The sequence below is a fragment of the Papio anubis genome, chromosome 2 (assembly GCF_008728515.1).
Source record: "Papio anubis isolate 15944 chromosome 2, Panubis1.0, whole genome shotgun sequence".
Lineage (NCBI taxonomy): Eukaryota > Metazoa > Chordata > Mammalia > Primates > Cercopithecidae > Papio > Papio anubis.
This window is the reverse complement of record NC_044977.1, coordinates 32,181,039-32,253,127: the sequence shown is the minus strand read 5'-3', so window position 1 is coordinate 32,253,127 and position 72,089 is coordinate 32,181,039. Positions and strand designations below refer to the sequence as shown.

The 72,089-nt window shown below is 37.9% G+C and overlaps 1 protein-coding gene across 4 annotated transcripts; it reads left to right on the top strand.

Moving 5' to 3' along the window:
* Positions 1-18,773: 18,773 nt before the first annotated feature.
* On the top strand, positions 18,774-52,781 carry BTLA (B and T lymphocyte associated). 4 transcript variants are annotated; one of them, XM_021934046.2, is made up of 6 exons: positions 18,774-18,903; positions 18,998-19,197; positions 39,013-39,327; positions 47,390-47,551; positions 48,943-48,989; positions 52,327-52,781. In XM_021934046.2, exons 2-6 carry the CDS (start codon positions 19,110-19,112, stop codon positions 52,600-52,602), a joined length of 888 nt encoding a protein of 295 aa, XP_021789738.2. In that variant the 5' UTR covers positions 18,774-18,903; positions 18,998-19,109; the 3' UTR covers positions 52,603-52,781. The 4 variants fall into 4 exon arrangements, with proteins under 4 accessions (XP_021789738.2, XP_021789741.2, XP_003893970.2 ...); XM_021934049.2 differs by adding an exon at positions 20,432-20,580 and having other exon boundaries at positions 18,791-19,197; XM_021934048.2 differs by having other exon boundaries at positions 18,812-19,197; positions 47,408-47,551.
* The last annotated feature ends 19,308 nt before the right edge of the window (positions 52,782-72,089 follow it).

Sequence of the window (72,089 nt, the reverse complement as noted above, 5' to 3'; positions counted from 1 at the left end):
ATATGTTATCTAGCATTTTTTAACATTTGGCCATTTCATCAGTTGCAAAATCAGTTATTGTATCTTTCTTAATATGAAATGATGGAATATAATAAAACAAGTAAAAATATCAACATACATTAGCAAGAAAAAATTTTGTTCTTTGTTCCAGCTATGTCTATCTGTACATGCTGGGTAGGGTGATAAAATTAATTTCATATTGTGGATTGTGACCAAAAATTTGTAAGCCACTGCTATATATATTGATACAGTTTTTGCTTTTATCACTGTATTAATCTGCTAAGACTGCAATAAGTACCACAGATTGAATAGAATGGCTTAAACAACAGAAATTTGTTTTCTCACAGTTCTTGGGGCTAGAGTATAAGAAGATGTTAGCAGGGTTGATTTCCTCTGAGGCATCTCTTTTTGGCTTGTAGGTGGTTGTTTTCATGTTCACATGGTGTTCTTCCTCTATGCATATTGTTAAAGAAAAAAAATTATTTTATAATGCTTGTTGATGGGCATTTGGGTTGATTCCATGTCTTTGCTCTTTGTAAATAGTGCTGCAGTGAACACATATGTGCATGTATCTTTATAATTGAATGATTTACATTCCTTTGGGTATATACCCAGTAATGGAATTGCTGGGTCAAATGGTATTTCTGGTTCTATGTCTTTGAGAAATCACCACACTGTCTTCCATAATGGTTGTTCTAATTTACATTCCTACCAACAGTGTAAAACAGTTCCTATTTCTCCACAGCCTCACCAGCATCTGTTGTTTTCTGACTTTTTAATAATGGCCATTCTGACTGGTATGAGATGGTATCTTATTGTGATTTTGATTTGGTTTTCTCTAATGATCAGGGATGTTGAGCTTTTTTTTCATATTTTTTTCATATGTTTGTTGGCTGTACTTTTTTTGAGAAGTATCTGTTCATGTCCTTTGCCCACTTTTTAATGGGATTGTTTGTTTATTTTTCCTGTAAATTTGTTTAAGTTCCTTGTACACTCTGGATATTAGACCTTTGTCAGATGGATAGATTGAAAATATGGTACATATACACCATGGGATACTATGCAGCCATAAAAAGGAAAAAGATCATGTTCTTTGCAGGACCATGGATGGAGCTAGAAGCCATTATCCTCAGCAAACTAACATAGGAACAGAAAACCAAAGACCGCACGTTCTCACGTATAAGTGGGAGGTGAACAATGAGAACACATGGACACAGGGACGGGAACAACACACACTGGGGCCTGTCGGTGAGGGATTGAGGGAGGGAGAGCATCAAGAAAAGTAACTAATGCCTACTGGGCTTAATACCTAGGTGATGGGTTAATAGGTGCAGCAAACCACCATGGCACATGTTTACCTATGTTTACCTGTGTAACAAACCTGCACATCCCGAAGGTTATGTATCCCAGAACATAAAATAAAATAAAAAACTAAAGTTCAGATCTTGAAATTGTAAAACACAGAACATAAAGCAAATATACTTAATACGTTACAAAAATGACAAATGCAAAAATAATAATAATGTTAAAGCACAGTGAAGAAGACTTTACTCAGGACCATTGCAATAGGTATAGGTAACACCACAATGAGATTTTGCAGTGTAGGAGAATGATTGGACTTGACTCCAAACACAGCATGGGCAAGTGGGAATTTATAGCCAAGCAGCAGGGTGGGGGTGAATGGATGGAAAATTACTAAAAGGAAACATCAGGAGTGAGGAGGATTTCAGCTAAACCAACTTCACAGGATTCTTGCTAAAGACAGAACAAGGTGATTTATTACCTGTGGGATAGTGGAGGATAAGGAACTTGATCAGATATCAAGGTTGATCAACTACTGAGGAAGAGGGGTTCTTGCTAAATGAGTTTTTGGATAAAGCTGGATTTTACAAGGAGGTGCACAGATGGGCCTAGGAGAAGGTTCAGGAGCCTGACTGAAGTTTGGTCAAGCTAGACTCTGTGTCAATATCTGTACAAAATTCCTCTTCTTACAAGGACATAAATCATATTCAATTAGGGCCTAACCTACTGACTTCATTTTAACTTAGTTACCTCTTTAAAGACCCTATTTATAAACACAGTCACATTCTTAGGTATTGGGTATTAGAACTTCAGCATGAAATTTGGTGTGACACGCTTCAGTCTATAATGATCACATAAAAAATCTTGGAGATCAATCCATACAAACACATAAAGCCTGCTTCATTTTATTTCATTATTGGACTGTATTTCCTTCTCTTTCTGTCTTACTCCCCCTTACACAACCTCAAATAATAACTAGTGCTTTTGTAAAGGATTATGAATTCATTGTAAAAATTGCAAACAAGTACAAAGAAGAAAATAAAAAATCAGGTTCATTATTATCTCTTGGAGCTAATATTTTTGATATTTTGGTGAATATTCTTTCAATGATCCCTTTGTGTCTAAATACATATATAGATGTATATGTTCATGAATATATGTAAATGAGTATATGGATGTTTATGCATTTACCAAAACTGGGATTGTACCATTTATGTTTTTCTGTAATCCTTGTTCACGAAACAATACGGGGACTGTCTTCTTCAAGAAATATATTAATAGATCTATATTATGATTAACAATGGTTACCATTGTTGTATGGATGTTCAATTAATCATCTAACTGGTCATTTACTTTGCTTATATTTTTTCTGTTTTAATCAAGACTTATGTGAATATGTAGGTGTATACATCTTTGCACACTTGTATGATAATTCCCATGGAGTAAATCCTTGAAAGTAAGAATACCAAGTTGGCAGCCACTTTACATTTTGATATATACAATAATTCTAAGCTATCTTCCAAATAGTTTATACTAATTTTTACACTCACAACAAAAATTTAAAAAACACATGAGTTCTTATGTATCTACACTGTCACTAATAATATTAGACTATATTATTTAGCATTTTTAAAATAAAATTACTTTAGTTTTTATTTGCACTTACAAGTGAAAGCATCTTTTCTCCCAACATTTTATTTACAACATATAACAAAGTTTGAATTCATTTTACAGTGAACACTCATGCACACCATCTTGATTCTGCCATTAACATTTTACTATAGTAACAATATATCCTTTTATCTTATCCATCCATTTAATTCATCTTTTAAAATGCATTTTAAAGGAATTTACAGGAATCCATACACTTTACCCAAAAAGCAGTTGACCATTGAACAACACAGGTTTGAAATGTTTGAAATGTCCAGGTCGACTTATATGTGGATTTTTTTTCAGTAAATATATTGGAATTTTTTTGGAGATTTGTGACTATTTGAAAACACTCAGATGAACCACTTAGCCTAGAGATAACAAAAAAATTAAGAAAAAGTTATGTCGTGAATGCATAACATATAAACAAAATATAAAAAGTTATTTATCAAAACTGACACACACAAACACGCACCATACATGGTGACATTTACAGTTGAGAAAAATATAAACAAATGCAAAGGCAGTATTAAACTACACAAAATTAACTGTAGTATACACTTGACTCAGCTGAGTGACCAGAGGCCTTGTGGGTGTGTCTGGGTGAGGGTGGGGACAGGGGTTCAACCCCTGTACAGCAGCCCTACAGGGAAATGCCTGACAAAAATTAATTTTTAAAAAGGCTCATCCAGGAAACGCATATAAGGGCTGCTCACCTGGCGTTTTGAGCCCTCTCACAGGTCACAGACCTCTGGAGAGAGAAACTGAAACACTTAAGAGGGTGAAAATGACTCAGTGATAACACACTATGGAGTCTTGCCCACAAGCAGCACACATCAATTCACCACACAAAAACCCTAGGCCACAGCTCAGTTCTCCTTTTAAGAAAAACAAATAAGAAACTAATAATCTCAGAATGAGAAAACAAGGAGAATGATCTCCTTTCAAGCACTCCATAGGTTTTATGGCACCTCCACTTGCCAGAGTTTATGTGAAATGGAAGTAATATGGTATTTGTGCACATATACATTAATGAAAAAGAGCACTAAGGTCAACCTGCAAAATATAGAGTTCCTAAGTTCTCTTTTTTCTCTATTTTCCTTTCTGCCAGCTTTAAATCTGCTGTTATTTTTCTATTAAGATACAAAACACTGTTTGGACTCAGCAAGTTTTTTGTTTGCAAGTGGGTGAATTTGTGTTTGTCCCATGGCTTAAGTTCTGAAGTAAAAGCTATAAGATTGTGTGTGTGTGTGTGTGTGTGTATGTCTGTGTGTACATATTTAAAAGGCCTTTATAATTTATGTACTTTTACGTTGAATTGGCAATTAAATCCATTTTAATTTCCCTCTTTCAGTACCTTATAATGTAAATTTTGCTGTTTGATTTTCACCTGAGTTGTTTCCTGTAATATGCAAATTTAAGGTTAGTTAGTTGACAACTGCCTACAGTAGTAAAACAGGTTATCAATAAATTGAGGCTGGGTACAGTGGCTTACTCCCATAATCCCAGCACTTTGGGAGGCTGAGACAAGTGGATCACTTGAGGTCAGGAGTTCAAGACCAGCCTGGCCAACATAGTGAAACCTCATCTCTACTAAAAATACAAAAAAATTAGCCAAGTGTGGTGGCACATGCTTGTAATCCCAGCTAGTCAGGAGGCTGAGGTACAAGAATTGTTTGAACTTGGGAAGCAGAGGGTGCAGTGTTGCAGTGAGTTGAGAGCATGCCACTATACTCCAGCCTGGACAACAGAGTGAAACTCTGTGTCAAAAAAACAAAAAAATAATTTGAAAGTCTTAAGATAGGGAAAAAAGATCTTTAAGAATCTATAAGGTGTACTTCTGTCGGCTTACCTAATACGTCTATGTATTGATGTGTTGTGTACACAATGTTTCACTACTGAAAATATATAAAAGAGCTCTAATTAATTGGTTTATGAAAATAAAAGTGCTTGAATCAAATATGTTATCAGGAAAAAAGACTAGTCAAATGCTTTTTCAAGTTTACATAACTTAAGTAAAATATTTAATAAATAAGCTAGCTTTAAAATTACTCATAATTAATATTAGAAATGTCTTACGAACTGCCAGCATACATTTTTGTTTGCATTTATTAATCAAGCAATTTCCTACTTATCCCTGCCAAATTCTATAAGGTGTCAAAATTTGGCACAGGGGTTATAAAACTATAAATCCAACCTAATACAGAATTATCTTTGCTTATGTAATTTTTAATAAATAAGACATTGATATTGGTTTAATGAAAATAGCTACATCTTGAATTTAGTATGATTACCATAACTTCTTATCTTGTGGCTTTAGAAGGTCTAGTCCACAGGCAGTAAGGTTTATTTTGGGAAAGGACTGTTACCATCTTTGTTTCAAAGCTAAACTGTAAACTAAGTTCCTCCCAAAGTTAGTTTGGCCTATGCACAGGAATAAACAAGGACAGGTTGGAGGTTAGAAGCAAGATGAAGTCAGTTAGGTCAGATATTTTTCACTGTCTCAGTTATAATTTTGCAATGGCAGTTCTATAACTTTAAATAATGACTATTGCAATTTTCATAAACAATCTAGGTAAATGATTAAAATAAAATAATTGGGAAAATGGGATAAATACTTGTAGACAAACTTCTAATTTAGAATCTAAAGTTATATTAAATAATAGATATTTCATTATTTGGGTATTGTCCAATAATATATTGTAGGAAAGCATTATTTCTAAAAACAAAAGTATTTCATTTTTTAAAAGGTGAACAATTTTTGTTTAATTCAAAGCTTATTTAAAGGTTATGTATAAAACAAGGCAAAAGGAACCAGGAAATAAAAGAGATGTAAAGAAAGTTTTAAAAATAAAGAGATTTTTTTTTGTTTTTTCTGTAAGAAAGCTTAAAGAGACATAATTTTATATGAGAAAGAATCATTTATCATAAGTTTAGTCCTAGAATAAAATGATAGATTGTTTAAAGAAAAGGGATGTTCAGCACAAACCAGAAAGTCCATGCATGTAATGAACAGTCTGTGTAAGTCAATAAGAGAATTTATATATTTAAAAAAACAAAAAACTTTTATATAAGAAACTCTATAATTAAAGGGAAATTATAATGGTCTTTCTAGAGATTGGGCTTGATGTAAGAAAAAAACATTTATACACTAAATATTTGGTTAGAACAATGAAATTTTCTTAAGGGATTGTTTTACCTTTTTTTTTTTTTTTTGCCAGACAGAATCTCACTCTGTTGCCCAGGCTGGAGTGCAGTGGCATGATCTCAGCTCACTGAAACTCTGCCTCCCAGGTTCACACCATTCTCCCGCCTCAGCCTCCCAAGTAGCTGGGACTACAGGCGCCTGCCACCATGCCCGGCTAATTTTTTGTATTTTTTGTAGAGATTAGGTTTCACCATGTCAGCCAGGATGGTCTCGATCTCCTGACCTCATGATCTGCCTGCCTCGGCCTCCCAAAGTGCTGGGATTACAGGCATGAGCCACCATGCCCGGCCAAGGGATTGTTTTACTCTTAATAAATTATAACATATTTTAATCTTTTAAACTCAAAGTTCAACTTTTATTGCATCTCACCATTTTCAGTTTCCTCTTCCCTTTTAAAGAGTGCAAAATAGTGATATTCTCCTTCAACTCATTTTCAGTTCACATAAATTTGTTACCTTGAGTTCTGTTTGTTGTGGCCTGATGCTAACAATGTTTTCTTAAAGGTCTAAAGGCAATGTTTTCTTCCAACATAATGTTCTGTGCAGGGCAGAAGGTCTTTTCTTTTCCTTTTGGTAACTGGCCTACCAGATTTTATGGTTTATCAAAACTATTCCTGTGCCATTATTATTAAGTTTTGGTGTGCTTAGGAAAAAGACTGAGATAAAAACAAATTTTTAATTACGGTTATCACATTCGTGTATCTTTCTGTATGTGCTTTAAAGTCCTTCTGACATTAAGTTACAGGGCTTTGACTCCTGGGTCTAAAAAGGACACCAAGTCCTGCTAAATCTTAAACACTGACTGAAATTAAAGTCTCATTTTCACACCCAGTAGACAATGCCAATCAAAATAAACTGCATTCCAGAAACATAGGGCTAGAAATTAAAGCTATTAAACTCCTCGAGGCCCCAGGATTCTCACAGAAGAGGTGGGCATGTGAGATTGTAACGGTCAATTTTGAGAGATAAAATAAGTTCAATTTCTCTATAAGTTGATCATTAATGTCAAAGGCACACTGATGCAAGACCAGCATATGGGCTCTTGAGTCAGATTAACAAGGTTTTCTTGAAGCATTAATTGACTCCTTAATAAAGGTTATAAAGGTTATAAAAGGGTTATGGAAGTCATATCTTATGGTCAATATTAAACTTTTATAGACTGTTTATAAAATTTTGAAAAATAAGTTTAATAGGCTTCATGCTGTTTCATTAGGGTTTGTTGTTTTGAAAAGTAGGTCTCCTCTCCCAAAAATAAAGGTTCTTATCTTTTTTTGAAATCTTGAGTTATCACTTTGGTCAAATGAATGACTTATTTTACAATGACACATGATATCAAGTGTTTTAAACCTTTGATATTTGACAAACTTTCCAAAATCAAATTACAAATCATGTATTTTTCTGATCTAATTAATCCTTTAAGATATTAGGTTCCCTAAAGTCCAAAAATGACATAACTTGGCTTATTTTGCATAAAAATTATACAGGAAGCATTGTCAAATATGAAATGGTGTTTGGTTTTCTTTGGGCTGTAGTTGTATAACTATGTTATTTATATGTGTTCCAAAATCATGGGAAACTCCTATAATTCTGATGTGACTTGGTATACATTATCAGTAACAGTTATAATTGTTATGCTAAATTATCATGTGCCACAGAGGTAACAAATTTCCTAGCCAATTGTGTCTTTGACTATGGCTACCCTAAAACCTTTTGTCATCCTTGGACTACTGTTTTCTTGTTTTGGTCGTCTTTAGAAGGTGGTTCTACTACTACTACTGAAAACCTTGGTTTTTGAACTACCTCTTTTCTTTCCCTCAAGTCAGAAGAATCAGGGCAGATATAGAAGGAACACATAGACATTTTTCATTACCCAGGATGGTTCAGCTGGATATAGATATTAGGAAACTAGTCAGTGTTAAATGGCTGTGTTTTTATTTCAAAGTTTTTGGGGACCAGGTGGTGCTTGGTTACATGAATAAGTTCTTTAGTGGTGATTTGTGAGATTTGGGTGCACCTATCACCCAAGCAGTGTACATTGTACCCAAAGTGTAGCCTTTTATTCCTCACGCCCTCCCCACACTTTCCCCACAGTCCCCAAAGCCCATTGTATCATTCCTTTGTTTTTGCATCCCCATAGCTTATCTCCCAATTATAAGTGAGAATATATGATGTTTGGTTTTCCATTCCTGAGTTACTTCACTTAGAATAATGGTCTCCAATTCTATCCAACTCCAGAGTCTTTGACGTAACTTATATTTTATCTGTATTTCCTTTCTTTATATGGAGAATTGGAGAATTATAATTCTCAAAGACATAGCAATTGGTAGAAGTAGATGATTCCACAATTACTTTATTCCACATTACACACATAGTGGTCTTAGGAGAATATTATTTTTTTATTTGAGGCTTTTTAAAAAATTATACTTCTTAGTATTCTCCTGTTTTGATTTTCTTCAAAAGGAATTTCTGTTAACCATATATTAAATCTTCTTGGCCTACTTTCAATATTCATTATTTTCAATCCTTTTTATCTATTCATTTATTGTGCATTTTTAAAAGTCTCATTTTCACCTTCTCTTTTTATTAAGGCATTATCTGTTGAGTTGAGTCATTCTTGTGTTCCTTATTGTTTAGCCTTTGTTTCTAAAATGAGTTTCTTTATTTCTAATTCTTTTCTGAATTGTTGCCTCATTTTGAGTTTTTTGGATTCCAAATTATGTTGTTCTTTCATATCTTATGTTACTTAATTTAAAAATCTCTTCTGTAGGCGTGTTTTTGTCATGCTTTCATTGTTTGTAGGAAAATTAATCTGTTCTTTATTCTCTTTTCTTTTAATAACTTTGTATGGGATTTGACCTCACTACCTCCCTGTTTCTTAGTTTTTTCCAAACTTTTAGAAGGAGGAATGACACAAGGTAGTTTTTCTACTTTGAGAGGGCTCTATTTTCTGTTTTGCTTTTTCTCTTTAGAGAGTAAAAAAAATACAGTAGCTGCTTTTTGAACTGTGTTCCTTTCTACCATTTAATAACTTTTTCTTTTCTTCATCTTTATTGTTACTATTCTTTCTTATTTTGATGCCACTCCCAGCAATTTCTATACAGTGTTGGCTCCCTGGGAGGAAGCCATAGTGGGTTCGTTTTGAAAATTTATGGAGGCTGGAGGTCTCCAGCCTCTCCGGTTCTTACAGCAGGCTCTTGTGATTATCCGCTAATAGAGCAGGCACACCCCTCCCAGGTTCAGCTGCTGAACTCATTTGGCCCACTGTGTGATGCAGTGAGTTCCTCTTAGCTATTTTGAGGGTTCTGTTGTTCTCAGCTCTGTCAGATGTCCCATTGCATCCCTCTACTTCCTCTTGCACAGAAGTTGTTGTATGCAGATTTATGCCTGTTGGTAATTTGTCCTCATCTACTTGTACATTGTGCTCTGTGACACACTTTATTACCTGTTTTTTTTTAATTTTTTTGTAAAAATTATTCATGAGTTTTTGGGTTTGTTATTTGGTTACCTTATTTATTTGGATGTATTTGGAAAGATTTAAAAACTATGCTGCTGCCGCCACCGTCTTCTCAAAATGAACAGGGAACTATTGAATCATATTAAGAACATGAAAGTTTTCTAAAATATTTTGTTTCTTTTAATACATCGCTTTCCAAGGGAAAAAGATTTTTGATTCTTCAGAGTTGTGTTTCTCTTACTATAGAGTTAAAAAATACAGTGGCTTGCTTGTTGAACTCTGCATCTCCCTTCCACACTTATATAAGCCTTTTCTGGTATATAAATATTAACTTTGCATAGACCCTGTGATTTTGTCCTGTCTCCCTTCCTTCCTTCCTCTCTTAAAACAAAACAAAAACTAAAAAAAAAAAAAAGTGTTTGTGCCTTTAGCAACAAATGGTGGCTGATCCCCACCTCTATCCCTCACCTTCTCACTTTGCTGCACACTTCCTAATTTCCAGTTGCTGGCACTTGCATTTCTTTGCCTGTGAATTTTCCCTGACTACCAGCGCCTGCTTGATTTACGTGAGTAGCAGGCTGAAGTGCTAATGCTGTCCTTGGAATCGGTCTTCAACTAATGACTGATGAGAGGAGGTGTATGCAGTAGACAGAGTAAAGGCCCACCGAAAGATGTCCACAACCTAATCCCAAAAATCTAAATAAGTTGCCTCACAGGGCAAAGATACTTTCCAGATGTGATTAAGTGATGATCTGGAGATGGAAGCTTTATAATAAATATAAAATTATTCTTCTTCAATCCAAACTTGAGAATTTCAGCATGTACCTCCATCAGTCTCTCACCAAACTCATATCAAGTTTCATTTTAGACTGGGTTCCCCCAGAAGCAACCCCTAATTCAAGGACTTGAGTGCAAGTAGTTTATTTGGAGGTGTTCATAACATAATAGGGGGTGAAAAGGTTAGACAGGAAAGAGAAGGAAGCTACTAATTGGTTTGTTTTCTAGCTGTGGATTGCCATTGTTGGATAAGGCACTTAATCCCCACCTCCAGGACTCTGAGAGCCAACATTAAACATACGCTTCAGTTATCCCACTCAAGGGCTGAGGAATTTTCCAGATGGGCTCCATCTTATCCTATGGGTTCTTCCTTAAAAGTGGAAGAAGGAGGTCATTGTCAGAGAGGAATTTGAAGATACTCTGATGCTGGCTTTGAAGATAAAGGGGACACCCCTTCTATTTGCAAAGGGTTACAAATGGCCTCTAAAAGCTGAAGAGGAAGAGACAAGGAAACAGATTCTCCCATGGAGCCTTCAGATGCAGCTCTGCTGTCACCTTGAATTTATCCCAGTATGACCCATTTCGGACTGACTACTTCCAGAGCCGTTGTATAATAAATTTGTGTTAAGCCATCACATTCATGGTAGTTTGTTACAGGAACTCTAAGAAACTAATAAAATGCATAAATGTGCCAACTCTCTCAGCCCTTGAGTGGGATAACTGAAGCCTATGTTCAATGTTGGCTGTCAGAGTCCTAGAGGTGGGGATTAAATGCCTTATGCACCAATGGTAATCTGCAGCTAGAGAACAACCAACTAATAGCTTCCTTCTCTTTCCTGTCTAACTCTTTCACCCCCCTACTATGTTAGGAACACCTCCAAATAAACTACTTGCACTCAAATCCTTGAACTGGGGGTTGCTTCTGAGGGAACCCAGTCTAAAACGGAACTAGAGATGAGTTTGATGAGAGACTGATGTAGGTATGTGCTCAATTTCTTCAAGTTTGGATTGAAGAAGAGTTTTATATTTATCATAAGCTTTTATAGATTCAAGATGCAATAACACAGGGGCAGGTGGGAAGTGGGATGGAAGACTGAAACTCAGGTGGTCATAAAACAGTCTCTATCTTTATTTCAATGCTTTTTAAAATAAGTGATTGTGTGTGTGTGTGTGTGTGTGTGTGTGTGTGTGACCGAGGGAGAGGTGGCAGGGGGAGAACATAAGACTGTGGAGTTCAGATTTCTGCTTTGTGAGTCTCCAGAAACGAATCTTAGGGCTTTCACTGCCACCAAGGACTATCAATCAATCAGAGGAGGGACTTTGAGGTAGATACAGTAGGTCTGCTCACTTTATACCAGGATTTCTTACCTTGCACGGTTGACAATTTGGGCTGGATAATTCTTTGATGTGAGGTCTCTCCTGTGCATTGTAGGATGTTTAGCAGCATTCCTGGCCTCTACCTACTAGATGCTGATAGCACCCCCACACCAGCTGATAAGCAAAAATGTCTCCAAACATTGTCAAATTTCCCTGAGGGATAAAACCACCCTTGTTTGAGGGCCACTCCAACTCCAACTCCAACTCCTTTTCATCTTCAAATCTGAGACTCTGGAAGCAGGCAAGTTAAAGATCACATTCCCCAGCGTCCCTTGCAATTGGGATTCTGCATGTGCCAGCTTTTGAGAACACAGCTGGGTAAGACTTAGAACATGGTGTGGACATCATGAGGCATGTGACTTTTCTGTTACCACTGTCGTGGAGGTAATTTTTTCCAGAACAGTATGGGTGAAGCTTTAGTCTCTGACTTCACAGGAACTGAGCACACAGGCAGCAGCATGATTTTTGCTAATGCAACGCTGTTGGATAGTTGGACATTTCTCTTTGCTGTGCTACTTCTCACTATATAGCATCTAGGTTCATTTTTTGGCACTTCAAGAAATTTAAAATGACTCCTTTCTCATTAAACTAGTCAGAGACTATTGTATGAACTAGTCATTTTTACCAGGACTGTGTACAGAGTACATCATAATCTAAATTGTGGCTTTTGTTTCATGGAGGAAGTAGGGAGAAAGATACTAAGAGTTTGAATTTTCAGCCTGGAAAGCTAGTGAACCTAGTTATACGGTGTTAAACATTTCTTACATGGCAGAACCCATGCTGACTAAGCCTGTAACATTAGCCAAAATGTTAGGACGAAGATGCAGATCAACTCAAACTAGAGATAGCAGGAATAGGACTTGGCTAAGAGAGGCTATGGGCCTGTGGTCCGCAATCTAAGTAGGCTGAGCCTTCAGTAATTTGGTATCTTGCAGTTAAAAAATTCAACTATGCTATTTACTCAATGAATTGAAAACATATGTCTCCCCTAAACATGCACACAGATGCTTACAGAAGCTTATTCATTATTGCCAAAATCTGGAAGCAACCAAGATGTCCTTCAGTAGATAAGTGAATAAACTATGGTACGTCCAGACAATGGAATGTTATTAAGCACTAAAAAGAAATGAGCTACCAAGCCATGAAAAGATATGAAGGAAACTTACCTGCATATTACTAAGTGAAAGAAGCCAACTTGAAAAGGCTACATTGATTCCAACTACATGACGTTCTGGGAAAAGCAATACTATGGAAACAGTGGTTGCCAGGTGTTAGGGTGGAGGGAGGATGATTAGAGAACAAATGTTTTACAGGGCTGTGAAACTATTCTTTATGTTACTATAACAGTGAATAAATGTCATTATGCATCTGTCAACATCCATAGAATATACAGTATCAAGATGGATTTGGGGTGATGCTGATGTGTCAACACAGGATTCATTGATTGTAATAAATGTGTTACACTAATGCCAACGTTGACGGTGAAGGAGGCTGTGCATGTGTGGGGGCAGGGACTATATGAGAACTCAGTACTTTCCACTCAATTTTGCTGTGAAAGCCACTATAAAAATAAAATTTTTTATTTTACCAGCTTCTTCTTTACCCCAGTTTTAAAACTGTACCCTCAGAAGGAGATAAGTTTCTGACTCCAAGTTCTCTTCCACAAAGTCCTATAAGAGTGCCTGACAGTGGGAACTCGCTCATAAAGAGAAGATTAAGAATCACTTTTCTACCAAGTCCTATTTTAAATAGTCTCAGGATAGCTATCATTATAATGTGAACTGGAGGCTGGGCAGAGCATAATGGCTAGTAAGTCTCTTTGGCTTGAAAAATCCACAACTGCACAAGTTCTTTAACTGCGGTTATTTGTGCACAAAACTTACTGAAAGAGAATAAACAGAAATCCTACCAGGTGTTTGAGAGAACTCTAAGACTATTTTATAATAGACTATATTAAACACCAAAACTCTACCTGGACCCTAACTTGCAGAACCAGGAAATGGAATGATGAAGCTGTGTATCCCCCAAAGCCATCTTCTCTAATGCCCACCTCAGCTGTGATCTGTGATCATCAAGGCAAGAGAGCTAGTGTAGTGGAAGCTATGATGCACCATTCATAGCCTCTTCAGGACTAAAGAATTTATTTCCCCAAGCTGTGGGGAGTGTTCCTGGCTAAGAGGCCTCAGCTGTCAGTCTTGTATGGAAATTTTCCACTGCAAAGAGAAATTCTTTACCCAAATGCAAACCCCCTTTCCTGGAGACAGCCTGCATCTAATGACTGGTCATTGCAGGTATAAAAAATCCCAACCTCCTTGGCCAAACTAAAAACTATAAAGGATCAACCCAGCTTCAGACCTTCTTCTGTTTTGCTGAGGCCTTTGCTGAGACTGTATCACATCCTGATGTGTCCCTTTACCCTCTGCTGAATTCGGTTCTCTTTTCTGCCTCCACGCTTAATGATCCCCAGTGCACACCCTAAAAAACTTCCTGCATACTAGTCTCTGCCTCAGAGTCTACTTCCCATTGAGCTTTATTTTCAAAAACTAGAAAGATCTTCCAAGGAACAGAGGCTGGAGCTATTGCATGGGCTAATTAAGAAACTTCACCCACTGCTGCAGCAGGGCACCCTGGCTATTGACCAGTGGCTACCTATGTTTCTTGTATTCCCTTTTCTGAATAGGAACGTATGTGTGTCCCTAAAAACTGAAAATTAGTCATATTGACATTTTCCCCCTTAGCTTAAAGCAGCTTTCTAACAGGGACCATTGATGCACCATGGCCTAGAAAACATCTTTGCAGAAACTTACGTGACTGTCTTCTTCCGTTTGTGCTGGTATGACAATATACCTTAAACAGTAATTCTTGTTTCCTCCTTTGTTTTAAAAGACAGGGTCTCGCTCTGTCACCCAGACTAGAGAGCAGTGGCACAATCATAGCTCACTATAAAAGCTGGGTAGTTTAGAAAGAACAGAAATATATTTCTCACAGTTCTGGAGAGTGGGAGGTCCAAGATCAAGGCTCCAGCAGACACAGTGTCTGGCGAGGGTTGCTCTCTGCTTCCAGAATGGTGCCTTCTTACTGCCTCCTGACAGCAAGGTGGAAGGGAGCAAAAAGGGATGAATGCTGTGTCCTCCCATGGTAGAAGAGATGGAAGTGCAGGCAGTTCTCTGAAGCTTTTTTTAGAGACAGGGTCTTACTCCCTTGCCCAGGCTGGAGTGCAGTGGTATGATCATAACTCATTGTAGCCTTGAACTCCTGGGCTCAAATGATCCTCCTGCCTTAGCGTCCCAAGTAGCTGGGCCTACAGGCATATACCACCATATCCAGCTAAGTTTTGAAGTTTCTTGTAGGTACAGGGGTTTTACTATGTTGCCCAGGCTAGTTTTGAACTTCTGGCCTCAAGCAATCTTCCTGACTTGGTCTTACAAAGTTTGGGATTACAGATGTGAGCCACAGCACCCAGCCTGAAGCCTCTTTCATAAGGACATTAATTCCATTCATGAGGGCAGAGCCCTCATGACCTAATCACATTCCAAAAGTCCCTATCTCTTAATGCCATCACTTTAGGGGTTAAGTTCTAACATAGGAATTTCAAGGAGACACCCACACTCAAACCATAAAAGTTTTTATCAAAATGAGCTAAATATTATTCAGTTGGAATTGATTACTGTTATATAAGAATTCGAACTATGAATACTATATTATTTCTTCATTTGGGGAGACCAATTGTCCTAAAAGTGAGGCTTCCTCACTTTATTATGTTTTATTATTGCAAATAATACTTCACTCAACAATCAAACATTGCTTATGAAATTTTTTTAAACACTATCATGGAAACGTTGGGCCCATATAAATTGATTTTTAGTTCATAAGACATGGAACCATGAGACACTACATATAGACCTAAGGCTCCTTTGCAAATGTTTTTGCAATTTGGACCAGCTTTAAGCTACACCATTCCTCTGCTAATCAAAGCTTTATTATGGCATTTACTTTAGAGTCTTGATCTCTATGCAACAATGACTCCCATTAGCAAGCAGATATTTTCAACTTGTTCCACCATCATTACATTTTGGCTCATTAATACAGGGTTTCTTGGTTCCAGAATGATTATAGTTGCAATTTACTGATTACTTTGCATGTGTCACCTCAGTTAATCAACAAAACAGATAGGTATTGTTACTATGTTTTACAGAACTGGAAACTGAAATGTGGAGCAGATTTGGTTCTCTGAAAGCAGACACAGATAGATTAGGGATCAACAACTGTGAAAGGAAGGGATCAGAGGAAGAAACTGTGATGTAGGCCTAATATGCCCTTGGCAACTCAATTGGGAGTTCTGGATCAAGTATTGCCCATCAGCTTCCCGTGTCAGTTCAAAATGGCCAGCAATCTGTACACTTTCCCTGCTCCATCATTGGATGCAAGCTGTCATGGGAAAGCATGACCTTGGTCAAGGTGTGTCTCAACTGAGGAGACCTGGGAGAAGTTTACAGCTGAAGGTACTCTGCCTATTGCATTCCCCCATCTAAGAGCAAAGATATCCTTGAAGGGGGATCTGAGAAGTGCATTTCTGTGTCTACTACAGACTCTAAGAACATAGAAAATCTATTAAAGTTTCTATAGCTAGTAAGTGACAAAGCTTTGATACCACATATGTGATTCAAAAGCTTATGTCCCCTGCCAACTCATAATTGATTTCTAACTATTCCTTCAAATCAGTATATCAAAATCATCTTTGGAGCTTTCTAAAAATAGGGATATCTGTCCTTCACCTTGTGAGATTCTGATTCAATGGAAATGGATAGGATTTAAAAATTCCACCCATTTTATAAAAAGTGCCCAGGCTGATTATAAAGTATAGTAATGTACAGAAACTATTGCTCACAATAACATTAGTGAAAAAATGGCACCAAATTGAAAAATGTCAAAGGTTTTAAATTGCCGGACTACATTTACAGTAAAGCTATGGAATGTTTTGGGGGGATGTTAAAAAGATCAGAACCAAGATTCATCTCTTTGGGGTTGTCTAACATCAGGGGTAAGACTTTTCCGGGATCCTGTGTCATGTTTTATGATTGCTGGTTCTCTGATTACCTGAGGGAAAAATATTGCAGAAAGTATAGCTGCTTCATCATTCATGAAATCAACCGAGTCTGTAAGTGAACTGAAAAATTTGCCCTCCAAGTAGTTCTTGAGATGTTTGTAAGGAGAGTTTGAAGATACCAAATTCTATTTCCTTTTTGTCTTTCAACATAAAACTCATTAGAGGTTCATGTCTTTAAAATTGTTTCAATTTGTAATGCAATCGCTTTCAAGAATGTAATAAACTCTTTAAATTTGCAAATATACATGAAAATTATAATTTTGGAATCAAACAATACACAATTATGATGGGATTACAAAAGTTATAAGCTTAAGGCAAGATTGACTTATTACAGAGATAATAAATTACTGAGTCTGGCTTCTTTCCATTTTTTTTTTCTTTTTGTCTTTACTAGAACAAAGACAGGAGTGAGATTCTGAGGCAGCGTTTTATCTACAGTGGAACACTCAGGACTCTACCTGCGGAAGGATAAAGAGCTAGGCGTGCTAATAAAAGCAAGAAAATATATACATCTTTTAAAAATACATTAGATGCTACATAAGATTTTTTCTAAATTTTGTCTAACTAGCATGGACTTTTTTGTATGAAAAATACTTAAAAGAGTGACATAACAGTTTCAAGCTGAGATAAAGTTAATATGTTCTCTCTCTGATTTGGGCTTACGTAACCCATAAGCCATAAGGTTGTGGCTTTTGACCTCTGGGCCATTTTAAAGGGACAATGAGCCTTGCTTCAGCTGCCTCAAGAAGCTTTTACTCTACTCTGAACACGGGAAAAGGAAGGAGATGTGTAAATACTGCATCAATATTTCCCAGGATGTTTATTTAATAACAGAAATTCTAAAAGGCTGTGTGTAGCCTCTCTGTATTATACTATATTATAGGACCAACACTAAAGGTGGATGTAAGGAAGTTGTAGTACTGGTTGAATGAGTTCTTTAAAATCAGCAATAACAACTCATTCATCATTCATCTCCAAACATAGCACATTGTCTATTTGAATCAATAAATATTGATAACTTTTTTTTAAATTTTAATTTATCCTTGGCAACTCAATCGGGAGCTTTGAATCAAGTATTGCCCATCAGCTTCCCGTGTCTCGCCAAAATGGCCAGCAATCTATATATACTTTCCTTGCTTTTAAAACTTTCCTTGTACTTAAAAACATTGAAGTTTGGCCTTGGAAGAAAATCATCAGACTCTGAGAAAAAACTTATATAATCGATTTCTGTCAATGATCACAAATGCCACAAATCTAGATCTCTTATTTGGAGTCTCAAATGGCAGATGAATTTGATTAGCTCCTATGACTATAAGCTAAGCTAATTATTACAAGTGGTTGTGGAGAAAACAGTCCTACGGTGGCCTGTGCTATCTGATCTTGAACTTTTCCATTTCTTTCTTTACTGTTTCTATTCTACTTCATCAAGACAACTGCATGAAGAATGTTTAAAATGGAAATTTCCTTTAATTGATATTCAAGATCTCCTTTAGATTAGAACTTTATTATCTAGAGAGAACATGTAGCCAATATTAATGATGATCTTGTTCCATTGATATGTATCCACAAATTAAAGACGGCTGCTCTTCCTTCTTCTGTTGAGGAAGTGCTTCCTGTCACTCATTTTCTCCATAACCTCAGATAAATCTTCACTGGTTTAATGACAATAAGCAGTCTCATCTTACTGTGGCATGTACAGGAAAAAAAAGAAACCTAAAATCTTTTACATAAAAGAAGTTTCATAATCACAAGCTATCACAAAGGGGAAAATGTATGCTTACCATTGATAGTTTTACCATAAATTTCCTGACCTTAATTTGATTAAAATCTCAACTTAAAGACTGTGACAATATAGATTTCTTTAAAGTTTAATCGCTCATTTCACTGAACGTTGAGTGCAGGAAAAACCTCAAGCTGGGGCAAAAATGTGGTAGAGCGGAAGGAGAAGTTAAGGACTGAGCTGCTTTGCAGAGCAGAGTGTTTGAAAGTGAACAGCCAACCTGACAAGAAGCAAAAACCACAGGACAGAGTACCACATCATCTTTCTGTTCACTTTGTTTCACAAAATCATCCAGGTTCTTCCTACTCTCCTCTCTTACCACCTCTCTCTTCTTTTTTTTTAGTTATTTCACAGATGCCACTGGGGTAGCTATACTGACCCAACTCTGCAGCACTCAGAAGACAAAGCAAAGCCTTCTACTTGAGCAGTTTTTCCATCCCTGATATGTGCAGGAAATGAAGACATTGCCTGCCATGCTTGGAAGTGGGCGATTATTTTGGGTCGTCTTCCTAATCCCTTATCTGGACATCTGGAACATCCATGGTAAGGCACCTGCTTAGGTTATTTCTGGTTTTATTTCTCAGGGGGTCTTGGAGGCAACATTTTCCCTTGCTGAACTTAGTACAGTGTAATGTTTATACTAAGTGGGTAATCGTAGATGAAACCAAGCAGTTACATTTGCTTACCGAAGACATCGTAGAGCGTAAACCAAATTAGAACATAGTTTTCATCTATCTAAATCATAGGCATTTCATCCATAGCTTGACTGACTCTCTTAAAACACAGGTTGATGGCAAGAAAAGAGAACTGAGTAGATGTTATAAATAGTTAAGTATGAATCTATCACTACTTTTTGCAAAAATGCTCTGGCTGCCATACTGGTGATGAATAGATAGCTGTTTTTTTCCAAACTGAGTGCAGTAGAGTGTTGCAGTGCTCAGTTGGGTAGGAGAGTTGTTGGATAATCGGGGTTATACATATCTTCATGGTTACTCTCAAATAATACTGTCTCTAAATAAAATCTCTATACTTGCTTCATTGGGGTGTATGCCATGAGAGTACCAGTTGAGAAAATGCTACAAAATATAGGAGCAGAACCTTTCGTTATTGCTTCTATTTTGTTGAAAGGAAATGGTTCCTACTTGGTTGTCAACTGAACACAGAAAATAAGTTGGATTCTGCAAAGATGACATTTAGCCACCCCTGCAAAGACTTTATACAGGCAAAAAAAAAAAAAAAAAAAAAAAAAGGTAATGTCTTCTTTGTTGTAAAGTCGCTTGCTACCTTATATTGACACAGGAACCCACATATTATCAAGAGGAAAAGCCTATGAGTGGCTCATCAGAACCTTCTGATTTTTCAGGTTTTATTTTTTTATCTTTTTTGAGACAGAGTTTTGCTCTCATTACCCAGGCTGGAGTGCAATGGCGTGATCTCGGCTCACTGTAGCTTCTGCCTCCTGGGTTCAATCAATTCTTCTGCCTCCCGAGTTCAATTGATTCTCCTGCCTCAGTCTCCCAAGTAGCTGGGATTACAGGCGTCTGTCACCACGCCCAGCTAATTTTTGTATTTTTAGTAGAGATGTTGGATAATTGGGATTATCCAACATCTGTCCTACCCAACTGAGCACTGCAAAACTCTACTGCACTCAGTTTGGAAAGAACGAGCTAGCTATTCATCACCAGTGTGGCAGCCAGAGCATTTTCACAAGAAGTAGTGATAGATTTGTACTTAACTACTTATAACATCTACTCTGTTCTCTTTTCTTGCCATCAAGCTGTTTTTTAAGAAAGTCAGCCAAGCTATGGATACAATGCATGTTGGGCAGGCTGGCCTGGAACTCCTGACCTCAAGTGATCCACCTGCCTCAGACTCAGAAAGTGCTGGAATTACAGGCATGAGCCACCATGCCCTGCGATTTTTCAGGTTTTAAATATTCTGTCTTATTATTCCCTACAAACACATATTTATCAGTTTGGCTACTGCAATTTTAAATTAGAAAATCTGACCACTGAGGTTCTATGGAAAGTCCATCTATAATTTTAAACTGTGTAGTTTGGAATTTGTCTCTACGATGCCAGGATGCCATACAACCAAGTACGAAGTGAAAAAGTCCTGAGTTACTTAAGCATCTTTATGTTTGTAAGTATCTAGTATTAAGTCGACTAGGTGCTTAGATGGTTGACAATTTCCCACCTTCCATCAGATGCCTACAGTCACATAGCCACAACTGGAGTCAAATATTATTCAATAGAATTCTTCCCCATTTGAAGGACACATAAACTACTCTATGAAATTAAGAACACTGAGTTTCAGTGCTAAACCACATTGATGGTGGGATATGACATTTATTTCTCCTAATGTGCAACCTAGCGTTTGCAAAAGTGAACTTGGGTGTTAGAACTGGGTTAATTTACTGGCTCTGCCATATGGCATTGATTAAGTCTCTTATCTTTAGTTTCCTCACTTGAACAATGGAGATAATAATCATACCTAAATTATGGGGCTGCTGTGAAGACTGTAAATGCAATAATATGGGTAAAGTGCCTAGCATAGTAAGTGCACATATTTAAAACTCAATAAATGTTAGTGGTATTTTTCCTAAATTATTTTCACCAAGCAACTTCCATGTAATTAAATGAGAATTATGTTTTAACATTATTATTTAAAATAGTTGAGTTTTTAAAGTTAAAAATAAAATAAATAAGTACAATATGTTTTGCAATATATTTAGCCCAAAATATAGTGCATCAAATTATTCAGAAAATGTAATACTGCTGGGAGCCATGGCTCTAGCCTGTAGTCTCAGCACTTTGGGAAGCCAAGATGGGCAGATCACCTGAGGTCATGAGTTTAAGACCAGACTGGTCAACATGGTGAAACCCTGTCTCTACTGAAAATACAAACATTAGCTGGGCATGGTGGGAGATGCCTGTAGTCCCAGCTGCTCAGGAGGCCGAGACAGGAAAATAGCTTGAACCCAGGAGGTGGAGGTTGCAGTGAGCTGAGATCACACTGCTGCACTCAAACAAAAAAGGGAAAGACTTGAGTGAAGTGCTGGTCAGATATATACCAGTTGATATAATTGCAGCATCAGTTGCATTAAATTAAAGCTATAGGTTAAGAGAAGGAACATTTGGTGCAATTTGTTCTCCCAGGCAGAACTGGCGGCTCCATTTCTTAAAACCACATTAACTACCTTATATCTTGGGGATTTCCCGTGATTTACTTAATTGCTGAGTTCTTTACAGTAACACATTTTCGAAGTGTTTCAAGATAGCCTTTGAAGATTTTTCCCCCTACTTCAAAGCCATGTGAGATCCGTGTCCTTGTTCCTAGGAGTGAGGCTGCATCTATAATAAGGCTGGAAAAAATGTAATGTTCTCTACAAGCTTCCTGTTTAAGATCCTTATTTATTACAAAAGTATGCTTGCTTAGTTTTTGTGTTTCTCCAAAAAATTAGAGAAACTTGCCCCTCAGTGTGTGGCATACAATTTCTGTTCTGATAGAAGTAATAAAAATGTCAACACCTTCCCTTCATGGGCAGATCATGCTGGTAAGAACTAGACTTCAAACGCAAGTGTCTCTGTCCATTGTCTGCCCTATCGTCCTGGACCATTTGTCTGAGGCGGCCCTAGACCCTAGTTCAGTTGAGGATCAACCAAGGATTCCACCTTTAGTCAGGCAGGAACACTGCAGTTAATGTCTGGGTATTGCCTAGCACCGTATAGGATCCAGAATAAAGGCAATTGGAGCTCTTTGATTGATTACTGGTTATTGTGATTTTTTGAAAAAGCAATCCTAGTCTGGTTCAGTAAGGGAAGAACACCTGTATTCTGGCTCTTTCAAGAATACAGTGGTTAGGTCTATGTCTCCATTTTGATCTGGTTTGTGTCATATTTACCCTTTATTATGACGGTCCAGTATGGTTTATGGACCAGCTTTTAAACGCCATATTCCACATCCCACACAGATTGTTTTGCTCTACCACAAACTGGCCATATCTTTGGGTAAAAAAAAATCATTCCTTGAAGTTCAGGTTTTGTAGCACAGTATCTTTATAAGGCATATTTCTATGACTTCAGCTATTTGTTCCTGCTGAAATGTACATATGGAGGAATGCTAGAGATAGAGCTCTGTCTTCTGCCAAGTGCCTATGTATTATTACAATAATACCTGCCACATATTAAATAAATGTTTAGGAATGCGTTCTGTGGTTATAGGACTTCTTGAATTAAGGCATGAAAAGATTAACCTTGTGCTGATTGCAACCTTGAATATACTTTCCTATCACAGAGAAGTTTTTAAATTTCTTGCTTCCTCTGTCCTACTACCAAAGTTTCCTCTATTGTAAAGTTGAGGTCAAAAGCTATTTATCTTGCCTCATTGGGACTTTCCTACTTAATTTCCATTATTTGTGAGTTTCATCTTTATGTAGAGTCCAGAATTGTTGAAAGAAAAATATTTATAGGCATTTGTAATCAGGTCCAAAAAATAATCCTTTTCTTTGTTCCTTGGAGAAGCTGTGTGGTATAGTGGCTAAGATCAGGGACTCTAGAGCCAGACTGCCTGGATTAGTATCCTATGTCTGCCATTTAATGGTTTTGTGACTATCAAATCTCTGGTTTTCAGTTTTCTCATCTAAAAAAATGAGAGAATAATCTTATAATGTCGTTGTGACTATTAAGTAAATTAATTCTGTAAAACACTTAGAATAGTGCATGGTATGCCATTAAGTGCTGTGCATTATTTAGCTAATTTTTTTTTATTTTAGTCCAACATTTCATTAATTTAATAGTCCTGTTAAAGTAACATTGAGTGGCAATTGGGAATCAACCACAAATAAAATTTTGGAGTTGACAAAAGTCTTCTATAAATTACTCTTGATATTATTATCTACTCTTTTTTTTTTCTTTATTTCTTCTAAAAAAGGAAAACAGTATACATGTGCAGATCATGCAGGTTTGTTACATAGGTATATGTGTGCCATGGGGGTTTGCTTAACCTATTGACCCATCCTCTAAGTTCCCTCTCCTCTCCCCACACCCCCCATTAGGCTCTGGTTTGTGTTATTCCCCTCTTTGTGTCCATATATTCTCATTGTTCAACTCCCACTTATAAGTGAGAACATACAGTGTTTGGTTTTCTGTTTCTGTGTTAGTTTGCTGAGGATGATGGCTTCCAGCTCCATCCATGTCCCTGCAAAGGACACGATCTCATTCTTTTTTATGGCTGCATAGTATTCCATAGTGTATATGTACCACATTTTCTTTTTCCAGTCTATCATTGACGGGCATTTGGGTTGGTTCCATGTCTTTGCTATTGTAAATAGTGCTGCAATAAACATACGTGTGCATGTGTCTTTATAGTAGCATGATTCATATTCCTCTGGGTATATACCCAGTAATGGGATTGCTGGATCAAATGGTATTTCTGGTTCTAGATTGAGGAATCACCATACTGTCTTCCACAATGGTTGAACTAATTTACACTCCCACCAACAGTGTAAAAGCATTCCTATTTCTCCACAGCCTTGCCAGCATCTATTGTTTCCTGACTTTTTAATAATCGCCATTCAGACTGGTGTGAGATGTTATCTCTTTGTGGTTTTGGTTTGCATTTCTCTGATGATTAGTGATGTTGAAATTTATTCTTATGTTTGTTGGCTGCATAAATGTCTTCTTTTGAGAAGTGTCTGTTTAGGCCTGGAGTGGTGGCTCATGCCTGTAATCCCAGCACTTTGGGAGGCTGAGGAGGGCGGGTCATTTGAGGTCAGGAGTTCAAGACCAGTCTGGCCAACATGGTGAAACCCTGTCTCTACTAAAAATACAAAAATTAGCTGGCCATGGTGGAATATGCTTGTAAGACCAGCTACTTGGAAGACTGAGGCAGAATTGCTTGAACCCAGGAGACAGAAGTTGCAGTGAGTCAGGTTGCACCACTGCACTCCAGCTGGGTGACAGAGTGAGACTCTGTCTCCAAAAAAAAGAGAGAGAAGTGTCTGTTCATATCCTTTGCCCACTTTTTGGTGGGGTTGTTTGTTTTTTTCTTGTACATTTATTTAAGTTCCTTGTAAATTCTGGATATTAGGCCTTTTTCAGACGGGTAGATTGCAAAAATTTTCTCCCATCCTGTAGGTTGCCTTTTTGCTCTGATGATAGTTTCTTTTGCTGTGCAGAAGTTCTTCAGTTTGTTGCAACTGCTTTTGGCATTTTTGTCATGAAGACTTTGTGACAAACATGCCAAAAGCATTATCTACTCTTGTCCTTGTCACCAAGAAATGCTAATAGTGTTTGAGAATCATGCAGCTTGAGTTGTATTGTGTCAGTGAATTGTATCATATGTGATTTGTTTCACTTTTCTAATATTTTCCATTCTCTTACCTCAAAATAAGCTCAATATTTTGTACCTTTCTGGTATACTCTCGTGGTTATGGACCTGATTTACGTGTTTATCTTGATGGAAGAAGTGCCTTGTGTGCATGTGTCTGTGTGTATGCAGGCAGAGGTGTCATTTTTAGTATGCTCAGAATCTAAACATATACAATTTGAGATTCACTTAGAACAGAGTCCAGAGGAGTGTTAGATCAGTCCCAGGAAAATATCAAGTTTAGCTGGCAGAGCTCTTCAGTTTCTCTTTTCTGCCTTCTTGATAACCATGTTCATCTTATAAGTACAACCTAGAACTCACACACATCACAAATGGCCTATTATCCAATAAGTTGGCTACAAGGGAGGCTGGGGCATTGAGATTTTTATCTGCGGGGTTATGGCCCCACTTCATTTTCATCTATAATATTAGAAGATGAGAATTAATACTGGAAGACATTTAGCAGATTCTGTCCACATAAGTATTGTTTACTATTTTCAAGGGCTTTGAAAATGCCAATGAATCTCAGTGTGATGTCTGTGGCAGAATGTATTAGAGATATGAGGAAGTATCTGGGAAGAAAGTAGAGATTGACTTTCCCTTTCCAATCACAATACATAAGCCACACTTAATCTGAACATCACAGGTAACCATCCTTCCACTGAAGTCAATATTTAGAAATACTCATGTTGGTTTCTGATCAAATGCCAGAGGTGCTCACTGATGCTACTGTCAACAGCTTCTCAGGTATGCTCTCTGCATTTGCTGCCCTGTGTTTCTTCCTCAAGTCCCTGTGATCAAGGTGGAAAACTTAGCCTCTCTGAAGGACAGGGCCTGTGTGTAACAGGCAATCAAAGGCTCTCTGGACCAGAGCTATTCTCTACATAGTCAACATAAATCATTGTTCTTTAGGACTCATTAAGTGGACTAAAAGCTTTTACTATTCAAGAGCAATAATTACATGTTGACCAACTAAAACCACCAGAAACTCATCCTTGTTACTTAGAGTAGACAGGGCTCTAAGGGGTGCAATGTATGTGAATCTTCTGGCCTAGAGAAGCAAAGTCAGTGACCAATAGGGTAGAACTGCAAGGGGACATTTGTGACTCGGCAGAGATGTAATGAAGAAATCCTGAAAGCAAGCTTAGAAAATTATCAAAGGACAAAGTTTTTTTCAATTTTCTAGTTTTGACCAAGGCAAGCCTTGCTGGTTAATATATGTCTGTAGAATTTCTTCTCCCACATAAAAGAAGATCATGCTTATATTGGATGTGCTGCCTTTCTTCTCTCTATTATCTATATTTTTTTGCCTGGTGTATATACCAGTTATTATGCACCACTGCTGATCCCTAGAATGGTTGTTGGGAGTAATTTTTCACAGCAGAGCCTTCTGTGTTTCCATCTTGTCTTTACCACTCAGGCTTTACACCTCTGGACAATGACTCAACTTCTGTGTGACTTCCCTAAATTCATCCTATCAGAAAACAATAATATCTGGTACTTACTCTTGTTGTTAGGTGCCAAGCATAGTGCTAAGAATATTTCCTATGTGTTCTCATTTACTTTTACAACAGTCCTGCTGGATAAGAGCTTGTGCTTTGGAGTTAGCCAGGCCTGGGTTAAAGTCCTAGTCTTGACTCTTCCTCCCACCAGCTGGTGACCTTGGGCAAGTGGCTTATATTCTCTAATACCCAGTTTCCTCAACTTAAAAATAAAGGCCATAGTAGTAATTCCCTCATAAAATCATTGTGAGGGTCAAATGAAACAATACATGTTTGGTATCTAAAAGTGCCTACCTCATAATAAGAACTTTGAAAATATTAGTCATATGCTTTTTTTCCTCCTGTTAAGATAGATCTAGGTTGGTTCTACAGCACACAGATAATGTGAGGTAGCGTGTGCTTGTGGGCAAGTGGCAAAGAACATGTAGCAGTGATTCTAGAGGTGACCTCCTAAATGTAACTTAAACTTTCCATTGGACATCTGACCTCATGACCTCTAAAGATCTCTTCTTGTTCTACTCTTAAATATCTCAAAGAGAGGAAATGACACGGGGACTTTGTAAGCTTTGCTAGATGCCGGAAAAAGCAATGACAAATACTAAAATGACTGAGTTTAGACAAAACAAGTTCAGAATTATTTCAAACATGAGAAAATCAAGAGATATGTGACTTAAAGTCTTCAGTTGCTCAATACAACTGCATTGAAGAGATCAATCTTCAAATTTGCTTTCCAAATAGTCATACTACACTAACAATGAGGTATTCTAACTGTAGAAGAAATTACTTTAAAGTGTGCTAATACCATATGAAAGTACACTTAAAGAAAAGTTTCATATATGAATATAAGAAGATGTATTTTTGTAAGAAGGGGATTTTAAAGAGGAAATAAAAGATGATTGTGAAAATGCTCTCAATTTTCTTGTTTCATGGTTCTTTGTTTGTTTGTTTGTTTTTTAATAATGGGCATAAATGTAGACTTAGGCCCTGTGTATTCTTGGCATTAATACTTTCCAGTTCCATTTTTGTGAAGGAAATTTTACATTGTGTGTGTGTGTGTTTACACAGGGAGAGAATGGCTCTTCTTGTCTAAAGACCAATATCAGGTAATATCCACAGAGAATAAGTTAAATCTACTATTGCATACTACATCCTTGTCTGTGATCTGTATTGTCTGTGATCTGTATCTTTAGTGTTGTTTTTCAGGTGAGACGTATGTAAATACACTTTCATTTTACACAAGGGACTAAGGGTCAGTCAGTTTTCACCGTACTCATGAGAACAATCACAGGGTTTTCCTTAAAGTAACAATAGTCACCTTTACAATAGAAGCTCTGATTTTAACATATGTGTGTGTGCATCATACTTATTTAATTTTCTCCAAGTATTCCTAGTACTTCTGAGAATATCTGACTTATGGAGTGGGTTTATTTACCATAGAGTTAAAGTAATACCTTTAATAGACATTACATAATACATTAAATGAATACTTTCTATATGAGGTGGAACTCCCCCACCCTAGCCTCATGTCACCACATTTCTGATTTTGTGAGTGTATGTCAGCTAGTTTATGATGGGAAAGTATGTTATCTGGGTTTTCTGATGTCGTGCATGTGATTTCCCAAGGTGTACAAGTCAACGTCCTCCCAAGATCTTTGAAGTATGGTTCCATGGCTGCTATTGCTGTGTGTGGATTTGCCCCGACTGTGTGCAAACCACTGCCTTATGGGATCCCTAAACTCTAATTTCAAGGGAAGATTTGCGAGACAGATTATTTCCCTTCCCTGGTGGCCATCATCTCTTCCCTCCTCTCTGCCATTCCAGCCTTCTGAAGGAAGGCGGAACATACCATCTGGAGGCCTTTTTGCTCCTGAGTGTAAAGACTTCTTTCCTTCTGTAGCTCCCCCAGCATGTATCTGAAGTTTGGTTTGTTGTTTGTCTATGATAGTATCTCCTGACAGATGCTAAAATACTGGTTGATGTCACAGAAAATGGTTGGTTTATTATACTTAGTAATCATTTTAGTTTCTCAAAAAATCATTTGTTTAATTTCTGTGTTAAACTCTGACACTTTCTTAGCTCAAGTTAGGGCAATCTGCATTCATTACAGTAATTCATTTCTTTCAATGGTTGTAACCACTTTGAAGTTTCCATAAATTTGTAAGAATTTTTCAATGGAGACATAGTGAAACTCAGGGGAGATTTTCCTCATGATAATGGTTATAATCAAAACATATGGTCTTTAAAAACAAGAAACAATGGTATTTTACAAAATGTTCATAATCACAACCCTCTTCTTTTTAAGGGCTAATTGGTTTCAAAAATTACTTACACTCTTCAGCTCAGCAACTACACTTGCTTGGTTGGGAGTTACGAGACTATACAGTTGTTTGTGGCTGGCACTCCTTTCTGATCGGCTGGTCTGTGTAGCTGGATGGCCATGGAGTGTCACTTGTTAAATATTTTTAATATCCACCCGCGAGTGGACATAAATCAGGCCTTTTCAAACTGAGTACTTGTAAAGTCTAGCTTTTCTTTAGTGGTTACAACTTAACCACTGTAAGGTATGTTGAGTTGTATATGTTCTTCACCTCTCTGCCTTTTAGCCCACCTCTCTAAGGGCTTAGCTGACTCTGCTGTGCAGCCAGTACTAGGTAGAAACAATTAGAGCTGTGAACAGGGGATTATTTGCTCCATTAACGTCTTTCTGTTCAGTCTCAGGGCACATCGTGCTTTCTCACCTTTATACCTTTCTAAGACCAACTCCTCATGCAGAGACAGGTAACACACCATCAAGGAAGTAGCAGACTAGATAGAAGACAGAAACATGAACACATGTGATTATAAAGAGTGATGCATGTCACACAAAATAGCATCAGACATTCGCTAGGGGGTGGGGATATGAGAGTATGGTGAGTTTGCATAAAGAAGCAGGGGCTAGGCCCGGTGTGGTGTCTCACGCCTGTAATCCCAGCATTTTGGGAGGCCAAGGCAGGCGGATCATGAGGTCAGGAGATCGAGACCATCCTGGCTAACCCAGTAAAACTCCGTCTCTACTAAAAATACAAAAAATCAGCCGGGCGCGATGGCGGGCACCTGTAGTCCCAGCTACTCGGGAGACTGAGGCAGGAGAATGACGTGAACCCGGGAGGCAGAGCTTGCAGTGAGCCAAGATCGCGCCACTGCACTCCAGCCTGGGCGACAGAGCGAGACTCTGTCTCAAAAAAAAAAAAAAAAACCAAACACTGACAGTGATGTGGAGAATGGATTGAGGTGGAGGGAGGGAAACAAGGCCAAGTTTGGAATGTAGACGACCATTTGGTAGGCTGTGACAATAATCCACATGAAACAGAATGAGATCCAAATTAAGGCAGTGTCATGGAAACAAATATGGAAGACATTTTCCATCCTGAATCAATTGAACTTCGCAGCCGATAGAATGGGACAGTGACAAGGAAGCAGACTAAGATGGCTCCCCAGGTTCTGGCCCATGTAATTAGGTAAATGATGGTATTATACTGTGATAATGAGAGGAGGACCAAGTTTGCCCGGGGGTTGGCTTGGAAGAAGAAAGAGATTTATCTTCCCCCATGAAGCCTCTCCTGATTGACCCAGCGAGAAAGACTATCGTCCTCGTGAGGGATCTGAAAGCTCTGAGAGATTATATCATATCCTAGATAATCAAACAAAAATCTAATGGCAAAATTGAAAAGTGATGTAAGACTTTCAGCTTCTTCTTTGTGCTAGAAACTGTCTTGTTACTAATGTGTCAAGGACAGTGGGATATCCACACTCCTAGGTGGGACCAAGTGGGTCCACTGTCTGTACTGAATTTAAAAACAACTAAAAGTTGGTTTCCTTTTTTTTTTTTTTGACACGGAGTTTCGCTCTTGTTGCCTAGGCTAGAGTGCAATGGCATGATCTCGGCTCACTACAACCTCCGCCTCCTGGGTTCAATCAATTCTCCTGCCTCAGCCTCTTGAGTAGCTGGGATTACAGGAGTGCGCCACCATGCCCAGCTAATTTTGTATTTTTTTATAGAGACAGGATTTCTCCTTATTGGTTAGGCTGGCCTTGAACTCCTGACCTCAGGTGATCCACCCGTCCTGGCCTCCCAAAGTGCTGGGATTAAGGCATGAGCCACTGCGCCCAGCCGGTTTCCTTTTAAATATCACTATATACTAGCAAATATGAACCATGTCAGAGGTGAAATATTTACCCTTCAAATATTTTTGGTCTAAGTTCTAAATACTGTGGTTATTGTTGAGTTTTATAATATATATGTAAACTTCAAATTAGCACATTTGTAGTATATATCTTTTGACAAACTTTGCATTCTACTTGCAAGTTAACTCAGAGAACTTCGCAGTTATAGAGCTGGTCTTGGATGTATACAATTCAGCTACTTGTGTTCATTTTGATAGTAAATTTATAATGTCCAGGATCTCTCCAGTTTCCTCCAGGGACACTTTGTGCCCTCAGTCTCAGTGGTACTACATACTCCAGTCTTTCAACATTCAGTTTTAAATAAACAACAATACCACAGAGAATGCTGAGACAAAGAAGCAGAACAGGAGCTGTTTCATTTTTGTCATTTGGTGCAAACGTCTTGAATTTTTATTTGTGTTTAAAATTTAAAACAGTGAAAAGGGTACAAATTGTGATGTATACCATTTTCGGCTTGGCAACTTTATTTCATGCATGAAATGTTAGATTGATTAATATTTTTACAATTGAAATGTATTTTTAAAATATTGTTTTAAAACTAAAGAAGAAATCAAGAAAATAAAACTTTCGTGTTACAATTTAGTAGTTACCTAAATTGTATCTTTGTAGAATTTCATTTTTAATACAACTCATTGATTAGTTATTGGACAATTATTTATATAAACTTATATCAGACTGTAACTAAAGAATCAAAGTTCATACTGTTTAGGTGGATATAAAAATGATTGAATAATTACCTGTACATTTTTCCTTTTTTTATTTTAATATTTTTTAAACATTTTTTAATTTGCATGGTTTTATACATGAAGTTCAACACAAGACAATGTTCATTATCTATATTTCTTTTCTGGCCATTTTATTACTTGTTTCATCTCATGATTATTTCTGAAAATATTTTTATGTATAGAGAAAGGGGTTGCTCAAAATGATGTACTCTGGACCTAAAATAAAATATAATCGGTACCACCTGAACGTGGAACATACATACCACTAGTGGTTTTGATAGAAATTTAAAAAATGAAAGAATTCCTAAACCTATAGTGACTTAACAAGGGACATTTCATTATACAAGAGCCTGGAGGGAAGTAGAAGTTTTTATTTTTTGTTTGTTTGTTTGTTTGTTTGTTTGTTGAGACAGAGTCTCACTCTGTCACCTAGGCTGGAGTGCAGTGGCACGATCTTGGCTCACTACAAGCTCCGCCTCCTGGGTTCACGCCATTCTCCTGCCTCAGCCTCCCAGTAGCTGGGACTACAGGCGCCCACTACCACGCCCGGCTGATTTTTTTGTATTTTTAGTAGAGACGGGTTTCACCGTGTTGGCCAGGATGGTCTCGATCTCCTGACTTTGGGATCTGCGCGCCTTGGCCTCCCAAAGTGCTGGGACCACAGGCTTGAGCCACCGCGCTGAGCCAGAAGTTTTTATTCTTTTACTGCATGTATTTATTTTAATTATGTTTAGCATTGAAAATTTCCTATCATCAGACATGAATGCTTGAGAAAAACAGCAGAGATAATAAGAGCAAGAATAAAAATAACTGATAGCTCCCACTATTTGGGAGGCTGAGGCAGGAGAACTGCTTGAATCCGGGAGGTGGAGGTTGCAGTGAGAGGAGATCGCGCCATTGCACTCCAGCCTGGGCAACAAGAGCAAAACTCCATCTCAAAAAAATAAATAAATAAAAAATGAGATAAAATAACTGATCGTTGGAAGTTGAGTAACAGCCAAAAGCAACTGTCATAGTTATTCCTCTTTAGGAAATATTTATTTGATAAGGCAAACTTTTGGGGGATAGCTTTGTGTGTCCTGAGTATCATATGATGGATATTCATAATTCAGAACAGGCGAAAAGGAGTGTTAACAAGCTTGTCAGGTGGACAATTAGAATTGTGTCGACAGGGCCCGGCGGCTCACGCCTATAATCTCAGCACTTTGGGAGCAGAGGTGGGTGGATCACCTGAGGTCAGGAGTTCGAGACCAGCCTGGCTAACATGGCGAAACCCCGTTTCTACTAAAAATACAAAAATTAGCTGGACATGGTTGTGGGCGCCTGTAATCCCAGCCACCTGGGAGGCTGAGGCAGGAGAATCGCTTGAACCAGGGAGGCGCAGGCTGCAGAGAGCCGAAACTGCATCACTATACTCCAGCCTGGGCAAGAGTGAGACTCCATCTCAAAAAATATATAAATTAAAAAAAAAAAAAAGAATTGTGCTATTTGTCTCAGTGGGTCATTTTTACACTATAAACATCAGTGTTAGCCTCTGAGAGATAGGAAGTATTATAATACCTTGTTTGTGCACAGAGGGAGTCCTCTTGATTTTAATGCCTATTTGCAAGCCTGCATTCATCATCGGTTCATTCCTCCATTCAAGAAAAATTCCCGTGCCAGTCAGTATGATTGTGAATGGTCATTATCCTGCTGATAAGAATATTTAGGAACTGCAATGTTTCCATAATCCTGTTGTGAATCAGTGATGTCACCAACTCAGAAAGCTGGCTCTTTTCTCCAGCCCTAACCCACTTTGTGCACTGCTCCGGAGCATACAGTCACGAAAGACAGAACTTGAAGTGATGTCTAATTGCGCCACTAACATGAAGTGATAGCCCTGTGGCTAAATAGAAAGGTAATATATTGTGATAGAAATAGAAATTGCAGGCTAAAAGTGATTTCATAGTTTCAGTCACACATTGAGGAAGGTGAAGTTGTGTGTGTTAGTGTGGTCAGGGGGTGGTGAGTGAGAACTTTCTTACTTTTACAGCTCAACGCTTTCATCTTATTTTGAAGAAACTGAGGACCAGCAAAACTGGGGGACTATCTTCAAATTCGCTCAATGTGTTAGCATTTGAAACAGACATGTTCAAAGGAATAGTCTCATTTTTAGCTATTTCCATGTCCTTTATAAATATCCCCCAAAATTAGGCATTGTATTTTTTCATGGTGGATAAGCAAAGTTTAAACTCCTGCCTAATGCTTATTCCATTTGTTCTGAAACAACCGGTGGTCTCCATGTCATCATGTCAGAAAACCATGATCTAGTTGTGTATCAATGATCTAAATCTATCATGAGATTCCTGGTCTCTAAGACTTTTCCGTTCCATTTCCTCACTCTTAAAATACCTCCCCTGTCCCATGCACTGCTCTGATTGCCAAAGGGCTACTCATTTACCGAGGTTCAGCTCAAGTATTGCCTTTCCATGAAGCTTTGTTCCAGCTGAAGTTAACCTTCTGCAGACCCATGCAAAGTTGTCTGTACCTCTGGTTTGTTTTTTTGGTTTTTTTAGAGTCTCACTCCATTGCCCAGGCTGGATGGCATGATCTTGGCTCACTGCAACATCCAACTCCCTGGTTCAAGCAATTCTCCTGCGTCAGCCTCCTGAGTAGCTGGGATTACAGGCATGCACCACCACACCTGGCTAATTTTTGTATTTTTAGTAAAGATGGTGTTTCACCATGTTGGTCAGGCTGGTCTTAAACTCCTGACCTCAGGTGATCCACCTGCCACAGCCTCCCAAAGTGCTAGGATTACAGGCATGAGCCACCATGCCCAGCCTTGTTTGTACCTCTTACAGTGTTATATTAACACTCTCCCAATTGTCATTCATTTTTATTTCCCATTAGAAGGCAAGCTCCACAAATGCAGACATCCTGTCCGATTCATTCCTAGGCTTCCTAACAACCAGCATGCAAGGTCCCTCAAGCCTTGCTTCCAGCTCAGTAAACTGAAAGAACAAAGAGTGGTATATAGTAAATTTATTCTAGAAAGGTGTCCTCTGGCCGATGTGGTGGCTCACGCCTGTAATCCCAGCACTTTGGGAGGCCAAGATGAGCTGATCACCTGATGTTGGGAGTTCAAGACTAGCCTGACCAACATGAAGAAACCCTATCTTTATTAAAAATACAAAATTAGCTGGGCCTGATGGCTCATGCCTGTAATCCTAGTTACTCAGGAGGCTAAGGCAGGATAATCACTTGAACCCGGGAGGCAGAGATTGCGGTGAGCCGAGATCGTGCCATTGCATTCCAGCCTGTGCAACAAGAGTGAAACTCTGTCTCAAAAAAAAAAAAAAGAAAAGAAAAGAAAAGAAAGGAAAAGAAGGGAAAAGAAAGGAAAAGAAAAGAAAGGTGCCCTCATTGTTAGATACTCCCGCCTTACCAATTAAATGGTAAACTCTTTGAGGGTAAAAGATCTTTGTCTATAACCATCTCATTGTTTTTCATAATTCTAGCACAGACTTATAGGCTCCATAAACTGTTATTGACTTATCCAAGAAAATTAAAAGGGAAGTTAGGAGGCTGAGGGAGTCTGTTAATTTCAGGGAGAGGAACGGGCTTCTGGAAACAAGAGTTTCACTTGACCTTTCTGCCTCTGGCCTTCTTACTTTTGTGTTGTAAGTCTAACCACATTCAGGTACACTTCCTTTTGGTAAAATATTTTACCCTTTCTCTTCATTTTTTTGAAAACCTCATCCTTATAACTTACCTTTCAGTTTGGTTTCATTTTAGTTCTGAACTTTTGGAAGCAACTCAATTAAGAAGTCTTAAAGTGAACTTGTTTGAGGTCTCAAAGCAGTTATAAGTAAGTAAATATTAAGAGGTTCTAAAAGTTTTCTGCAGGTCCTTTTTCTCACTCTGATTCCTGGAAACTCAATCAAGTTTCTATTAATCTGAGCAGAGATTAATCAGATGTGAGCAGGAAGGGTTTTTAAGTAGGATGTTAGTGAAAGGTATATTAGGTGTAAGAAAATAGATACAATGAGAATATTTATGCTGGCAAGGAGGGTGTAGAAATGAGGTGAAACCTTGTTCTGGATAGACATGTATGTGAAACTCAGGGTCAAAAGTTGCTCCTTGGTTCAACATCTGACAAGCTGTGTGATCACAGGCAAGGCCTTTAGCTGTCTTTGTATTTAAAAGAGAGTTTTGGCTATAATCTCTGTTACGCTTATGTCATTATAATGTATGATACTGTAAATCTATTCAGAAGAATACATGAAAATGAGTGAAATATAAAAATGAAGGAGATGGATTAGACATATTGCTAAGAGGGGGGTAGTTCAAAACGTAGAAATAAAGGCTAAGAAAGAACTGTAAGAGTGGAGAAAAAATAATTTAAAAGAAAATACTTTTAGGATCATGTGCTTAGCCTTAACTTTACTGGAAAATAAAAAAAATACAAATCAACACAAAGTGCATAACTAAAGGGAAATGAGGAACAAGCCATTGGAAACTGGAGTAAAGGCCATCCTTGTCATACAGTTCCTAAGAACTTGGTGGAAGTGTATCTATGTCTTAGGACTTTACGGAAAGCAGAAATTAAGAGCAATCATTTAGGATATCTGGTGGAAGAAATATCTAAGCCTCAAAGCATTTAGGCTGCTGTGTGGCTACTTTTAACTGCTTACAGTAAGAGGCAGGAGGGGAAAAAATGACTTAAACATGGAATTTATAATTAAAAGAGAAGTGGAATAGAAAGATTTGGAAAATTCACTGCCTAGCCATATAAAAAGTGAAAAGGTATGTTTGGGAGAAAATACTAAGGGTGTGGCCTAGTGAACATTGTTAAAGCGATTAATACGGATAGAAGGGAGTGTAGTACTATTCAAGAAGTTGCGAAAAAGGCGCTGAAGGCATTTCAAAGCCTTTGAGGCTGCCCCTCCCATCATAGGCTCAGAGCTCAGAGGGCAAATTGGTTTCAGAGGAAACTGGAGTGCCTTTTACAGGATTGCTGCCCAGATCTGCCGCAGGTTTCTGCTCTCTGAATCAATGTACTTTGTAATCTCCCCCACCCTTAAGAAGGTTCTTTATAATCTCCCCCAACCTTAAGAAGGTTCTTTGTAATCTCCCCAACCTTGAGAATGTTCTTTGTGAGATCACCCCTTGCCCCCAAAACGTTGCTCTTAACTCCACCGCCTATCCCAAAACCTATAAGAACTAATGATAATCCCACCACACTGTGCCGACTCTCTTTTTTTTTTTTTTTTTTTTTTTGAGACGGAGTCTTGCTCTGCCGCCCAGGCTGGAGTACAGTGGCCGGATCTCAGCTCACTGCAAGCTCCGCCTCCCGGGTTCACGCCATTCTCCTGCCTCAGCCTCCCGAGTAGCTGGGACTACAGGCGCCTGCCACCTCGCCCGGCTAGTTTTTTGTATTTTTAGTAGAGACGGGGTTTCACCGTGTTAGCCAGGATGGTCTCGATCTCCTGACCTCGTGATCCGCCCATCTCGGCCTCCCAAAGTGCTGGGATTACAGGCTTGAGCCACCGCGCCCGGCCTGCCGACTCTCTTTTGGGACTCGGCCCGCCTGCACCCAGGTGAAATAAACAGCCTTGTGGCTCCCACAAAGCCGTTTGGTGATCTCTTCACACGGACACATGAGACACTGTCTTAGTCTGTTTTCTGCTACTATAACCGAATACCTGAGATTGGATAATTTATGAATCATGGAAGTTTTACTTGGCTCATGGCTCTGTAGGCTGAGAAGTCCAGAGAAGGGTGGGGGAGATTACAAAGTACCAGCACAGTGCTCCTTGGCTGCTCCAGCTATGGCTCAAGTGAACCCAGGTGCAGTTCAACCCACTACTCCGTAAGGTGCAATTGGTAAACCTTGGTGGCACGCACTTGTTAAGTGTGCAGGCTAGCAGAATGCAAGAAGCGTGGGCCACAACTTCCTCCATGTAGATTTCAAAGAATGTTGTGGACAGCCTGAGGGCCCAGGAAAAGTCCACTCACATGGCAGTGCCAAGTGGAGGCATGAGAGTGGACCTCCACTGAGACCTGAGAACTGTGGAGCTATTAGCCTGAAGCATTAGCCTGGGAGAGCGCAAGCAGGAGTCTCTAACTTGTGAGTGCTGAAGCATCAACCAAGGCCAGCAATGCCATTTTATTTCTCTATTGGGTTTTGGACTTACTTGGGACGTGTTACTTTCTCATTTTTGCCTATTTCTCCCTTTTGGAATGGGAATATCTATCTTATATCTGTCCTACTACTGTATTTTGGAAGTAGATAACTTGTTTTGATTTCACAGGATCATAGTTGGAGGGAATATGCTTCACAGTGAATCGTGCCTTGAATCTTACCTATATCTGATTTAGATAAGACTCTGAATTTGGCATTTTGAGTTGATTCTGGAATAAATTAAAACTTTTGGGGCTATTGAGATGGAATGAATGTATTTTGTATGTGAAAAGAACATGAGTTTTGGGGGACCAGGGACAGAATGCTATAGTTTGAATGCCCCCTCCAAAATTCATATTGAAATTTTATTGCCATTGTAACAGTATTATGAGGTGGAACCTTTAAGACATCAGTAGATTATGAATGTATTTAATGCCCTTATTGTAGGAATAGATTAGTTATCATGGGAGTGGGTGCCTGATAAAAGGATAAATTTTGGCCCCCATTTTTCTCTGTCTTGTGTGCTCCCTTCCACCTTCTGCTTTCTGTCATGAGATAATGCAGCACAAAGGCCTCTGCTAGATGCTGGCACCATGCTCTTGGACTTCTCAGCCTACAGAGCCATGAGCCAAGTAAAACTTCCATGATTCATAAATTATCCAATCTCAGGTATTCGATTATAGTAGCAGAAAACAGACTAAGACAGTGTCTCACGTGTCCGTGTGAAGAGATCACCAAACGGCTTTGTGTGAGCCACAAGGCTGTTTATTTCACCTGGGTGCAGGCGGGCCGAGTCCCAAAAGAGAGTCAGCACAGTGTGGTGGGATTATCATTAGTTCTTATAGGTTTTGGGATAGGCGGTGGAGTTAAGAGCAATGTTTTGGGGGCAAGGGGTGATCTCACAAAGAACATTCTCAAGGTTGGGGAGATTACAAAGAACCTTCTTAAGGTTGGGGGAGATTATAAAGAACCTTCTTAAGGGTGGGGAGATTACAAAGTACATTGATCAGTTAGGGTGGGGCAGAAACAAATCACAATGGTGGAACGTAATCAGTTAAGACTATTTTCACTTCTTTTGTGGATCTTCAGTTGCTTCAGGCCATCTGGATGTATACATGTAAGTCACTGGGGATATGATGGCTTAGCTTGGGCTCGGAGGCCTGACAGAGGATTAAATGATTTATTTCACCTTTTAAACATATTTATTAGGTGCCTAATACGTATGAGACATTCTGCTAGTGAGGCTTAATTACTAGAAATTGGGGAATTGTTTTTGAAAATTACCAAATAATGCTTGAGAACTAATGAAGTCACATATATATGGTACTTCCAGAAGAACATATTTGATTTTAGTTTTGTTTTTATCTTTTAGGCGAAGAATCATGCGATGTACAGCTTTATATAAAGAGACAATCCTATCACTCCATCTTCGCAGGAGATCCCTTTAAACTAGAATGCCCTGTGAAATACTGTGCTCACAGGCCTCATGTGACTTGGTGCAAGCTCAATGGAACAACATGTGTCAAACTTGAAGGTAGACACACAAGTTGGAAACAAGAGAAGAACCTTTCATTTTTTATTCTACATTTTGAACCAGTGCTTCCTAGTGACAATGGGTCATACCGCTGTTCTGCAAATTTTCTGTCTGCTATCATTGAAAGCCACTCAACAACTCTTTATGTGACAGGTGAGTTCTCAATATCTAGACCATCTGATATTTTTCTCATAATGTTTCCAGGAAGAGGGGGATTCAGTTTCTCAAGTGATTATGTTAGAAAGTCAATTCCCATAGCACATCTGAAATCTGCTACACCTCACAGATTGTTATGTGCCAGTGTGTACATATGTGTGTGTATGTGTGTGTTTGAGATGAGTGAGATAGAGGAGAGTAGAGAAATAGATAATAAAAGTTATTGTTTTTGACTTTAGGGATTATAAAATTTATTTCATAAGTCCAAAAGTAGACCACTGAAATATCGAAAAAATTATAAAGTGAATACCTATAGGTGCTAATAGCTCTGTGATTCTTTGTCTTTGGTTTCTTTTCTTTTCTTTTCTTTTCTTCCCATTTTTCTCTTCTTTACTTTTGTTCATTACAATTTCTTGAATTTATGTTTGTGGTGCTTCAGCAGTTACACACTTCTTAATAGTTCACAGTTTGTTTAGAGGAAAAACAGCAAACAACTAACCTGGCTTCCTAATGATTTTCTGGGAATATTCAGAGCTTCATCTCTCTCCCCTGTTCCCCAACAGAGGCCTTTAATGTGCTTTGACAACTGAGGAAGGACAGATAGAAGTTAAGCTGGGGGAAACCAAGCTGAATAAAACATGAAAAAATACATAGAGAGGGGAGTAAGTGAGAGTAAAAAACATTTGGTTTATAAAAATTTTATAGCCAACATCATATTCAGTGGTGAAAGGCTTAGAGCTTTCCCCCCTAAGAGCAGGAACAAGACGTGGATTCTCGCTTTTGCCATTTCAATTTAACATTAAACTGCAAGTTCTAGCCAGAGCAAATAGGCAAGAACAGGAAATAAAAGGTATCTAACTTAGAAAAAAAGAAGTAAAACTTTATTCACAGATGGCATGAACTTACGTGTAGAAAAATTCTTAAAAATTTATTTAAAACTATTAAAGCTAATACATGAATTTAGCAATTCCACATGATACAGGATCAACACACAAAAATCAGTGATATTTCTGTACACTAGCAATAAACAATCCACAAAGAAAATCAAGGAAACAGTTCCATTTACCATAGCATCAAAAATAATAAAATATTTAAGAATAAATTTAACCAAAGAGGTACAAGAGTTGTACACTGAACAAAGAAAACATGGCTGAAAGAAATTCAAGAATATGTAAATAAATACAAAGACATTCTGTATTCATGGACTGAAAGATGTAATATTGCAAAGATAGCAATATTCCCCAAGGTGATCTGCAGATTCAATGCGGTTCCACTAAAATCCTAACAGCTTTTTCTTGCTATTGCAGAAATAAAAAAGCTGATCCTAAAATTCACAGTGAGTTGCAACAGACCCAGAATTGCCAAAACACTCTTGAAAAAGAACAAAATTGAAGCTAAGACTTCCCTATTTCAAAACTTACTACAAAATGACAGTAAAAAAAAAAACACAGTAGAACTGTCATATGGATAGACAAAGAGATCAATGCAAATAGAATTCAGAGTCCAGAATAAACTCCACATATCTGTAGTCAATTGATTTTTGATAAGGGTGCCAAGATTTTTCAGTGGGTAAAGAATAGTCTCAATAAATGGTGCCAGGATAATTGGATATTCATATGTAAAAGAATGAATTTGAACCCTCATCTCACACCATATTTTAAGAAATCAAAATGTCAGAGATTTAAGTAGAAGAGCTAAAACTATAAAAACTACATTATATAAAACAATAAAACTCTGGTTTCTTAGGAGAAAACATAGGGATAAATATTTCTGATCTTGGATTTAGTAGTGCTTTCTTAGATATGATTACAAAAGCGTAATCAACAATAACACCAAAAATAGATAAATTGGACTTCATAAAAATTAAACACTTGTGCATCAAAAGGCACTAAAATTCAACAACAAATAGACTGGCAACTAATTTTAAAATGAGCAAAGGACTTGAATAGACATTTCATCAAAGAAAATACATAAATGGCCAATAAACATGTGAAAAAAAATGCTCCATGTCATTAGTTACTGGAGATTTGCAAATCAAAACCACAATGAAAACCCACTTCATACCCATTGAATGACTAGAATAAAAAAAAAATAGAAAATAAGAAGTGTTAGCAAGGATGTGAAGAAATAGAAACCCCATCCATTGCTGATGAGAATGTAAAATGGTGCAGTAACTTTAGAAAGTGGTCTAACAGTTCCTCAAAAGATAAAACCTAGTTGTCACAGTACCCAGTAATTCTATTCCTAGGTAAATATTCAAATGAAGTTAAAATATCTGTTTGCACAAATCCTTGTGCGTGAATGTTTATCACAGCACTATTCACAATAGCCAAAAGGTGGAAACAACCTAAATGTTCAACTGATGAATGGATAAAGGAAATGTAGTTTATCCACACATGGAATATTATTCAGTCATGAAAAGGAATGAAGTACTAACGTATGTTACAACATTGATGAACCTCAGAAGCATTATGCTAAGTAAAAGAAGATGTACACAAAAGTTTACATATGATGTGATTCTGTTTATATGAAATGCCCCAAATAGGCAAATCCATAGAGACAGAAAATAAATTGGTGGTTGCCAGGGGCTGAGGAAATAAAGAATGTGGCATGACTACTTAATAGGTAGAAAGTTTCCTTTTGGGGTGATGAATATGTTCTGAATCTAGATCGTAGTCATGTTTACACAACATTGTGAATATCTTAAATGCCATCTAATTGTACATTTTAAATGATTAAAATGGTAATTTTTGTGTTATATGTATTTTACCACAATAAAAATATATTTGGATCAAAAAAGAGCGCCCTTTAATTATAAGAAATAAGGTGGAGTTTCTTTCGTTGCTCATAAATTGACCCTTATGGTTATTGGGAAGAAAAATTTCAAAAGAGGGTTATTGCAATGGTAGCATGGCTGAACTCTAGATGCACCCTCATACAGTTTAGTTCCTTTATGGACATCATTCACTTGAATGCATACATTTTACAACTGTTCTTTTTAACGTTAATTTATTACTTTCTATGCTTACTTTTGAGTGTCTTGCAACTCCCCCAAATTAGCACAATGAAGGAACCCATTTAAATTCTTTTAAAATGCTTTAAGTCAGTTTAAAATTTCTTACAGCAGCCCCATGAAAAAATGCAGAGCACTTTAGTGATAGCAGCAACCTTCAATTATGAAATATAGAAATATAGAAGAAATCGATGGCAGAGTTAGGGACTCCGCTTTTGCAAATACAGCGTCAAGCTCAGTGCTAGTTACTTGTGACCATCCATGCACTGGCTGATAAACCCCTTCAGGATGGAGGCTGTGTCTTAAACATCTCTGCTCTGTATGATGGATGTCAGGGTACCTGGAACATGGTAGGGCCTCACTAAATATTTCTTTGTAAATGAATTAAAGAATATAGTATATGCAAAGCACAAACATTGTCTTCATCAACCTGGAGAAGCCTATATTAAGGATATATGGAATGAACACCTTCTGGAAATAATTGCATTATTAATTCACATTAATGAAACAAAATATTGAAATTTTAACAAATACTGTTTTGTAAACAGGCAAAATAAATTACAAAAATAAGGAAAATCTGCAAAATGTTAATTCTAGAATGATATATACTATTGAATAAATAAGTGCTATTAACTACTTTATATAATATATTAACATAATGTATAATAAAATTAAATGTTGAGGCATTGAGTCTACCTTCCTTGGAAGAGAAGCCTTCTTGTGTAATTCAGTCTTTCTTTATGGGAACTAATCTACTTCTATACGAGAGATGAATTTAGCCAAGGTCAGATGCAAGGTCAGAAGTTAATAATTAATTGCGATACAAAAGTCTGTTACACAAAAGTAACTTTACAATTTCTGCTCTATCCCTATTTGGGTCATTCATGACAACTAAAGATAGTCTATAGTTTGTAAAGTGCATAAAGGTGCCTATTCTAGGGATCAAGTTGGGGCTGAGATTAGGATCAACAGTCTATCTATTTTGTGGAGGAAAGAGCCCAACTTTAGGGGAAAGGGAATAACATTCCCTCCTAATTCCTGTGCCCTGGGGGTTTTATGGAACAAAGTACCGGAAGTATGAAGTGGTGAAAGAGAAAGTCTAAGAGCTAAATAGGAGACATGAAGGGCCTTGTCAGTTTTTTTTCGAACATTTCAACTCCTAGTTTCCTACTCACCTACCCTTCTTATCACTCCCTTCCTTATCAGTTTGTTAATTAATGCTCTTGATCCTTATGGAAAATCCCAGAGAATTTTCTTTGCTTCCTACTCTTGTCTCTCCACAACATTCCACTCTGTCATGTGTTTCCTCCAATTGCTTCTATGAGCATCTGACACCATCATTATCTTCCTTCTACATAATTCCAATAAATTCTATGATTGGACTCTTTGTCTTTAGTGTTTCCCCATTTTGGTCCATTTCAGCCAAATACATTTAATTTACCTCATGTCCTTCGTAACACCACTCTCTTGCATAGCATCCCCAGTGCTCACAATATTCGGCTCTTCTTTGTTAACCAGCACTCAAAATCTTCCAGAGTTTGATCCCACCACCTTTCTAGATTGTTTCTGCATTCCATATAGAGCCTCTCAACTCTAGCCTAATGGCCTTACTTGCCATAACCACATCTTCATCATAGCCCTGCCTATGCTGCTCTTGCCACTTATAGAGCACCCATTCATCTGTCTCCACCTATGGAAATTCTACCCCTCCTTTCAATCTCAGCTCATTTTCCAAGTTCTTACGAAAGCCTTTCATGATCACCTGAAGGGAAGGGATCACTCCCTTTTACCAATTTGTATGCCATTTAAGGTCTGTGCCTCTCATTTATCATTTCCTTTCACTGTAGTAATGTGTGGAAATGTGTTTTAGGTCCCATGAAAGATTATAATGTCTTGGAAGGCAGGAATTTGTGGAATATTTCTTTTTTTTTCCTACTTCCTTCACTAAAGGTAAATTGTTTAGGAATTAACTTTAATTTAAACTCTGTGTGAATTTAAAACTAATTTAATCTAGGTGTGCATTTTTCTTCAGTAAAGTGGTGAAAACAAAAATAACAGGGAGGGTCAAAGAAAAATTCTTTTTCCTTCTGAACCTGAAAGTGCTTAGTGAACCAAGTATAAGGTGAGGAGAAAAATATATTTTGGAAATAAGTTTAAGGACCATGCTTTTCATAAAGAAATTTTGGAGGTCTGATAAAAAATATTTTATTTTTTCCTGTGAAATATATTTCCAAAGTGATTTTGGACATTTTCTTGTTTTTGTATGTGACCCTCTTTTGCTGTTTATGTTCAAGTTAAAAGTTCATGTAAGAACAGGTCTGTGACAGTGTTGGGGCTTGGATGCTCTTGGGAAAGCACTATTCTCCCAAAACAAAGAAAAGCATCTTGTAAAACAAGCCAAAGTCCTAGGGGAAAAGTTGACAGAGCTGGGGAACAGTCATTGAAACATCCATTGGCCTGCCACTTCACCCTTCCCAAACTTCCTTTCGTCAGTTTCTGATTAAGAACTTCCCCAAGGCTGGGCATGGTTGCTCACACCTGTAATCCTAGCACTTTGGGAGGCCGAGGCGGACAAATCACTTGAGGTCAGGAGTTTGAGACCAGCCTGGTTAACATGCTGAAACCCTATCTCTACTAAAAATACAAAAAATTAGCTGCACATGGTGGCAGGCACCTGTAATCCCAACTACTCAGAAGGCTAAAGCAGGAGAATCACTTGAACCCAGGAGGTGGAGGCTGCAGTGAATCGAGATTGCACCACTGCACTCCAGCCTGGGTGATAGAGCGAGACTCCGTCTCAAAAAAAAAAAGAAAAATGAAAAAAGAACTTCCTCAAAATGTGATCATTATCTGTGGCAGGAAAGTGGGTGTGAAGTGAGAGGGCAGGAAGTCCTTGTGGACTTCCACCCTGATTTGGAGCACCTGCTGAATGTGCCTCTTTTTATTCCAGGTGTCAGAGGTATCATTGTACAGACTATACTGTGTCCTTATGCTTAAGGAATGGGGAAGAGGAGATCAAAGCAGATAGACGAAGGTTGTGTTGTATTTACAGTCTTTCAGTGAGCTTCAAAATAAGCCCAGGAATTTACTTTGTGTCAATAATCTTGGGGTGATGTTCCACAAATGATGCTAACTTATCTTGAGATGGATTGTTGGATTCTCTGGTAGTGTGCAAACACTGGAATCCTCCCCAAGGCTAGCTCTGGTTTTGGACATACGCAAGTGTACACTCTCATCATTTTCTCAATCAATTTCAGTTCTTTTTCTTGTTTCTCTATTTCAGAACAAACTCAAAATAAGTTAGAGGAGTTTTGAATTTGTTCTGAAATAGAGAAAGAGTTTGTTCTGAATTAGTTTTATTTGATCAAACTAATCAAGTAAAATTAAGGAAATTAGTTTTTTGGGGGGGTTAAAGAAGTAACAGAAGTTGGATCTTCTTGATCCAGCAGATTTGTTTGTATTAGGATATCTGTTGTAGAAACCTAGTCCCCATTACTATCCAAGACTCTCCCCCAGACAGCTGTTTCTGGCACTCCTGGCAGTGGTTTGACTGATCACTAACTAAACAGCAGCTGCAGCATCAATAGACAACATTTGTTACCACTCTGAATAACCAAACCACTTTTTGTGCAGCTTCAATTGCCCTTAATCATTTTTACCCCAAACCCAAGCATCTAGCGAAACAAAATAACATTATAATAGAATTAATATAATTTTGTTTTGTTTTGTTTTTTTGAGATGGAGTCTCACTCTGTCACCCAGGCTGAGTGCAGTGGTATCATATCGGTTCACTGAAGTCTCCAGCTACCGAGTTCAAGCGATTCTCCTGTCTCAGCCTCCCATGTACCTGGGATTACAGATGCACACCACCACACCCAGCTAATTTTTGTATTTTTAGTAGAGACGGGGCTTCATCATTTTGGCCAGGCTGGTCTCAAACGCCTGACCTCAAGTGATCCATCCACCTCGGCCTCCCAAAGTGCTGAAATTACAGGTGTGAGCCACCAGGCCGGACCTTATAATATCTTACTCCAGTATTTTTCATACTGTGTTAACAGTAACCCAAAAAAAAAAAAAAAATAGATCTTACATCACAACCCATAATACACACAAATATAAAAAAGTTTCATAAGGTCTTACTTAACTGTAAGACAGAGTTTCTCCATTGACATTTTGATCTGGATAGTGTTTTGTTGCACTAAGTGGGGGTTGCATCCTGTATAGTATAGGGTGTTTAGCAGAATCCTTGGTTTCTACTCACTAGTTGCCAGCCCCCTACCTTGTTACAGCCAAAAACGTCTCCAGACATTGCCACATGTTCCCTGGAGCCAAAATTGTCCTGCTTGAGAACCACTGCTCTGGTGTGTGATGCATTCTGATGATTTCTATCCTCTTCTGTTTCCTTTTTTAAAATGCTATTTGTGACCTACTAAATTGTTTCACAACCTGCTAATGAGCTGTGAACAACTGCAGACAAACAGGACCTCAATGCATATCAACATTGATCAGTAGTAATGCGCATTAGCTGTGTGCCATGCAGAGCACTTTTGAGGATATCAAAAGTATTTGGTATTTGGAGATTCTGATAAGTTATGAGACAAGGAAAGGACATTGTGTTGAAGAAACTTGAATTTCATGTTACAAACATGTTGACTTGAGTTCCCATTGCCACTCACTAGCTATCTGACTTGGGTCTATTCTTGGGGCAAAATAAAGACAACGGTTTTCCTACTTAAGTGATGAATATGAGAGTTAGATACCGTAAATACAAAATCTTAAAGAAGTACCTTCTGACAGCTATCATGAAGATTGTTCTGTGGAAGATTAACTCTATCAGAATAAAGAATTTCTGCAAAAGATAAATTATTGCAGAGCCACATCTGCTCAGCAAGAAAGTAAGAGGTGGCTGAGGGCACTGGGATTCTTGAGGAATGCCTCTGAAAGAGAAATGGGGGCACTGGCCTGAAATCTCCTTCATTCAAGTTCTGACAATGCAGAGGGGTGCCGCTGATCCCAATATATCTCGGATTTCCTAACTCTCTTTAGCATTTACTAACATTCCAGATGTAAAAAGTGCCTCAGAACGACCCTCCAAGGACGAAATGGCAAGCAGACCATGGCTCCTGTATAGTTTACTTCCTTTGGGGGGATTGCCTCTACTCATCACTACCTGTTTCTGCCTCTTCTGCTTCCTGAGAAGGCACCAAGGTGGGTTCTATTTTCCCTCTGCCCCCAGTACCACACATTCTTATTTCTGGGGCTAAAGGATTTTTAGTTTCTTCCTGTTGTTTTCTTTCCCAATCCCGTAAACCATGGATAATGATTTCCTAGAAGACAAGTCATACTTGTGCTAAAAAGCCAGATGGGTTGGTTGGGGCTTCCTTGAGTCACGAGAGAGGCATGCTCACCACAGCACAGTGTTCCAGCTAGAGTTGTGGCAAGCACAGCACATTGCTGAGAATTCATCATTCTCTTTGCATCAGTCTTAGGTTTGTGTGAGAAAGAGCTCTTCTAAACCTTAACAGGATTGGAAGTTGAAACAGTCTCTCAGATCAAGATATCTGATTTATTTTGTATTATCCTCTTTTCACAGCCATACCACATCATGCCAGTCCCACACGCACCCTTATCTCATTGAAGAACCAATGTTCCCAGAGAAAATGAATATGTCTGTACTTTCTGTTGCCATTATAAACATAGGCTTGACCTGAATCCTTACCCAACAATAATGCATGTGAAAAATGTGGGTTTGGCTATGATGGGAATGGTGTGATATTTTGAAAATAATTCCTTTCTACTTTTGTAAGAACTCCCTCAATGTCATGACCAAATAAGTAAGAGAGGAAAGCATAGAGAATTCTGATCTAGCTTTGGCCTGAACTACTCAGTTTTCTCTTTCTTTTTTCTTCTCCTCCATTCTTTCCCATTCCTGTTTTCACAACACCAGCGACAGCGTAGTTATAGAAACTGAGCTAGATAGAGCAACCCTTATTCTGTGTGTCACAGGAGTAACCTTTGACTGGGCAAAAGTGCTTCTGACATTTTGGAGTGAGAACTTCTGGAGTTCAGAACCTTCTCTGGATTCTGAAGAATTCTCTCTTACCCCAATTCTTCATCTGCAACTCCATGGCTCTTTCTACAGCCTCTCTGTATCTTTCATCATCTTTCTTGAGACTGCTGGAACCTCTCTTAGAACTTCAGAAAAGGAGTCAGGGATAAGTCTTTTGATTTACCACATTCAAAGTGAACTAGGTAGTAGGAGATCTTGGCTACACAGGTGACAGGACAGCAGCATTTCTGGCATTGAGTATGGAATGTCCCCAGAGCAAGGACTTCCAGTCTCTCGCAAGTGATATACTAGATCCTTCCCCTTCCTCTTAGATATGCCATGGGGCTATATGGACTGAAAAGTGATGACCCAGAGAGAGAGCTGGTCACTGTGAATTCTCACAAACAAGTGTGTGCTAGGCAAAGCAAATTAACAAGCCAAAACTAACAACACTATCCCTGGCATTCAACAGGGTAAGCATGGGTGGCAAGGTGGTTTACTTCTGCTTTCGTTACTCCTTTTGATTACTTCTTTTCCTTTTGTCTTCCAGGAAAGCAAAATGAACTCTCTGACACAACAGGAAGGGAAATTACCCTGGTAAACTTGATGTATCTGTTGAAACAAATGCAATTTGCGTTATACTGTGTTTATGTATTTATTCAATGAATTTATACAACACTTACTATGTGCCAGGCATTATTCTATGTACCACATATATATATATATATATACCCATTTTTAAAGATGTGAATTTTGCATTCTGCTCTCTATGCAGCAAAAGCTCTTTAGGGTTAACAAGTGTCATAATAAATGGTTCTTTGGAAGTTCATGGGAGGCAGTCTAGATCCAAGACAGAAAAGTCAGAGACTGAACCGTACAACCTTGACTCTGCTCTTGCCTATTATGTGGCTTCAGGCTATTCATTTATTTTTTATGTAAACACCTTAAGGTCTTTCTGGAAGAGAGTAGGGAGCTGATGAAAGAATGACCCCATAAATAACTTCATAAAATGGTTAGATATCTTCATAAATAGCACCAGCAAAATAGAGGCATGATCTTTGGCTTAGTTATTATACAGAGGACCCTGGCAATGTGTATGGGCTCATCAAGGAAGGGACCACCCAGACTAAAGGAAGGGAATTTTGGAGTCAATCTTTCCTACAAGGTTTGGAAAATAAATGTAGGCTTTTCTTTTGAGTTGAATGGTATGGAGATATTAGAACTAAAAATGAATGCAAGACGAGGCAATATATTTGTGGAAAAGCATTCTGAAGCCCTCTAATTAAAACTAAACAGTCATAAATGAGATACTGTAAAGGAACTTGATATGTATCTGTGTTTCAGTAAGGAAAAATAGTGATAAAGAGGTAGTAACCCTCTTAAAAATTCCACAAAAGACAAAGTCGATACAGCCAATAATTCTGTATATAATATTAAATGGCATTCAACATTCCCCACCCAGCTGCTTAATTTTAAACCAAACCGAATACACTCAACTTGACAAACTTCTATTAAGTTTTCATGAGCATCAGTAGGTATGTGTTGAGTGCTAAGGCTTTGTTCCCTCAAATAGGGAAATTTTCTTGAATGTTATTTTCTTTCTATAGTAAATAATAATAAAACTTTCATTTGATTACAATAAGGCCAGAGAGCTATGAAATTATTTAAGACAAAAATCTAAATAATTTACTGTGCAAGTAAAACCCAGGTTGGTTAAGCTGTGCACATTTTTCTTCCTGTGTAGACTGGATAAATTACGATTTGAAGCTTAATTCAAAAGAGTATTTTCTGTATGTGCAATTGTTTGGGAAGTTTGTTTTAAAGTGTTTTTGCTTGTCACAAGAATCTGAAGATTTTTGCCCCATTTCAGTTGTCTAGCATTTCAGAAAATAATCAAAAGGATACCATATTAGATCCTTGGGGCTAAATATTTCTTAACATAAAACTAGTATGGGAACCGTGGAGAAATCAAAGTACAGAAAGGAACTGGTATAAACGTGACAGGAAAGGAACTGGTACAAACATAACAGGTACATATGAAAGCCAAAGCTCTGATCTTAATCCAGAATGGTCCTTTGAGGGCGTAAAGTGCTTGCCTAATGAAAACCACTGAATTGTACACTTAAAAGGATGAATTTTATGGCATGTGAATTATATCTAAACATATACTATAAATACAAATTTTAAAGTGCTTTGTATACCGCAACCTGCCATAGGAATGTAAGGTGGGATTGCTGTTTCTGGTTTTATCACCCCTATCCACCACACTGTGGTGCACTGGCCTTGTGGCAGCCAGCCACTTTGACGGGGTGCCACAACAGGGGTGCTGCAGAGCGCTAGATTTTCCTTTGCTCCATTCACTTTAACAAAATGTTTCATGGAAATGAACCCTTTCTTGGGATGAGAGACAGGCAACTGAATTGACAGGCTTAAACAGATTGAAAAGTATCACAGGATCCTTGTTGATAGATTGAGGACTAATGGCTAGTTTTCAGTTCACTTGACAGTCTTCTTAAGTGTGCCACCTACTGACTTCAACCAGGCTCCTTCCAGTGGAGTTGGGAGTACTTTTTCTCTTAGCCAAGCAACCTCTGCCTCTTTCGGTCGCTCAGCCTCACTGTGATGTCTGGGCAGCCACCACATCAGAGGGTGGCACTGTATCAGGAATTATTACCTAGCTTCTCAGGGTAAAGCCAAACATGCTTGCATGATAGAGCTCTGCCAAGGAAATCTGCCACAGACATCCTACTGCACATAGCACAATGGGGATGACAAAGGACCAGATAAAGTGTGTAGACTTTCAGACTGTGTACCTGATACCTTGAAGGAGTTAGGCCAGACGTCAAGAGCATAAATCGATGGGCAAAACTTGAATTTAAAGAACTGAAATAGCCCCTAGGATGAACACATCTTTGTCAGGTGAACCTTTGTATAGGTAGGAGTGGCTAATAAATAACTGCAGAGTGAGAAAACATCAGGACTAATTTTACTGTTTGTTTCTACAAATTCACCTCTTTCTCAGAAGCTCTAAGATATTTGGCTATATTTGAAACTGTAAGAATTTTCTTGCCGGGTGCGGTGGCTCACGCCTATAATCCAGCACTTTGGGAGACCGAAGCGGGTGGATCACGAGGTCAGGAGATTGAGACCGTCCTGGCTAACACGGTGAAACCCTGTCTCTACTAAAAATACAAAAAAAATTAGCCAGGCGAGATGGCGGGTGCCTGTAGTCCCAGCTACTCAGGAGGGAGGCTGAGTCAGGAGAATGGCGTGAACCCGGGAGGTGGAGCTTGCAGTGAGCCGAGATTGCGCCACTGCAGTCCAGCCTGGGCTACAGAGCAAGACTCTGTCACAAAAAAAAAAAAAAAATTATTTTGGTAGGAATAACAACTGGAATATTGTCTTAGAACTTTTTCTAAGCTTTATCTTTCCAAAACTGACATCAATTTTTTAATTTGAGGTCTTAAATTATAATAATGTATCTTGGCTAACTCATAATATTTATTCTTTCTGCCCCCTTCGGGGGTATTTGTTCTGCTTTATCCTTAATCTTTTTATTCTAAACTGCATTAAATGCTATTCATCATATTATAAACTGCCTGAAGTTTTCATAGGATATTTTTTGCTTTTTCCATCAATTTGGGCTATGCTTTTTATCTTAAAGGGGGATTAAAAAATGTTCTGTGACCTCAAAAGTGACCAGTAATAAAGCACAAAATAACTATTTAGGGGTGACATAGTGATTCTCAAGCCTTTCATCCTTTAATAATTGAGATTTAGCTGAAAATGTAGATGTCAGCAGCATACATGAGGGACAGTAGATTATTTCTCAATGGACATGACTCCATTGAAGCCTTTCATTCATAGTTTGCTAATGAATATGCACTACCATGGCCGTAAGTGTCACTTAAAACCATCCTCTTTTCTATTATAGGTTGATGTTCCCTTTAAGAGTGAGCAAACGGAAGCAAGAACCAGGCAAAATTCCCAAGTACTGCTATCAGAAACTGGAATTTATGATAATGAGCCTGACTTTTGTTTCAGGATGCAGGAAGGGTCTGAAGGTTATTCTAATCCATGCCTAGAAGAAAACAAACCGGGCATTATTTATGCTTCCCTGAACCATTCCATCATTGGACTGAACTCAAGACAGGCAAGAAATGTAAAAGAAGCACCGACAGAATATGCATCCATATGTGTGAGGAGTTAAGTCTGTTTCTGACTCCTACAGGAACCATTGAATGATCAGTGTGTTGACATTGTCTGGGCCCAATAGGATGTCAAATAATATTTCTCAATTTGAGAATTTTTACTTTAGAAATGTTCATGTTAGTGCTTGGGTCTTAAGGGTCCATAGGACAAATGATTAAAATTTCTCTCAGAAACTTATTTGGGAGCTTTTTATGTTATAGCCTTGGACAACAAAATCTCTCCAAAGCTGATTGACGTCATGAATAGCAGAATAGTAGAATGTTTAAACTTTAGCCACATTTTACCTAATATACAAACTCGATGTTGCCTTTGAAGCTGTTGGAAAGACTCCGTAGGGAAAAGAGGTTTGTGTTATCTGCATCAGTTCACTACACACTCTTGAAAACAAAATGTACCAATTTGACTAACCAACCACAAATACAGTAATGATTGTATATTTCAAGTCAGTCTTCCATGATAAGAATTTTTTCCTGTGTCAGTCTAAGAATGATGTTTCTTAAATGCAAAGGAGAAATCATTTCAGGCCTGATGTAAGAAAATGAAAATAATAAACGGTGCAATAAAAAGATAGAATATACCAATTGGATGTAGGGTAGATGTTCCCCATACCTGGCAAACAAATGCTTATATCTACTCTGTTAGACTGATAAGTAAATATAGGTGTTAATGGAGCAGTCAACATATAGCACATTTATGAGCAAAGCAGAGACTCATGTTTGGGTCACATAGACTAATGGATAGGAATGTGACATAATGCTGCTGAATTAATATATTTAATATACTTATGGGCATCTGAATAGTTTAAAAGTTAGAATAGGTATTATTGGGTAAGTGAAGATAGCTTAAACTGCTTCATGCTTGACTAGATAGCAAGTTAAAGTGCAATTAATGGAATGGAGGAAAACCCAGAACATTTAATTGGTCAGTAGGGCTCAATATGCTTTCATTCACCACATCTGCATCTTGCTGTTCTTCTTACTAAGGAATCAGGGCAAATCATCTGTAGTGACATATTTTAGTTTGCTAATCATCTATTTTAAAATACTGAGGTTGCAGCCACTTAAGAGTATAGCAAAAGATGGATTCAGATTTTTGGACTTTCCAAAGTACTTGAGCTAAATTATTTCAAAAATAGTCTATAATTTTATTCAACAGTTTGAGACGATTAGAATTCTCAGGTGCTGCTACTGAATAATGTAATAGTCTTCATCCAAAGTGGATAGCAAAGGCTAAAATCCATTTGAACAAATATGTAAGCTGAGCTGCTGCACAAATGAATGTGATGTGTGTGTGTGTGTGTGTGTTTTAGGTGGAGTTGGTGACAACAGACATGGTGCATGAGAAACTGATCAAAATGACATTACATTTTCAGTTTGCTTATGAAGCTCAAAATACTACAGTAAATGGGCCATTAAAGAAAATAATATGTGAAATTATGGAGTTGAGAGTACGCGTGGGGTATACATACAAAAAGAAAAAACTGAGGTTTTGTGGCGGAGAGATTTTCTTAAGTAACACTGGCATTTTTAGTTCCTTAGATTTGGGGGTGCAGATATCCTTTTGAGTCACTGTTATTTTGCCAATTACACCTAGAATTTTAAGCAACCAATTCGAGATAGGCTCTTTTAGCCAGGGTGCATTTGTGGACAATTTATGTAAGAAAGACATGTTAGAATAGCTGCTTGTGGTATTCTTAAAAATAGAAACAGGAAATATGGGGAGGATACATTTAGCTGTCCTCTTATCAGATGAACACACAAAGTTGAACAGTTCCTTTATGATTCTCTCAAACTTAAAAGCAAAATATTTGTCTTATTTAGCTATTCTTAGTATGTCTTATAGTAAAGATAATGCTGATAATGATTTGTCTCTAAGATTTATTAATATATTTGTACGGTTTGCCAAAATTACAAATCATTTATGTTTTTTTTCCTTTTCAAAATGGTGTCAGAGCCATATATGCATTTTCCCAAATGAATCTATTTCACTGTTATTTACATGGCTTATTTCATTAATTTATAGATGGTTTGAGAAAAAGAATATGCAGATAATTTAATGGTTTCTCACAAATTTTAAGCTTGTTGATTGTGCTCAATAAGAAGGTAAAGTTATTAAAACTTATTTGAAATCAATTTGGCATCTGCTTTTGTACCCCAAAATGTGTGGGCATGAATAGAATACTGATTCTTAAACCCCCTGACACATGAAAGCGACCTGAATAACTTGCCAAACTGCAGACTATCAGCTTGCAGCACTAAGAAATTCTGATTCAGGAGGTCTAGAAAATGGCTCTGTAATCGTCATGTTTAAAAGACATGCCAATCGATTTTAATATGTTTCCCAGTGTCCACAATTTGAGAAACCTGGTAGAGGCTAGGTTTGGTATACGTGGTTTATTTGATCAGTTTTGTGCACCAACCAAAACTATCTAGTCCCCAGAATGGATTCTCTGGCGTGATCATATCTATTTTGCTAAATATATCAACTTTTTTTCAGAGCACCTTTAGGTTCAGCAAAGCTCAGCAGAGAGCATCAAGAGTTTCTATACCGTCTTCCCCCACATGTGCACAGCTTCTCCCATCATCAACATCCTGCACTTCAGTGGTGCATTTGTTACAATCAGTAAATAGAATTGACATGTCATTATCAACCAAAGTTCATGGCTTACATGAGGGTTCACACTTGCAGTTCTTTGGGTTTTGACAGGTATGATGACATGTATCCACCATTGTGGTGATTGACAGACTAGTTTCACTGTCGTAAAAACCCTCTGTGCTCTACTTGTTTACATCTCCCTCCCAATCCCTGACAACCGCTGCCTCTATTGTTTTGCCTTTTCCAGAGCGCCATACAGTTGGAGTCATGCCCCATGTAGCCTTTTCAGATTTGCTTCTTTCACTTAATAATATGCATTTAAGTTTCCTCCATGTCTTATCATGGCTTGATAGTTCATTTCTTTTTAATGGTGAATAATATTCTGTTGTCTGAATGTTCCACAGTTTATTTATCTCTTCATCTACTGAAGGACATTTTTGTTGCTTCCAAGTTTTGACAATTATGAATAAAGCTGCTCTAAATATTCGTGTGCAGGGTTTTAGAAAAACTTCAATTTGAAATTCAGGGGTACATGGGCAGGTTTGTTATACAGGTAAAACAGTGTCATGGAAAGTTTGTTGTACAGATTATTTTATCACTCAAGTATTAAGCCTATTAGTACCCATTAGTTATTTTATCTGATCTTCTCCTTCCTCTCAACCTCCACCCTCCAGTGGGCCTTAAATGTCTGTCGTTTCGCTCTATGTTTCCATGTGTTCTCATCATTTAGCTCCCACTTGTAAGTGAGAACGTGCAATATTTAGTTTTCTGTTCCTGCCTTAGTCTGCTAAGAGTAATGGCTTCTAGTTCCATCCATGTTCCTGAAAAGGACATGATCTCATTCTTTTTTATGGCTGCATAGTGTTTCGTGGTGTATATGTACCACATTTTCTTTATCCAGTCTTCCATTGATGGACATTTAGGTTGATTCCATGCTTTGTTATTGTGAGTAGTGCTGCAGTGAACATATGCCTGTATGTGTCTTTAAAACAGAACAATTTATATTCCTTTGGACACACACCCAGTAACGGAATTGCTGGGTCAAATGGTAGTTCTGTTTTTAGCTCTTTGAGGAATTGCCACACTGCTTTCCACAATGGTTAAACTAATTTGCACTCCCATCAACAGTGTATAAGTGTTCCTTTTTCTTCACAACCTCACCAGTGTCTGTATTTTTTGACTTTTTAATAATAGCCATTCTGACTGGTACGAGACAGCATTGTGGTTATGACTCACATTTCAATTTTCATCTCCTTTGTGTAAACACCAAGGAGGATGATGGCCGGATTGTATGGTAATAGTATGTTGAGTTTTGTAAGAAATTGTCAAAATATCTTCCAAAGTAACTGTACCATTTTGCATTTTTACCAGCAATAAATGAGACTTATTATTATTTCACATCCTAGCCAGCATTTAGTGATGTCACTGTTTTAGAATTTTGCCATTCTAATAGGTGCGTAGTGGTATCTCATTGTTTTAACTTGGAATTCCCTAATGACATATACTGTTGTGCATCTTTCCATATAGTTATTTGTAATCCATGTATCCTCTTTGGTGAGGTGTCTGTTCAGATCTTTTGCCCATTGTTTAACTGGGTTGTTCATTTTCTTGTTGAATTTTAAGAGTTCTCTCTATAGTTTTGATACAAACCTTTATCAAATATGTCTCTTTTTCTAGATTGCAAGTAGTCCTTTTTTTTCTTTTTTAAATTTTAGATTCAAGGGTATATGTGCATGTTTGTTACATGGGTATTACATGCATAATGGCGAGTGTTGCGCTTGTAGTATACCTGTCACCAAAACATTGGACATTGTATCCAGTGGGAATTTTTCAACCCTCAACTCCTCCTCACTATCTTCACAGTCCCCAGGGTCTATTTTCTCCATCTTTACATCCATGTGTGCCATTTGTTTAGCTCCCACTGGCAAATAATTTATTTCTGTCTGTGGCTTCTCTTCCTCTCAGTATAATTCATAGCACTTATTTGTTATGTTTCCTGTAACATTAGACTGTGGGCTTCTTATGGGCAAGGACTATGTCACATTCTTCCTCAGTTTTTTAGCTCAGTGTTTGGCACATATTAGGATTAAATAATGTTTAATTAATGAATGACTGTGTTTGCAAAGTACTCTCTTGATACTCAAAGGATGACGCTCAAATCAGTAGCATGGGAATCCTCTGGGAGCTTGTTAGTAATGTAGAATCTCAGCCTTCACATGCTAAATAAGTATCTACATTTTAACAAGATCTTCAGGTAATCAGTATGCACTTCGATGTTTGTGAATCTGTGTTCCACTTAACCTTTATGAACCCATCTTTCTCCACCCAAAGTCAGGTGTGGTAGGACTCTAAGTCGCATTTATAGGATAGACTAATTTAGAAAGTTCTATTTTAGGAAGAAACAGAAAAGGCCGCAAAGTAAAAATGACAAGTGAGAGAGCACAGTACTGTTTTGTAGAAGTTTTGCTAAACCTGAGAACATGAGAACTGAAAGTCCTGTGCTAGAAATCAACTTACAGTTTCAAAAATAAGTTCTGGGGGGTTAAGCTTTAAAATTGGGCCCTTATTTTGAAGTTGGTCAGGTTAAACATTCCATGGCAATTGTTTTATCTGCACATAATTTATAACCACCTATTAGCGCCTACCAGTTTGCTAGGTTCTGAGGTTAGTATGGTTGAGAAAGATTTCATTCCTGTCTGACACTGCTTATGGTGTAGGTGAAGTAGAAGATAAACAAAAAATTATAATCCCATTGTTGAATTTTGTTGTGGAGATAGGTGCAAAATGTGAAAACACCATAGAATTTTAAGTTTCTTGAGTATAAGAACTATGTATTATTCACTATAGTAGAGTTCATGTTTCTGAGACTGAGGGCTTTGAGGGAACCCTAAATAGTCACATTCCTCTGGCTCTACAGATTCTTGGCCAACTGAAAAACAGAGGAGTCAGCTTGGGAATAATATTAATAATAAAGATGGATTGACAAGCACAGCTTGGGCCCCAAACCAAAATGTCTTTCCTACCCATTCCTCCACCTAATCTTGCTTGACTTTGGGACCCCTTTATAGGAGAGTTTGGTCTACAGAAAGATACCTACCCAGTCATGTGGGGAATGTCAGCCTGCTTCAAGTTTCCTTGATTGCAAAGTAGAGTCAGAGATACAACTATAACCTCCTTGCCTTTGATGCAAGACGTTCTTTCAGAGGTTAATATGGTTAAAAGGGTGAGAAGCTCTGCCCATCACACCAGTATGTTAAATCAGTTCTCTTTCTGTAAGAAGACTGCAAGAGGGCAGATCATAGGAGGACCTTATGTCATAGCTAAGGTGAGAACATGAGGAAAGAGAAACAGTGACTTTTTCCTAGTTTGGTAAGTAATTGCTGAATGTTAAATTACTGAACTGAACGAATTAAAAGCAAGAAACAACTGCTTCTTTCACAGAAGTCAAAAAATGTCATTTGTGCCTTCTCTTAGAGCCAGAAAAAAGGGAGGAGAGAATTTTAAGTGCAGAAAAGAGCCATTCAAAAGAGCATGGCACATTCTGAGATTGTTGGCCAGGCAGCCAGTGACTGTAGAGCAGGTTACAGAGAGGGAATTACAAAATATAAGACCAATTTTAGTTGTAATTGCCACTTAAATACAATGTAGGTAGCCAAAGTTCTTTCCTGTATATTACACAAAACATTGTGAAAGATCTATCAGCAACGATTTTCTCTTTAAGTTTCTTGGCTGTCACAGATGTGCATAACTGACATGCTGATAAAGGCACACAATTTATTTTTATTTTGGAAAATGTTATTGAAACTTATCCAAGTCTTAATAAATGTTTAACAGTTGATAAATGATTCTATTTTGGGTTAAATACAGTATTGAGTAGAATTTTAGCAAACTCTATGAAGTCACAACCAAAGAGAGGTGAGAAACCTCAAACTTTCTTATTTGCCATTCACAATCTACCTGAAAATAATTAAAAATGTTAGCTCCAAACTGGATAATGACAGACTGCGTTGTTTTTTAAATTTTTGGAAATGTGTGTTTTCTTTGAATAATATGCTATAACGCAATTGGACAACATCTGATTCCTAAGTTTATTTGAATAACATTGGTGTTTATTATGCATCTTAAAAAAAAAAGTTAAAAAGTTCAAATTAAGTAGTATTATAGTCAATCTGTTCCAAGGAAGTATTCCAAGTAATAGTGGAGCTGGCCCACAGATTGACTAACTGCTATATGAAATTGAGACCTATGCTTTAGGGCTTTCTATGGCTCATAATCATATATTTATAAGCACCCCACAATATTTTACCTCTTATAATTCTTGATGATCCCTTGACAATAATAATAAAATGTTTATAATAATTGATATCTACCATTTATTTATTGCTTGTCTATGTGCCAAACACTGCTCTAAGTCTTTTAAAATGTATGACTTTAATTCTCACAATCACCTTATGAAGTAAATGGTTATCATTCTCATTCTTCTGATCAGGAAACTGAGGCACACAGTCATCAAGTTAACTTGTGCAAGTTCTCATCACTAATAAGTGATAGAAATTAAATCCCAACCTAGTAATCTGATTCCAGAACCTATATTCTTACCACAGCACCAACTTGAGGAGCAATGGAGAAGAATTTGGGATTGTTCTAGACTCTGTAGTATGCATAAGAAAAGCTTAGATTTGTGCTGAAACCATCTCAGGATTGTCTCATTAAGCCCTGCTTAAGGGTGGTGATGCTTGCAATTGCCCAGGTATCAGTGTTGGGCCATCAGTAGAAGGAAGGAATTGAACTAAGCAAAGATCTGGCACTACATTGGAGAAATAATACTCATGCTGATGGCAAGGACAGATTACAAGATGGTCATCAGGGTAAGTATGCACAGGAGAAGACAAAAATGAGCAGTCTCCAATCAGGAGGTCAGGAATCTAAACAATGTTCAGAGATTAAACAAGTGGTATAAGAAACTAGCACAGAGCCCAACAGCATGCAAGAAGCTGGATTCTGAGCCAATTGCATTTTAATGCAGGAGTCTCTAACATAATTCCCATTCAGACTGTGTCCTAGACTGAGGTGGGCTTAAATCTCCAGATGAAAACAAATATTCAGATTTATCTGGAGAAGAGAATTGAAGAATTAGAGACTCTAGAGGTTCATAACAACAGTGATGGGAGAAGATATGGAGCTTAGGCAGACCCGACATTTTTCACTCCCTGCCCCTGGAGAAGCATTGATATGTTGGAAAAACAAAGGAGAAACAGTGACAAAGTCAAAGAAAGAAGAGACTCAAGGACTTAGGAATAAGCCATTGAACCAAAATTGCAGTTTTGTCATCTGTAAGCTAAAAATGCACCCTAGTGGTCTTGGGAAAACCAGAGTGTATCCCATTCGTTAAAACCCACATATCACACAAAATGTCCTAGTTTTAAACTCTTTTTGCTGATAATGCTTACAAGAACCCAGAACAACCTCCAAGTTCACATGTTTTTTTTTTTTAAAGCACTGCCTATTCTGCATTGTCTCTTGAATATCTTAAAGCATCTCAGAAATCTCAAAAAGTGGTACTATTAGTAGACATAACATACTTATCCACACAATCACACACACATATACATACAGACATAAAAATTAATATATGTATACAGTTCAAATAATGAAGACTAAAAATGTTTAAATGGCTACCTCTTAGAGGGAGGAGAGAATAGTGTGGAATAATTAAGGATCAAAATGAGACTACAGTGAATGTACTTTGGTGTAGAGTTTGATTAGAAATAATGAAAATTATTTGCATAATTAAATAATAATACTTCATAAATAAAAAGCAATTCCTCAAATTGAAAACAAACTGAAACAAATTTAAATTTATATTAGATTGATGGCATACCACATAGAATAATTAAGTCAAATGACTTCAGTGTTTTGACTATACAACCTTGCAGGGATATACTATAACAACAAAAAGAACCATAAATATATTTTAATCTTCATTTTGTGCTTGTCATGGTAATATTGATATTATTATTTTATTTTTTGGTTGTTTCTTTGTTTATTTTGAGACAGGGTCTTACTCTGTTGTACAGGCTGGAGTATGGTGGCGTGATGATAGCTCACTGCAGCCTTGAACTTCTGGGCTCAAGTGATCCTTCCACCTCAACCTCCCGAAGTGCTGGGATTACAGGAAGGAACCACCATGCCTGGTGATATTATTATTTAAAAATAATATGTGGATAATATAGTATACAGCAAGTATATATGTTAATATATTTAGAAATATAGCTTTTTTGTATGCCAGAAATTAACAAGTATGGAATTAAAGATTTTAATTAAGAGCCCTGAAATCCAAGTTTTGAATTGGAAGTATATACATAAATTCCTAATTTTATTTATTAACTTGAAAGGAAAAAAGGCATGCACATTTCTCTAATCATTAATGATTTTTAAAGCCTTAAATAAAATATTTCCAAATGTAAATCAGTAAAATATTTAAAGAATAATATACTAGAACTAAGTGAAACACATCTCCAGGAACAACAAAAACAATACCTCCAGTAGGTAAAAGAGAAAAACAACCGTACAACTCTGTATCATATCCAGAATGCTAAAAAATTGCTGTTCCTAGTCATTTATTAATTCACCCAACACATATTTTTGTGAAAGTCTGTTATATGCCAGGCCCTGTGCTAAGCTCTGTGGGGTTCAAAGAAATTTTTAGAAGACTTGTTGCCTGGTGAAAGAGCCATAAATAGGCAATTGTCTCACCTAATGGTAACTGTGAAGACTGACATTCATTTGAGTGCTCTGAGTTCATGGAAAGGCATCAGTCTGGCATCAATCTGGCCTTAGTGTGGTCAAACATGTTCAGAAGCAGTTTTTCTCATATGATACAAAATCAAGAAGCTATAAACAAGGAGAGAAACTACAATTTGGTTCTCATAGATGCTTTTAATTAAGAGGCTTGAGGCATGAAAACTAATGTGAGAGAAAAGCTACTTTTCTCAAACAGTCCAAAATCATTGGCCATCCATCAGAATACAGTTGGATATGCAAGTAGCTAATTTTATGTAATTCCAGCTATGTGCCAGGCAGTGTGCTACAGGTTTTGCATAGTTTATCTCATTTGATCCTTACAACATGCCTATGAGGTAGGAGCCAATGAAAATCTCAATTGATGAAAAACAGTGCTTAAAGAGGTTGCTCTTTTGCATAAGCCAGTTAAAGTTAGAATTCTGTCATTGACAATAAAAAATGTTAATTCATGTATTTACTAAAGCAGGTCCAATTAATGATGCTTTCTGTTTGGAACATTTCATGAATTTTTCCTTGCCTGTAAGATCTTCCACCTAAGATGTGGAAGCAAAGGAGGATAGACCAAGGCTGTGTTATCATGAGAGCTTGAGCTGCCCATAGCACTGCAAGTGGGTTGCCCATGGGTCATAGGATATGCAACTAAAATGGTACATCAGAGAAGTAGTATGCAGAGCAAATCTAAATCCATGTCCAGGCAGATGGTCCAACCAGGCTGTCTGACTGAAGGGAATAAATAGAGAGAAATGGAAATGGGAAGAAAGTAGGTCAGAGTGGGTGGTGTGCTTGAAGCAAAGGGTAAGCAAAGAAGCTTTGAGGAAAACTTTGTATTATAGAGACATAGTGAGGGCGTTCATCCCCAGAAGATTCTTAATGAAGTCCCCGAAGCTTTTGGATTTTCAGGTTCCTCAACTTTTGGCTCTTTCTTACATTTAAATCATATCTGAGGACAACGGCTTTCAGCTCCGATTAACATTTCTGATGAGGTCTCTGCTAAATGTACACATTGCCAATGAATATCAGCCAGAATAGGAGACTTTCTTTTTTGTGTGTGGTTGGGTTTTAAAGAGCCCTGTTGGCTACATCCTTGATCAGGGAGAGAACTACTTTGCTTGGATAGTTATTCCACCTCTGTGTCATCCCACCTCCTGACAATGAAGTTCAAAGCATTCCTAGTGACTCCACTACCCCTTGACACCCAGAGAATCAAGAGCATTTGGATATTGAGAGAATTTCCTAAAGTGTTTCAACTTGGCTTAGAAGCAGTCTTAGCTAATTCCTTTAAAGGAAAAATTAATTTAGAGATGGGGTCTCACTCTGTTGCATAGGCTGAAACGCAGTATTAGCTAATTCCTGACTGAGAAATGAATTTGTGAACACTCAGCAATAGAGGCAGTAGTCTACCAAAATATTGTACTCTAAAAAGCCAATTTGCCTATATCCTTTGGTTACAAAACATTCTCCTTCCTCCCCGTCTCACTTCTGACCCTGGGAATAGTGGGAAGAGGGCCCCGCCTTATTCTTTTGGTCAACTCTCTGTGGGCTATTTTCCTATTTATTCTGGTCAGCCCAATTTCCTGCAGCCGGTCTCTATTCCCAGACCTCCCTGCCCTATTTTGGGAAAGTTTCTTCACAGGACTTGGCCCTGCCTGATGGTTTCGGTCTCTCTAATTTGGATATCTATAAACACAACTCCACTCTTCTTGTCCTTTTAGGACATTGCTTGGGTAAATACTTCAGCCTGGGACTGAAGGATATTGGCTTTATATTGGTTTGGGTTTAAGTGCAGATTCTCAGTACCTTTGCCAGGGATGCTTTCTCTGCCCTGGTTGGTAACTAGACTCTTCCAATGTTTTTAATAAATGTTATCACAAAATAAGTATTGTTATACATAGGGATTTACTTTATCAATGTGATTCATTAAGTTCTCGTATTTCTGTTAGCCCCCTGTGCTTTCTGGCTCCCTTCTCTCTGTATGTCACAGAGCCAACTCTCTGTAGTCTCTTTTCCTAAACATCAACACGGATAAGGGTAATAATCTGCGCATTCTTCAGCAGGATATTTTAAAGTCTTTGCAATTTGGTTCCAGTTTACACCTCCAGCTTTATCTTTGCCACTTTCTTTCATATCCAATAGACAGAAAAGCATAGCCAGAATCTAAGAATAGAAAACATAAATCATCTTAGCCTTAGAGTCCCTGAATCTTTGCAGAGATAGCAAGCACATAAATGGTCACTGATGTTTCAGTCGAATCCTGAATACAGTAATGCTTGCTTTCACACTGCATTCAGCATGTCTTTAAGTCTTTATAATCATAGCACCGTAATATTGGTGCTGAGTTCTACTTTTCCAGTATGTGCATAGGAGAAACAAGAAGACACTCCTCTCCATAGCCTTCCTGCCAATTCACAGCCCGTAAGCTCTTTATGTTCCCATAATATTTTATACCTCTGTAGCTTTGAACATGCATTCTCTTCCATTTGTTGACTGCATGTTTTCCACCATTTTGCATCCTGGACAATAACCACTCATTTAAGATTTAATTCAAGTGTCACTTTTTAAATCAGTTCTTTCATAGGTTCTCCAGCAGAATTATTTCTACCCTACTCTGTGTTTCCTGACAATTATGAATTATGATTATTTCTTTGTGTTCTGAAAGTGATCTGACCCTTTCATTCACTTATCCCTTGAAGTCAGGGATTGTCTTCTTCATGTATATGTATTCATTTCCAAAATAATGCCTGATACATACTGGACACACCACAAATATTTATTTTAAATAAATGTTATTTTATATAGAAATCCGCTGAATCAATAGTTTCCATGAAATTGACCTTATTTATCCTGACATTTAGGTATAATCTGGTTTGAGTAATTTTTCTTTTTCTTTCTTTTTTTTCTTTTTTTCTTTTTTTTTTTTGAGACAGAATCTGGCTCTGTGGCCCAGGTTGGAGTGCAGTGGCGTGATCTCGGCTCACTGCGAACTCCGCCTCCCAGACTCACGCCATTCTCCTGCCTCAGCCTCCTGAGCAGCTGGGACTACAGGCGTCCGCCACCATGCTTGGCTATTTTTTTTTTTTTTTTTGTATTTTTAGTAGAGACGGGATTTCACTGTGTTTGCCAGGATGGTCTCGATCTCCTGACCTCGTGATCTGCCCGCCTCGGCCTCCCAAAGTGCTGGGATTAGAGGCTTGAGCCACCGCGCCCAGCCTTTTTGTTTGTTTGTTTGTTTGTTTGAGACGAAGTCTCACTCTGTGGCCCAGGCTGGAGTGCAGTGGCTCAATCTTGGCTCACTGCAACCCCCACCTCTAGGGTTCAAGCGATTCTCCTGCCTCAGCCTCCCGAGTAACTGGGACCACAGGTGCATGCCACCAGGCCCAGCTAATTTTTGTATTTCTTTTCTTTTCTTTTCTTTCTTTCTTTCTTTTTTTTTTTTTTTTTTTTTTTTTTGAGATGGAGTCTTGCTCTGTTGCCCAGGCTGGAGTGCAGTGGTGCAATCTCGCCTCACTGCAACCTCTGCCTCCTGAGTTCAAGCAATTCTCTTGCCTCAGCCTCCTGAGTAGCTTGGACTATAGGCACATGCCACCATGCCCAGCTAATTTTTGTATTTTTAGTAGAGACGGGGTTTCACCATGTTGGCCAGGATGGTCTCCATCTCTTGACCTCGTGATCCGTCCACTTCAGCCTCCCAAAGTGTGGGGATTACAGGCATGAGTCACCATGCCTGGCCTTAACTAATTTTTCAGTACAATCTATCCTTATTTCCTAGTACCAAGGATATGGAATTTCTATACTTATTCTATGGTCTTCCACAACTGAGTTCCTATTTCTACTTGAAATGTCCACGATCTCAATTTTTAAAGCTTACCTGTAGAATTACTTTTGATCATTTACTTAAAGTTCTACCAAATAGACATTCCAGACTAGATTCTATCTTGATCTGGTTTAGAGAGGCTTTTGGCTTAAGCTTTGTTTCCTCTTAATTTCTTAGTCCCCATTTTAATCTACAGGCTTATGTTCTCACAAACCTAACCCATGCATCTGCATATGTGTTGGAGAGAAACTGATTCAGGGTATTAAGTGTGGGTTATGCCTCTAACTGCAAGAGAATTGAAGTACCTGGAATGGCCTCTGGAGAAAATTAAGAAAAGAAATGAATTCCTTACATCTGAAAATAATTATATCTGAAAAAAGTTATTACTGGACCTTCCCATATCCCTAGCCCTGGGAAGACTATACTGGGTCTTTACTGCCATGCCGACAAATGTGGAACATATTTAATAAGCATGGGGGAGAAACTGAATAGCTTGTGAATAAGGCATTTGCCTCATCCTCTCTGGAGTACCAACTTTTCAGATGAAAAATGAAGGCTTACAAAAACTGGCTGTAGAGATAACCTTCCTGTCATGCCCGTGACACTCAGTTACATCGGTCTATATGACATTCCAAAAAGTCACTTCTGTTGATGAGTTTGTCTTCAAGACAAAATTTACATGCCATACTGGGGCTTGATATGGTTACTTGGTTCTCTCCAAGTACTTGAGTGGCTATATGGTTTTCTCCAATTCCTATATTTCATGTCTTTGATCCTATAACAGGCCCAAGGGAGGACGGAAAAGTCATATAAACCATGGTTTCTGCCTTGTAGGAACACGCAATTTTGTTAAAAAGAAAGAATAAAATAAATTAAGAGAAACTGTACATATTTGTCAAATATAAGGCTTAACTATGAGTATGCATTTCTGAGTGATATATAACTATATTAAGAGGATTGAGGGTTCTTTTATGGTTTGCTGTTTCTCTTCTGCACCATGTCTTCCTACTCTTGGATATTGATTTAGATTCATTTATCAGGCAGCTGGAGTATTTGTTCCCCTACCTTCTTTCCAGTGAGGTAAATGAGTCATGTATCTTTTGAGTCCATTTACATGTGAAAATATACTTCCGTTGTCTTCACATATACATGATAAGGTAAATTTTTTCTCCTTCTTTCAAAATATTGTAGCTAGTTTCATTTGGTTCTGCAAATGAACATCACAAACAAAGTCTGTTGTAAGTAAGAGATACATAATTTTCATTTTACGTGCCCTGTTGTTTTGTTTCTGTTTTTGTTCTTCCTATGTAGAAATCATTTTTTATCCTTGCAATTCTGAATTTCGAACAGCATATATCTAAACATGTAACTTTCTTGACTCCTGTCTACATCTGGAATCTCAACTAAAAGCACATTTTTCCTCTTGGATCTCTCCTCCATTTTTTTTTAAAGTTGTTTGGTTCTTTATCCTTTTTATTTTGAGTTCTAAATAATTAGTTGCGCATGTTTTTTAATTCGTTAATTTGGTTATCGGTGGTATTCTGGTCACCAACTCGTCTGCTTTAAAACAATTTTTAAGTAGAAATTTTATGGAAATAGGCCAGGCGCGGTGGCTCACGCCTGTAATCTCAGCACTTTGGGAGGCCGAGGTGGGCGGATCACAAGGTCAGGAGATCGAGACCATCCTGGCTAACATGGTGAAACCCCGTCTCTACTAAAAAAAAATACAAAAAATTAGCTGGGCGTGGTGGCAGGTGCCTGTAGTCCCAGCTACTCGGGAGGCTGAGGCAGGAGAATGGCATGACCCCGGGAGGTGGACCTTGCAGTGAGCAGAGACCGTGCGCCACTGCATTGAAGCCTGGGCGACAGAGCGAGACTCCATCTCAAAAAAAAAAAAAAAGAAATTTTATGGAAATTAATATTTATAGAGAAAAAACACAAATAAATTGTGCACAGATTATTGAATTTGAATGGGATAATCTATGTAATCAGTACTCTTTCAGATTAACAACTAGAAGACCAGAACTCCCCAATGCCTCCTTAAAGCCACATCCCTGCTCCCCGAAGAAACTATCTTGACTTCTAACATCATATGTTAGTTTTAATGCTTTTGGACTTGATATAAATAGAATCATATAGTATGTAATTTTTGAGTTTAAAATCAAGAACCCCTAAAGGTCTGAGATTTTACCCTGCTTGCAAGCTGACAGATTGGAGTCTCATAGTTTCATGCATGCTGGTAGAAGACATGGGACTGAGACAAAGGACATCATTCCTCACAGCCCAGCAAGTAACATAACCATCAGCATATTTGTGCCAGTTTGCCTTGCCCCTCAAGTCCCATGGGGTGATACAGAGGGGTTCAGATGAATGCCTTTTCAAATGGTGGGTTACATTACAGGAAAAAACTCCAAACATAGGGAACCTAAATCTTATAAAGGGTAGTAAGCATGCCTTCCCTTTGCTCTGAAAGGAGACACTATCTTTTTTTTTTTTTTTTTTTTTTTTTCGCCGGATTCCCCCGGCTGGAGTGCAGTGGCCGGATCTCAGCTCACTGCAAGCTCCACCTCCCGGGTTCACGCCGTTCTCCTGCCTCAGCCTCCCGAGTAGCTGGGACTACAGGCGCCCGCCACCGCTCCCGGCTAATTTTTGTATTTTTTTAGTAGAGACGGGGGTTTCACCGGGTTAGCCAGGATGGTCTCGATCTCCTGACCTCATGATCCGCCCGAGGAGACACTATCTTTATCTTCCAATATTGTTTGCTATACAAATACCCTGGAAACAAATCTGAAACAAAGCATTTAATGCTTTGCTTTACAAGGTATGTGGAAAGTGAGAGCCTCATGGAGAACTGTCTCCCAGTATCTGAGAGATTCCACATTGATATGGTTTTGCTGTGTCTCCACCCAAATCTCAACTTGAATTCTATCTCCCAGAATTCCCACATGTTGTGAGAGGGACCCACAGGGAGGTAATTGAATCATGGGAACTGGTCTTTCCCGTACTATTCTCATGACATTGAATAAATTTCACGAGATCTGATGGGTTTATTAGGAGTTTCCACTTTGGCTTTTCCTCATTTTCTCTTGTTGCCACCATGTAAGAGGTGCCTTTCACATTCCACCATGATTCTGAGGACTCCCCAGCCATGTGGAACTGTCAGTCCAATTAAACCTCTTTTTCTTCCTAGTCTCAGGTATGTCTTTATCAGCAGCATGAATACGGACTAATACACACATTATATGTTTATGTGTTATGTGTTGGTATTCATCCATGGTTTTGCTTATAGCAATAATTAGCTCTTCTGTAGTATGGTAATCCAATGCATGAATGTCTCACAATTTTAAGTGTACTTTCTTTTCTTGATGAAAATTTGGTTTGTTTCCAGTTTGGGGCTGTTATAAATAATATTACTATAAGTAAACTTGCACATTTTTGATGCATATTTGTTTGCATTTCTGTTGGGTATATACCTACAAATATAATTGCTGGATTATTGGTTATGCATATATTCAGCTTTAACAGATCTTGCCAGTTTTCTAAGGTGATTTAAAAAGTTTACACTTACCACCTTAACTGGTATCTGGCTTTGTTTATCTTTGGCAACATCAACTATACAGAATGAATTTGATGTAGAGTCTCAGTTGATAAAGATAGTCTTACATAAAGTTTTGCATTTTTTCTTTCTTCCTTTTTATTTTAATGCCTTGATGGAGGAGTTGGAATTGGCAAATGAAAGTTCAAGTTGGGGAGAGAATGACCAAAGTTATGTAACAAGAATGCACTGAGCATATTCACAGTTGATGATTTGTCTGGTCTGCATGGACTGTTCAGTGTAACAAAAACATATTATCCTAAGTAATTTATTCTCTTTATATTATACCTTTAAAAAAATCCTCCAAACTCCTAAACCAAACTCTTAGAATAGAGAAAACATTGAAATTATCTTTCGAAGTGTTGTTTGAATATCTCTCTTGGTTAGTAATGTGCGGTAACCTGTGCTGTGAGCTTTTATCCTATGAATCACTTCACAGGATTCATATGAATCCTATGGATGCAAGCCTATGAATCGGTTGCAATGCCAGATTACTTGGTAACTGCCCATTCATGATTATTCCCCTTCATTGCTATGATTTTACTCTCAAGTCTTGAAAGGAAGTATGACTAAAAGTCCCTACTGAGGGGAAAAAAAAGCACAGAAAATTTTACTTCTCAACTAATTCAGAGGAGGATGTGGTTGATATTTGAAATACACAGAAGCCACCAGGAAAAATGAGGGATAAGAATTAAATGATGAACTAATGAATAAATGCACAAGACTCTCAGAGTAGGAGAAATGATACTGTGAATTATGAGGGACAAATTGAGCAGAATACTTCATAGGTTTTCAAAGGATTGGGCCAATTGATGATTAATTTTATGTGTCAACTTGGCTAAACTGTGGTACCCAGTTATTTGGTCAAACATTATTCTAGAAGTTTCTGTGTGGGTAGTTTTTAGGTCAGATTCACATTTAATCAGTAGGCTTGAAGTAAAGCAGATTATCCTACATGATATGGGTGTGCCTCATCCAGTCAGCTGAAGACCTTAAAAAAACTGACCTTCCTTTGGGAAGAAGAAATTCTGCCAGCAGACTGCTGAGGGCTCATATTGCAACTCTTCCCTGGGTTTCCAGCCTGTTGGCTTACCCTGCAGGTTTTGGATTTGCTAGCCTCCATAATCATATGAGCCTATTCCTTAAAAATCTCTCCTTCTTGGCCAGGTGCAGTGGTTCACACCTGTAATCCCAACACTTTGGGAGGCTGAGGAGGGCAGATCACAAGGTTAGGAGTTCGAGACCAGCCTGGCCAATATGATGAAATGCCATCTCTACTAAAAATACAAAAATTAGCCAGGCATGGTGGTGGACGCCTGTAGTCCCAGCTACTCAGGAGGCTGAGACAGGAGAATTGCTTGAACCCAGGAGGCAAAGGTTGCAGTGAGCTGAGATCGTGCCACTGCACTCCAGCCTGGGTAACAGAGTGAGACTCCATCTCAAGAAAACCCCATACAACAAAAAAACAAAAACCAAAAAAACCTCTCTTCTCTCTCCTGCTCCTATTGCTTCTGTTTCTCTGGAGAACCCTAACACACACATGCAAATTCTGCATAACTGGCCCAAATCGCCTTGGCATTTTAATGAGGCTCCTGCTTTGCCTAAGGAAAACCAAAGTTTATTGTTAAAAGGAAAAACACCCAATATTGTTACATAATTTCTGAATTTGGAAGATTAGAATTTCTGATCTCTTAGGTTCTATTCAAGTATAATACAGTCTCAATAACTCTAAAACCTATTCTGTCATCATTACATGAATAGATTTATACTCAACTTCTCAATTGTCCAGTCAAAGAATAAGTTAAATATTGTTTGTTTTCCTAAAGAATCTGTTTTTGCCTGAGCTGGAAATTCTTATTGACTTTTCATTCCCTGACCTTACTCTTTTCCCTTGGCATTTAATAATCAAGCCATAATTAGAACTTAACTTTGCTCTAATAAGCCTGAGGGATTGAAAATGGGTGAGCCAAACAAATCTGAAGCCTGAAACTGCCTCCATGAACTATAACGGGTAGATACCCGAAAGTATCTTTGATTCTTTTACCACTGAAGTGGTGACTTTTCCAGATGAGATTGTAGCTCCTTAGAACATTTTTTTAGTATTCCTTTCATTTCTTCATTCATGCAACATAAGTGTTCTGACCCTATACTGGGAGTAAAGTAAAAAGATATTTAGGATCCACCCTCTACCTTCAGGGAGGTTAGAGACCAAGAGAGGAGGAGAAATATGGAGACAAATTAGCATAAGACCATTCCAGGTGTAGTGATGGAAAAACGTATTACAAATGTGTACGTTGCAGCCTAGTTTTTTCATCTTTATACAGAAACAAAGAAGTGCTGGCCCCAAGTTTTATATCCAAGTCTATTTCTGATCAGGCACAGGTAATAATTACTCAAAAGGAATGGCTGGTAAAAGTTTAAATTATATAAATGTCTTGCAACAATTTTTCTGCCACCAGAATTGTAAAAATTCTTTTCTAAATGGTGAGCACTCATGCTTATCAGTATGCTTACCCTTACTAAATCTGTTTGTGTCTATCTTTCTGAATTGACCCAGCTAGTAGGCAATTTCCTTTTACAATGCACACCATCAACTTCCCTCATACTATATGTCTACTGCTTTATCAATAATATTTCTAAACTATTTTTCAGCCTCCTCTTTAATACATTTTTAGCTAGA

What these genes read in the sequence shown, in the direction of transcription:
- BTLA (XM_021934046.2), top strand. Translation starts at nt 19,110, where the DNA reads ATGAAGACATTGCCTGCCATGCTTGGAAGTGGGCGATTATTTTGGGTC. An exon ending in GGACATCTGGAACATCCATG is followed by an intron (nt 19,198 to 39,012) that starts GTAAGGCACCTG and finishes TTTATCTTTTAG; the next exon opens with GCGAAGAATCATGCGATGTA. An exon ending in CTTCCTGAGAAGGCACCAAG is followed by an intron (nt 47,552 to 48,942) that starts GTGGGTTCTATT and finishes TTTGTCTTCCAG; the next exon opens with GAAAGCAAAATGAACTCTCT.